Consider the following 72,089-nt stretch of genomic DNA (forward strand, 5'->3'; position numbering starts at 1 on the left):
TTGGATTCCACACTCTCTCCTTTTTCTATTGTGGATCACGGATTTGTATTTTAAACCACCTCGGATACTATATCCTCTTGAAAATGAGAGTCGAGAACGCGAAATGGACATTCACAGTGACTTTTATCTCCACGACAATACATCGACGAAGCTTTTTAGCTACTGAGCTAACGTGATAGCATCTGTCTCAAATGCAGATAGAAACAAAATAAATAAACCCCTGACTGGAAGGATAGACAGAAGATCAACAAATATATTAAACCATGGACATGTAAATACACGGTTAATAATTCTCAGCCTGGCGAAGCTTAACAATACTGTTGCTAACGACACTAAGGCTAACTTAGCAACCGGACCTCACAGAGCTATGATAAAAACAGTAGCGCTCCACCTACGCCAGCCAGCCCTCATCTGCTCATCAACACCCGTGCTCACCTGCGTTCCAGCGATCGACGGCGCGACGAAGGACTTCACCCCAACACAGATGTGGTTGGCGGCTAGCATCGGCTGGCGCGTCTGCTATCCAAGTAAGTCCTTCTTGTTGTGTTGCTGCAGCCAGCCGCTAATACACCGATCCCACCTACAACTTTCTTCTTTGCAGTCTTCATTGTTCATTAAGCAAATTGCAAAAGATTCACCAACACAGATGTCCAGAATACTGTGGAATTATGATATGAAAACAGAGCTTTTTTGTATAGGATTCAATGGGGAAGCCATACCTCTGTTCCCCTGGCTACGTCACGCGCATGCGTCATCCTCCAAAGGCTTTTTCAACCGGAAGTTTAGCGGGAAATTTAAAATGTCACTTTATAAGTTAACCCGGCCGTATTGGCATGTGTTGCAATGTTAAGATTTCATCATTGATATATAAACTATCAGACTGCGTGGTCGCTAGTAGTGGCTTTCAGTAGGCCTTTAATATGCTACATCACATCATTTTACATATTTTTTTTTTTACATGTTCCAAAAGGAGTAGGAAGAAGCAAAGCGAGTCCAATCCTCCCTTTTTCCCTTCATAGCAATTACTGACACATACAGTACAGGCCAAAAGCTTGGACACGCCTTCTCATTCAATGCATTTTCATGACTATTTACATTGCAGATTGTCACTGAAGGCATCAAAACTAAGCATGTGGAGTTATGTACTTAATAAAAAAAAAGGTTTTATACATGTTTTATATTCGAGTTTCTTCAAAATAGCCACCCTTTGCTCTCATTACTGTTTTGCACACTCTTGGCATTCTCTCGATGGGCTTCAAGAGGTAGTCACCTGAATAGGTTTTCACTTCACAGGTGTCATAGTTTTGATGCCTTCAGTGACAATCTACAATGTAAATAAAAAAGACCTCAGCGGCGGAGTGGGCGGATGATGGTTGCATAGAAGCTGCACAACGGTCACAAAGGCGGAAGAAGGCTGCAGCAAAGATGGGCCCCCGATTGTCTTGGTCTCCATGCCATTGGACCCTGGCCTTCTCTTTGCCAAGGACAGTGTGGTGGATGTCTGTGCACCAGTCTCCCCACTTTGATAGATTCCACGCACAGGCGTTCTCCTGAAGGCAGTCCCACCAACAGGAGGACAATCATACTCGTTTGGAGTGATCGCCGACGACAATGTAAATAGTCATGAAAATAAAGAAACAACGTTCGGCCTGTATTGTATGTTCACTTCCTGTTCTCAATCTGTACACAACTTACATCAATTCATTATAAATACTACAGTTCTCTTCATAAATGATTCACTTAATTAGATGGATTATACAAACCCCGTTTCCATAAGAGTTGGGAAATGGTGTTAGATGTAAATATAAACGGAAGACAATGATTTGCAAATCATTTTCAAGCCATATTCAGTTGAATATGCTACAAAGACAACATATTTGATGTTCAAACTGATAAACATTTTTTTGTTGTTGCAAATAATCATTAAGTTTAGAATTTGATGGCAGCAACACGTGACAAAGAAGTTGGGAAAGGTGGCAATAAATACTGATAAAGTTGAGGAATGCTCATCAAACACTTATTTGGAACATCCCACAGGTGAACAGGCTAATTGGGAACAGGTGGGTGCCATGATTGGGTATAAAAGTAGATTCCATGAAATGCTCAGTCATTCACAAACAAGGATGGGGCGAGGGTCACCACTTTGTCAACAAATGCCTGAGCAAATTGTTGAACAGTTTAAGAAAAACCTTTCTCAAGCAGCTATTGCAAGGAATTTAGGGATTTCACCATCTACGCTCCGTAATATCATCAAAGGGTTCAGAGAATGTGGAGAAATCACTGCACGTAAGCAGCTAAGCCCGTGACCTTCCATCCCTCAGGCTGTACTGCATCAACAAGCCACATCAGTGTGTAAAGGATATCACCACATGGGCTCAGGAACACTTCAGAAACCCACTGTCAGTAACTACAGTTGGTTGCTACATCTGTAAGTGCAAGTTAAAACTCTCCTATGCAAGGCGACAACCGTTTATCAACAACACCCAGAAACGCCGTCGGCCTCGCTGGGCCTGAGCTCATCTAAGATGGACTGATACAAAGTGGAAGAGTGTTCTGTGGTCTGACGAGTCCACATTTCAAATTGTTTTTGGAAACTGTGGACGTCGTGTCCTCCGGACCAAAGAGGAAAAGAACCATCCAGATTGTTATAGGTGCAAAGTGGAAAAGCCAGCATGTGTGATGGTATGGGGGTGTATTAGTGCCCAAGACATGGGTAACTTACACATCTGTGAAGGCACCATTAATGCTGAAAGGTACATACAGGTTTTGGAGCAACATATGTTGCCATCCAAGCAACGTTACCATGGACGCCCCTGCTTATTTCAGCAAGACAATGCCAAGCCACGTGTTACATCAACGTGGCTTCATAGTAAAAGAGTGCGGGTACTAGACTGGCCTGCCTGTAGTCCAGACCTGTCTCCCATTGAAAATGTGTGGCACCTGCAATAGCAGAAGGGAGACCCCCGGACTGTTGAACAACTTAAGCTGTACATCAAGCAAGAATGGGAAAGAATTCCACCTGAGAAGCTTCAAAAATGTGTCTCCTCAGTTCCCAAACCTTTACTGAGTGTTGTTAAAAGGAAAGGCCATGTAACACAGTGGTGAACATGCCCTTTCCCAACTACTTTGGCACGTGTTGCAGCCATGAAATTCTAAGTTAATTATTTGCAAAAAAAAAAAAAAGTTTATGAGTTTGAACATCAAATATGTTGTCTTTGTAGTGCATTCAACTGAATATAGCTTGAAAAGGATTTGCAAATCATTGTATTCCGTTTATATTTACATCTAACACAATTTCCCAACTCATATGGAAACGGGGTTTGTATTATTTGCACTAAGTTAATGACATATATTTTATTGTTGCTCATTTTGGTGGTACTTGGGGGGCCAAGTGCGTTCTGAGGTGGTACTTGGTGAAAAAAGTTTGAGAAGCACTGCACAATTCTAGGGCCTTGTATAAGGATGATTGATTACTATTGACCCACCCATAACGTTTAGTCAATAAAATAGCTCGAGTATTTTGAGAAAATATTGACACGATATTTAATTATATGATGTAAAATTCACCAGTGCAACGTACTACGCCACGTGTCAAACTTTTGATTGATTGAAACTTTTATTAGTAGATTGCACAGTACAGTACATATTCCGTACAATTGACCACTAAATGGTAACACCCCAATAAGTTCTTCAACTTGCTTAAGTCGGGGTCCACATAAATCAATTCCTGGTAACTAAACTCAAGGCCCGGGAGCCATATCTGGCCCGCCGCCTCATTTTATGTGGCCCGCAAAGGCCTGGAATTACCATGCGTCTATTTGGTTCTAAATGTAGTCAACGAGTCATACCAAAGACTATAAAAATGGGAGCCATTACCTCCCTGCTTGGCACTCAGCATCAAGGGTTGGAATTGGGGGGGTTAAATCACCAAAAATGATTCCCGGGCGCGGCCACCTCTGCTGCACACTGCTCCCCTCACCTCCCAGGGGGTGGAACAAGGGGATGTGTCAAATGGAGAGGACAAATTTCACCACAATGTGGTGTGACAATCATTGGTACTTTAATTTTTAACTTAACTTTCTATTTTGACAGAAAAAAAATACATGTACTGTATGCAATTTCATATATTTTAAACTTAATCTAATATTGCAACACATTTCAAACATCAAAATAAGTACTTAAATATTTGCTTGACTCATGATTTTGAAGCAACTTATCCATCAAATGTAAAAAATATTTTTCGTAACTGGTAGCTCAGTTGCCAGAGTTTTACTAAAAAATGTGTAATATTGTTTTTCCATTTACAGTAATATACTGTAAACACAACAACTGTAGGGTTTACAGTATAACTGTGGTACTGTTTTCCCATTGACATTTACAGTATACATTGTAAAAAAACATGGTACATTTTATGGTGAAATTTCAGCAGCTAAACTTTACTCTAAAATCTACATTTTTCCTTAGAGTGTACATAAAAATATATAATAGTGTAAATGAAGCAATTTAAAATGTATATATTATTCACTGTTACAAGTGGCCCTCTGAGGACAGCCATACCTGCGATGTGGCCCCAAGGGAAACGAGTTTGACCTCCCTGTACTATGCACATGATTTATGGCATTTCTTTTGTTACACAACTTCATTCATAAGCAGACTTTGCTCTCATGTTCCTGACACAGGAGCATAAATGTGAGCTTTTGCTGACATCTTCTGGTCAGCGACTGTAATTACGGCAAGAATGCAATCTTTTCAAAAGGAAAACATGCAATTAGTCACTCTAAATATATAGCTACATTTTTTGTCCTCCATTACAGTGTTTAGAAATCGCCTTCTTTGCCTAAATTTAAACAAAAACACCGGAGTTTAGAGGGTGTTTTTTAAAAGTTAAAAGTTAAAAAAGCATGGTTTTGTTTATTTTGACATGACGGTGATAAAAAGCAAGCGTATGTTTGGATGTGTATTTATTTACACGTGCGAGTGGGAGGCATCCCGTGTGCTTTTACACAAACCGATCAACATTTTTAAATGAAACCTAGAAAATAGTCGTGGATTGTCTCAGGGAAAAATACTAATTTGACCAAAAAAAAAACAACCACTGCGATACTTTTGACTGTCATATTGAAGTGTATTGTGACCCTATACAAAAAAAAGCAACGGAACATTTTAAATATAAACGATCGGCATGAAAAGTTGATATCTTAATACAAATATTTGTTCGGGGTAAGCAGTCTGGCAACATGAATAAAAGCGGTATGTTCGGGGGGGAAATTCTGCAAAAGGAAACAACATAACATTACACTGTACGAGTCTTCATGCTAACACAACTACAAGTCTGTGGCGTCTTACCAAAATACAAAAAATGATTTAAGATGATGTGCTATAACAAGAAAAGCTGGAGCAGTGAGCGGACCAAGACAACTTTCGCAGTTACTAAAAGAATATAGTAATATGCATCATACTTTTTTGCAATTAACAAAACATTTTCCACATATCTGGACCTATGAGATGGAAGAGGTTTGAAACAAGATTGCAGTCAACTGGAAGGAGTAAGAGTGCATATTCAGCACTTATGGATGGGTAAGCCGAGACTAAAAGGTGGGTGGTCTACAGAGGGGACACAGCAGACTGGCTGCGAGATTGCGTGTGGTCAGAAACTTGAAGGTGTTAAGACGTTCATGTCCCGGGGTTTGAGTTTGTGTGGCCGCTGGGCCGCCTGACTGGCGTCCATGCCGGAAATTTCGATCTTGGGGGGCATGAAGCTTGTCGTGTCCCCCACTTTCAGGGTGTCGTGGGGGCCGGTGCCTGCAATGGTGGAGGACTTGTGCAAGCCAAAGTAGGACTGTAGTGAAAAGCCTACAGGGAAGGAAGTCGGAATTATTAAACAAGGCTTAATGACCTAAATCACATTTACACCTTTTATCATTTTGCTATTAAGGGTAGAGATGTCCGATAATGGCTTTTTTGTCGATATCCAATATTCCGATATTGTCCAGCTCTTAATTATAGATTCCGATATATACAGTCGTGGAATGAACACATTATTATGCCTAATTTTGTTGTGATGCCCCGCTGGATGCATTAAACAATGTAACAAGGTTTTCCAAAATAAATCAACTCAAGTAATGGAAAAAAATGCCAACATGGCACTGCCATATTTATTATTGAAGTCACAAAGTGCAATTTTTTTTTTAGCATGCCTCAAAACAGCAGCTTGGAATTTGGGACGTGCTCTCCCTGAGAGAGCATGAGGAGGTTGAGGTGGGCGGGGTAGAGGTGGGATAAGGGGTAGCGGGGGGTGTATATTGTAGCGTCCCGTGAGAGTTAGTGGGTATTTGTTCTGTTGTGTTTACACTACCGTTCAAAAGTTATTTTTGAAGGAAAAGCACTGCACTTTTCAATGAAGATAACTTTAAACTAGTCTTAACTTGAAAGAAATACACTCTATACATTGCTAATGTGGTAAATGACTATTCTAGCTGCAAATGTCTGCTTTTTGGTGCAATATCTACATAGGTGTATAGAGGCCCATTTCCATCAACTATCAGTCCAGTGTTCTAATGGTACAATGTGTTTGCTCATTGGCTCAGAAGGCTAATTGATGATTAGAAAACCCTTGTGCAATCATGTCCACACATCTGAAAACAGTTTAGCTCGTTACAGAAGCTACAAAACTGACCTTCCTTTGAGCAGATTGAGTTTCTGGAGCATCACATTTGTGGGGTCAATTAAACGCTCAAAATGGCCAGAAAAAGAGAACTTTCATCTGAAACTCGACAGTCTATTCTTGTTCTTAGAACTGAAGGCTATTCCACAAAATTGTTTGGGTGACCCCAAACTTTTGAACGGTAGTGTATGTTGTGTTACGGTGCGGATGTTCTCCCGAAATGTGTTTGTCATTCTTGTTTGGTGTGGGTTCACAGCGTGCCGCATAATTGTAACAGTGTTAAAGTTGTTTATACGGCTACCCTCAGTGTGACCTGTATGGCTGTTGACCAAGTATGCTTGCATTCACTAGTGTGTGTTAAAAGCCGTAGATATTATGTGATTGGGCCAGCACGCAAAGGCAGTGCCTTTAAGGTTTATTGGCGCTCTGTACTTCTCCCTACGTCCGTGTACACAGCGGCGTTGATGAAGTCATAGATTTTACTTTTTGAAACTGATACCGAAAATTTCCGAACAGATACCGATAATTTCCGATATTACATTTTAAAGCATTTATCGGCCGATAACATCGGCAGCCCGATGTTATCGGACATCTCTAATGAAGGGGGTTTTGTTTTAATATTGCTCGATATCAATCTAGGTTTTCTCTGAATGTGCATATTCTTCTGTTTCTTTCTTCTCTTGACATTTGGTGAAAAATCAATACTTTAATGAATCCACAGCACACAAAAACTGGAAGGTTGAACTATCATCATGCGAGATCCTTCAGTACAGTACATTTCGTGAGACCCACTGAGCAAAAAGCAGAATTCGAAATCCCTCGAATTCTTCTTCTTCAGTGTCCGAATTAAACAGTTGGGCGAATACGGCATCCAAAATGCCCGTCGAAGTCGTCATTAATGGAGTGAGTGTCGCTGCTGTTGTCTAGCAGTTCAGTGACAATTCCTGCCTTCCTGAAAGCTCGAACCACAGTTGAGACTGATATATCAGCCCAGGCATTTACGATCCACGGGCAGATAGTGGCGTATGTCGTCCGGCGCTGTCTCCCTGTCTTGGTGAACGTGTGTTCGCCTTCTGTCATCCACTGTTCCCATCCACTGTTTGGATGGGAACACACAAATGGAAATGAAACGGCACGCCTCGTGCAGTCATATATCCCAGCATGCACCGCGCGCTTCTTCTTCTACGGGGGAAAATGAAGTCAGCGGCTGCTTACTGTAGTTGCGAGACCTGTTGTGGCTCAATATTGGTCCATATATAAGGCGCACCGGATTATAAGGCACACGGTCAGCTTTTGAGAAAATTGGAGGTTTTTAGGTGCGCCTTATAGTGCGGAAAATACGGTAAATAACTTTGCTATCCTAAATAAATAAACAAAAGCATTAAAAGGACTAATTTCTGTAAGCAAAAAGGTAACTGAAATAAATATTGAACACCCTAATGTGCTTTTTTTCCCAGTTTGAAAATCTAGATTGGACGTTGTCTTCTTTTTGTTTTGTTCCCATGTTATCGCGGCATTTTCGCTCGATGATGGGCTCATATTTAGGGTTGGGTATCGAGTATCGATTGGAACCGGGACTAACTTTCCGATTCTCCCGGAATCGTTCAAAAGTTTAAATTTCGATTCCTATTTTCGATACCCAGTCCGCCGACCGGGAAAAAAGAGTAAGTCCGCCGACCGGAAGAAGAAGCCGCTGAACACCAACGAAGAAGCGCCCACCGCCGGAAGAGTTAGCATAGCCGAGCCTATGTAGCCGAGCGAGTCAGTCAAGCATGGATAGCGGGCGTCGGCGGTCGAAAGTGTGGCTTTATTTTACTAAAAAAAATGAAATATCGGCGAAATGGAACACGTGCGACAGGACTGTTTCGTGCTTAGGAGGGTGCACGACGAACATGATGAAGCACCTCCGAGTTCATGGAGTACAAATAAATGCGTGTCCCGTCTTCGACGCGCTGCGCCGACCGTCCTCCTCTGGCTCCGACGCCCAGCCTGGCACCTCGGTGACTGCACTGCAGTCCGAATCCGGTAAGTAAAACAATATATATGCAATAAATAATGTGTTTTGCGCCAACGTTGAGGCAGCTAACAAATTAGCCCGCGTATTTTTTCATAGACAATTTACAACCTGCTAGCCAGGCTCCGCGATGTGCTCAGCGTACTCCGTTCACCGTAGCGGCAATGGGGAAGATGTCGGTGCCACAGACGGAAGAGTGCCACAGAAAGGTCACTGCGCACATAGTCAAAAGACTGCATCCCTTTTCAGAGGTGGAATCTCCAACATTTAGGTTAGTTAAGCAATAACGTTAGAGCTAAGCTAATTGATACTGGGCTAAACAGTAACAGCAACATTACATGTTTGTTTATGTTTGCAGGGATATGGTGAAAACTCTCAACCCAAAATACATACCACCTTCCAGGGACTACCTGTCAAACACATTGATCCCGGCATGGTACAAGAAGAATCGGAACCGAGAATCGTCAGGAATCGGAATCGAAACAAAGAATCAGAATTGTACGAATTCAAACGATACCCAACCCTACTCATATTGCCATCCGATTGGAAGCTGAAATATTCCCACAATGAGACATTTGGCTTTGTAATCTTTAGTTTTTTCCCTCCTAATTTTTGTTACTTTGCGGAACCTCTCAAATCGCGAGGCTCTCCGTGGTTCCTGTGTGTGTGATTACGCTGAGTCGGTCTCCACTCACCGAGACAAAGATTGTGAATGACATCAAAAATATATCTCACTGCGTTCAGTTAATTCTACTGTTAAATAAACACGCTCGGGCTGAGAGCGATATGCATAGAGTGACATGTCTGTCACTCAAATTACTTTTAATAATAATAATAATACATTTTATTTCTCGGCGCCTTTCTAGACACTCAAGGACACCGTACACTACCGTTCAAAAGTTTGGGGTCACATTGAAATGTCCTTATTCTTGAAGGAAAAGCACTGTACTTTTCAATGAAGATAACTTTAAACTAGTCTTAACTTGAAAGAAATACACTCTATACATTGCTAATGTGGTAAATGACTATTCTAGCTGCAAATGTCTGCTTTTTGGTGCAATATCTACATAGGTGTATAGAGGCCCATTTCCAGCAACTATCACTCCAGTGTTCTAATGGTACAATGTGTTTGCTCATTGGCTCAGAAGGCTAATTGATGATTAGAAAACCCTTGTGCAATCATGTTCACACATCTGAAAACAGTTTAGCTCGTTACAGAAGCTACAAAACTGACCTTCCTTTGAGCAGATTGAGTTTCTGGAGCATCACATTTGTGGGGTCAATTAAATGCTCAAAATGGCCAGAAAAAGAGAACTTTCATCTGAAACTCAACAGTCTATTCTTGTTCTTAGAAATGAAGGCTATTCCACAAAATTGTTTGGGTGACCCCAAACTTTTGAACGGTAGTGTACATTCGTTAAACCACTCCACCTCTTGCGGTTACGTAATCGCACTAATTAAAACCTCAATGCGGTGCGCCTTATATATGAACAACGTTTTCAAATAGGCCATTCATTGAAGGTGCGCCTTATAATCCGGTGCGCCTTATAGTGCGGAAAATACGGTACCTTCCAATTACAGTACAATGGTAAACAATTCTACACTAATGAAAAATAAAAGTTGAAATCCTCTTAAAAATGGTAACCTGCATTAATATTATGATTAAATTACATTATTAACTCTGTATATTATTTTATGGATTATTTCTTCAGTTTAAGAGCACGATGTAGACAAAAGCTCTGAGTCGGTCTGTATAAAACTAACTATTTTTAATGTTGTGTTCTAATGTGTGGCACCTTGAGACAAGAATATGTTGATTGACAGTCTAAAAGTAACATGTCTTCCTCTGCTCATTATTTTCGCAGTTTTATGCATTTATGTGTATAAAATATAGAATCACAATTTTGGAAAGAAATTTGCATGTAGGTCTAGTCTACATGCATCAAAACCTCCTACTTCCTTAAAACTGAGCATTGAGTGCCTCACCTGTGCCAGTGTCAGTCCCTGGGTGGGTGGGGGACTTCTGTACCACAGAGCGAGTTCCAAAAAAGCTCCACCTGTCCTCTCCTCCCTGGTTTCCTCCCATGTCTGATGTGTAGTTGGGACAGTTACTCTCGAGCGGGGCGAGGAAAGGTGCAGGACTCCGCTGGAACCAGCTCCTACAGCCCCGCCAAAGACGCGGCGTGAGTTGTGAGCACGCGGCTCTTATGCCAGCTGGTGAATAACATGGCTGATGCAGAGCGCCAGTTTTAGACACGAAGCATGTGGGGCATCGACGGGACACAATGTGAACAACTTGGACGTGGATGGCTGCGGCCTACCTGCGACCCACAGCAGGTGATGCAAGGGGACTGACGCAGGGGGTGACAGATGGCGTGGCAGAGGGGGTGACAGAGGGAGTGACGCCGGGGGTGCCACTTGGGGTGGATTGTGCCGATGTTGTAAACCTGTCGTCCTTGAAGTCCCCGATTGACATTCTCAACTTCTGCAAAACAGCAAAGCAAGAACAAATCGTAACAAATCCCACAATGTACACTACACTACTAAACTGTATTTCTTAGCTATTACTAAGTATTTGAAAATGTTGAGCATGTAATATTAGAGAACATGCAGTAAACAGTGCCTCAAATTGCCTGTGACTAAATAAAACTCAGGGCAGGGCCAACTCACTGCTGTTGAAATTAAAGGTTAATATGACAACAGCAAGTTATGAGTTTGCTGTAGTTTGCAGTAAATGCTGGAATTTGGTGTCTAAATTTGGCAATAGGTAAGTTACAGTAAAGGGACGCATAGACAAATATTTATTAGGGTCTACGAGTCGACTGATCACATTTTAATAGAGATGTCCGATAATGGCTTTTTTGCCGATATTCCGATATTGTCCAACTCTTAATTACCGATTCCGATATAAACCGATACCGATATATACAGTCGTGGAATTAACACATTATTATACATAATTTTGTTGTGATGCCCCACTGGATGCATTAAACAATGTAACAAGGTTTTCCAAAATAAATCAAGTCATGGAAACAAATGCCAACATGGCACTGCCATATTTATTATTGAAGTCAAGTCAAAGTGCATTATTTTTTTTAACATGCCTCAAAACAGCAGCTTGGAATTTGGGACATGCTCTCCCTGAGAGAGCATGAGGAGGTTGAGGTGTGTGTGTGTGGGTGGGTGGGGGTGTATATTGTAGCGTCCCGGAAGAGTTAGTGCTGCAAGGGGTTCTGGGTATTTGTTGTGTTTATGTTGTGTTACGGTGCGGATGTTCTCCCAAAATGTGTTTGTCATTCTTGTTTGGTGTGGGTTCACAGTGTGGCGCATATTTGTAACAGTGTTAAAGTTGTTTATACCTCCACCCTCAGTGTGACCTGTATGGCTGTTGACCAAGTGTGCTTGCATTCACTTGTGTGTGTGAAAAGACGTAGATATTAAGTGAGTGGGCCGGCACACAAAGGCAGTGCCTTTAAGGTTTATTAGCGCACTGTACTTCTCCCTATGTCCGTGTACACAGCGGCGTTTTAAAAAGTCATAAAATGTACTGTTTTAAAACAGATACCGATAATTTCCGATATAACATTTAAAGCATTTATCGGCCGATAATATCGGCAGTCCGATATTATTGGACATCTCTACATTTTAATTAAAAGACCGCCAGGAATGGTCATAATCATGGTTTTTCATAGTAATTGCAGTTAAATAACCCTAACAGTCCTTGATAAAAATACTTTTTACAATGAATGTTGTGTTTACAGGACATCTTGTACTTCAGGGGCCGTACTTATCAAGCTTCTTAGAATTACTTCTAAGAAGTCTGCTAAGAGTTGACTTAAGAGTAAATAAATTCTTGGCTGAAAGCTGCACTTAAAAGTTAGTTATCAAGCGTCTTACTCACACTTTCAGCGAAGTGTAGGACTGAATCTTAAGTGTCACACTCAGAGCTGAATTACGACATTACTATGTGCCGTAAACGCAATTTTAGGTGACGTCATTTCTGTGTCCATAGAAATGACCAATCACGGAAGGGAATCCGTTGTCTAAAAATAAAGAAATATCTTGGAAATATTTAAGTGGACAATGGGAGTGTATATTTTGACAATAAACTACAAAATAATACAAAACAAACTAGTCCCCGCCGGCACTCACGCTACCGCTCCCTCTCTTCTCTCGCCCTCACACTCACTGACGTCACTCACCTCACGGCCACACACATACGCTACTGTCATAACATTTTCTTTCCAATTCATTAATTAGGCAACTAATTTGAAACTGGTGTGGGTGGCTCTATATATACTAGCCCACTGCAGCCACATGCAGAAATCAACATGGAATCGAAAAGTATTAAATCTGTGACAAAAATAATACCCGCTCTGTCTAAACGATACCGTTTGATCAGCTGCTCGTCATCAAACAAATCCAGGACATCGTTCCGTTCCCTGAATGTTCGCGCACGTCTCTCTCGCCTCAGTGCCATCCCCTGCTGGCAACTCCTAACCACTTAAGACACCTCTGAAGGTCTCTTAAATATCGTGGAGAGTAGGAGTGATTCTTAGACTTAAGAACGTTGATAAAAAGCTTTTATTCTTAAGTTTGAGAGTAGGACTAAATTTCGCAAATTCTCAGGACTTAAGTGTAAAATGGCACTCTAAGAAACTTGATAAGTACGGCCCCAGATCTGTCGATTTTTCACTCCGGTTATGTAATTTGTGTCGTACAGTAAAACTATGTTTCTCAGTAGTTTGTTTTTGTTCAAAGGTTATTTACTATAATAGATCAAGTCACGGACACAACGTCAGACTCTAAGAGACGAGTCAACTATTGAAGTAATTGTTAGTTGCAGCCCGAGTTGGCAAGTCAACTTAATTGATTTGTTACATTTTGCTTGTATCCAGAAAAAAATTCACAGCGCTTCACTTTTTCCACATTTAGTTATGTTACAGCCTTATTCCAAAATGGAATAAATTCGTTGTTGTCCTCAAAATTCTATACACAATATCCCATAATGACAATGTGAAAATTTTAGCAAATTTATTTAACTACAAAAAACGACAAAATAAAAATTAACATGTTCGTAAGTATTAACAGCCTTTGCTCAATACTTTGTCATCAACAAAGCATTTACTGCCTCAAGTCTTTTTGAATACGATGCCACAAGTTTGGCACACCTATCTTTGGCCAGTTTCGCCCATTCTTCTTTGCCCATTTCAAGCTCCATCAGTTTGGATGGGAAGCGTTGGTTTTCATCCAGGATGTCTCTGTACATTACTGCATTCATCTTAGTCTAGTCAGGGAGGTGACCAAGAACCCGATGGTCACTCTCTCTGAGCTAAAGCATTCCTCTTTGGAGAGATGAGAACCTTCCAGAAGGACAACCATCTCTGCAGAAATCCACCAATTAGGCATTTCTGAGTAAAAAGTTTGCCAACATGCCCCTGAAAAAATCTGAGACCATGAGAAAAAAAAATCCTCTGGTCTGACGAGACAAAGATTGAACTCTTTGGCGGGAATGCCAAGCATCATCTTCGGAGGAAACCAGGCACCGCTCATCACCTGGCTAATACCATCTCTACAGTGAAGCATGGTGGCAGCATCATGGTGTGGGGATGGTTTTCAACTTGGAGACTGGTCAGGATACAGGGAAAGATGAATGCAGCAATGTACAGAGACATTCTGGATGAAAATCAAGGCTCCCCGTCTACCCTGATGGAGCTTGAGAGGTGCTGCAAAGAGGAATGGGCGAAACTGCCAAGATTGTGGCATCATACTCAAAAAGACTTGAGGCTGTAATTGCTGCCAAATGTGTTGAGCAATATATAAGAATACTTTTGTACCTGCTGCCTTCACATGTTTAATACATAAGGCTATCACATTGTGATTTTGTTTTTTAATGTATTCACTGTGCCATAGCACTTTAATCACAATGTTTTTATTGGTCTACTAGGTATTATATTTGATTGTTTTACAGTGTGCCTACATACTGGTGATCGTTTGTGGATTTTTAAATGTTTTTTATGATTTGTGTTTGCTTGCCTCATTTTGTCCTGACGCTGAATTACAAATGTCTGCACAAATATTTTACCTAGGGGTACCATTAAATTAACCTTGAAGCAAAGGCTGTGAATATTCATGTACATTTTTATTTTTTTAGTTTTAATAAACTTGCATTAAAAAAAAAGCACTTTCACATTGTCATTATGGGGTATTGCCTGTAGAACTTTGAGGACAAAAAACATTTTATTTTGGAGTAAGGCTGTAACATAACATGTGAAAAAGATGAAGCGAAGTGAATACTTTCCTGATGTGTTGTATGGTAAGAGATTTGCGCTCAGAACTTTGAGGATATTAGTTTGTTTTTTGAGAGGGTTGCAATGCAATATCTCTAAATCAACATTTATTTGCAGCATTTGTATTTTTGCCATCAGTATTTGTCATCAGTGATGCACAGCAGAGTGCAATTGAATGAGTCAAAGTAATGGGCATCAGTGTGTTTTTAACCTGCAGATAAGCAAACAACAACTGAAGTGCGTCAACGTTCCTCGGGGCCAATCATTTGTCCTGCGAGGTGGGCGGAATGTTGACAGTCATGATAAGGCATATTATTAACTTTGGAAAATACTGTAAACACCGAGTTAGAATGTCATGCAAAATGTCTAATAATGTATCTTTGTGAGTTTTACTAGAAAAATTATCTTTTGTAAGGTTTGCAAAGACAAAAAATAGTTTTTACTCAACATGACAGTGTAACTGTCATATTAAATATAAAAGTTATATAAACATACCTCCAAAACCAAACATGCAATATGTCTAAAAATGCCTGGAATAATGTATCTATGTGAGTTTTACTAGAAACATTATCTTTTGTAAGGTTTGCAAAGACAATAATTTGTTTTTTACTCAACATGACAGTATAACTGTCATACTAAATTTGAAAGTTACGTAAACATAACTCCAAAACCAAACATGCAATATGTCTAAAAATGCCTGGTATAATGTATCTATGTGAGTTTTACTAGAAAAATTATCTTTTGTAAGGTTTGTAAAGACAATAATTTGCTTTTTACTCAACATGACAATGTAACTGTCATACTAAATATGAAAGTTACGTAAACATAACTCCAAAACCAAACATGCAAAATGTCTAAAAATGCCTGGAATAATGTATCTATGTGTTTTACTAGAAAATTATCTTTTGTAAGGTTTGCAAAGACAAAAATTAGTTTTTTAGTCAACATGACAATATAACTCACACTAAATATGAACGTTATATAAACATAACACCAAAACCAAACATGCAAAATGTCTAATAATGCCTGGAATAATGTATCTATGAGTTTTACTAGAAACATTATTTTTTGTAAGGTTTGCAAAGACAAAAATTATTTTTTTACTCAATATGACAGTATATATGTCATACTAAATATGAAAGTTATATAAAAACTCCAAAACCAAACATGCAAAATATCTAATGCCAAGAATAATGTATCTTTGCGAGTTTTACTAGAAAAATGATTTTTTTGTAAAATTTGCAAAGACAAAAAATTGTTTTTTACTCAATATGACAGTATAACTGTCATACTAAATATTAAACTTACGTAAACATAACTCTAAAACCAAACATGCAAAATGTCTAATAATGCCTGGAATACCGTATCTGTGAGTTTTACTAGAAAATTATATTTTGTAAGGTTTGCAAAGACAAAAATTAGTTTTTTACTCAACATGACAATATAACTCATACTAAATATGAAAGTTATATAAACATAACTCCAAAACCAAACATGCAATATGTCTAAAAATGCCTGGAATAATGTATCTATGTGAGGTTTACTAGAAAAATTATCTTTTGTAAGGTTTGCAAAGACAATTATTTTTTTACTCAACATGACAGTATAACTGTCATACTAAATATGAAAGTTGTATACACATAACTCCAAAACCAAACATGCAAAATGTCTAATAATGCATCTGTGAGTTTTACTAGAAAAAATTATTTTGTAAGGTTCGCAAAGACAAAAATTTGTTTTTTACTCAATATGACAGTATATCTGTCATACTAAATATGAAAGTTATATAAAAACTCCATAACCAAACACGCAAAATGTCTAATGCCAAGAATAATGTATCTTTGCGAGTTTTACTAGGAAAATTATTTTTTTGTAAAGTTTGCAAAGACAAAAAATAGTTTTTTACTCAATATGACAGTATAACTGTCATACCAAATATCAAAGTTATATAAACATTACTCCAAAACCAAACATGCAATATGTCTAAAAATGCCTGTAATAATGTATCTGTGTGAGTTTTACTAGAAAAATTATCTTTTGTAAGGTTTGCAAACACAAAAAATTGTTCTTAAATCAATATGACAGTGTAACTGTCATACTAAATATGAAAGTTATATAAACAAACAAATGCAATGTCTAAAAATGCCTGGAATAATGTATTGTATGTGAGGTTTACTAGAAAAATTATCTTTTGTAAGGTTTGCAAAGACAATAATTATTTTTTTACTCAACATGACAGTATAACTGTCATACTAAATATGAAAGTTATATACACATAACTCCGAAACCAAACATGCAATATGTCTAAAAATGCCTGTAATAATGTATCTATGTGAGGTTTACTAGAAAAATGATCTTTTGTAAGGTTTGCAAACACAAAAAATTGTTCTTAAATCAATATGACAGTATAACTGTCATACTAAATATGAAAGTTATATAAACAAACAAATGCAATGTCTAAAAATGCCTGGAATAATGTATCTATGTAAGGTTTACTAGAAAATTATCTTTTGTAAGGTTTGCAAAGACAATAATTTGTTTTTTACTCAACATGACAGTATAACTGTCCTACTAAATATGAAAGTTATATACACATAACTCCAAAACCAAACATGTAATATGTCTAAAAATGTCTGTAATAATGTATTTATGTGAGGTTTACTAGAAAAATTATCTTTTGTAAGGTTTGCAAAGACAATAATTATTTTTTTACTCAACATGACAGTATAACTGTTATACTAAATATGAAAGTTATATACACATAACTCCAAAACCAAACATGCAAAATGTTTAATAATGCATCTGTGAGTTTTACTAGAAAACATTATTTTGTAAGGTTTGCAAAGACAAAAATTAGTTTTTTACTCAATATGACATAACTGCCATACTAAATATGAAAGTTATATAAACATTACTCCAAAACCAAACATGCAATATGTCTAAAAATGCCTGTAATAATGTATCTATGTGAGGGTTACTACAAAAATTATCTTTTGTAAGGTTTGCAAACACAAAAAATTGTTCTTAAATCAACATGACAGTGTAACTGTCATACTATATATGAAAGTTATATAAACAAACAAATGCAATGTCTAAAAATGCCTGGAATAATGTATCGTATGTGAGGTTTACTAGAAAAATTATCTTTTGTAAGGTTTGCAAAGACAATAATTATTTTTTTACTCAACATGACAGTATAACTGTCATACTAAATATGAAAGTTATATACACATAACTCCGAAACCAAACATGCAATATGTCTAAAAATGCCTGTAATAATGTATCTATGTGAGGTTTACTAGAAAAATGATCTTTTGTAAGGTTTGCAAACACAAAAAATTGTTCTTAAATCAATATGACAGTATAACTGTCATACTAAATATGAAAGTTATATAAACAAACAAATGCAATGTCTAAAAATGCCTGGAATAATGTATCTATGTAAGGTTTACTAGAAAATTATCTTTTGTAAGGTTTGCAAAGACAATAATTTGTTTTTTACTCAACATGACAGTATAACTGTCCTACTAAATATGAAAGTTATATACACATAACTCCAAAACCAAACATGTAATATGTCTAAAAATGTCTGTAATAATGTATTTATGTGAGGTTTACTAGAAAAATTATCTTTTGTAAGGTTTGCAAAGACAATAATTATTTTTTTACTCAACATGACAGTATAACTGTTATACTAAATATGAAAGTTATATACACATAACTCCAAAACCAAACATGCAAAATGTTTAATAATGCATCTGTGAGTTTTACTAGAAAACATTATTTTGTAAGGTTTGCAAAGACAAAAATTAGTTTTTTACTCAATATGACATAACTGCCATACTAAATATGAAAGTTATATAAACATTACTCCAAAACCAAACATGCAATATGTCTAAAAATGCCTGTAATAACGTATCTATGTGAGGGTTACTAGAAAAAATATCTTTTGTAAGGTTTGCAAACACAAAAAATTGTTCTTAAATCAACATGACAGTGTAACTGTCATACTATATATGAAAGTTATATAAACAAACAAATGCAATGTCTAAAAATGCCTGGAATAATGTATTGTATGTGAGGTTTACTAGAAAAATTATCTTTTGTAAGGTTTGCAAAGACAATAATTATTTTTTTACTCAACATGACAGTATAACTGTCATACTAAATATGAAAGTTATATACACATAACTCCGAAACCAAACATGCAATATGTCTAAAAATGCCTGTAATAATGTATCTATGTGAGGTTTACTAGAAAAATGATCTTTTGTAAGGTTTGCAAACACAAAAAATTGTTCTTAAATCAATATGACAGTATAACTGTCATACTAAATATGAAAGTTATATAAACAAACAAATGCAATGTCTAAAAATGCCTGGAATAATGTATCTATGTAAGGTTTACTAGAAAATTATCTTTTGTAAGGTTTGCAAAGACAATAATTTGTTTTTTACTCAACATGACAGTATAACTGTCCTACTAAATATGAAAGTTATATACACATAACTCCAAAACCAAACATGTAATATGTCTAAAAATGTCTGTAATAATGTATTTATGTGAGGTTTACTAGAAAAATTATCTTTTGTAAGGTTTGCAAAGACAATAATTATTTTTTTACTCAACATGACAGTATAACTGTTATACTAAATATGAAAGTTATATACACATAACTCCAAAACCAAACATGCAAAATGTTTAATAATGCATCTGTGAGTTTTACTAGAAAACATTATTTTGTAAGGTTTGCAAAGACAAAAATTAGTTTTTTACTCAATATGACATAACTGCCATACTAAATATGAAAGTTATATAAACATTACTCCAAAACCAAACATGCAATATGTCTAAAAATGCCTGTAATAACGTATCTATGTGAGGGTTACTAGAAAAATTATCTTTTGTAAGGTTTGCAAACACAAAAAATTGTTCTTAAATCAACATGACAGTGTAACTGTCATACTATATATGAAAGTTATATAAACAAACAAATGCAATGTCTAAAAATGCCTGGAATAATGTATCTATGTGAGGTTTACTAGAAAAATTATCTTTTGTAAGGTTTGCAAAGACAATAATTTGTTTTTTACTCAACATGACAGTATAACTGTTATACTAAATATGAAAGTTATATACACATAACTCCAAAACCAAACATGCAAAATGTTTAATAATGCATCTGTGAGTTTTACTAGAAAAAAATATTTTGTAAGGTTTGCAAAGACAACAATTAGTTTTTTACTCAATATGACATAACTGCCATACTACATATGAAAGTTACATAAACATTACTCCAAAACCAAACATGCAATATGTCTAAAAATGCCTGTAATAACGTATCTATGTGAGGGTTACTAGAAAAATTATCTTTTGTAAGGTTTGCAAACACAAAAAATTGTTCTTAAATCAACATGACAGTGTAACTGTCATACTAAATATGAAAGTTATATAAACAAACAAATGCAATGTCTAAAAATGCCTGGAATAATGTATCTATGTGAGGTTTACTAGAAAAAATATCTTTTGTAAGGTTTGCAAAGACAATAATTTGTTTTTTACTCAACATGACAGTATAACTGTCGTACTAAATATGAAAGTTATATACACATAACTCCAAAACCAAACATGCAAAATGTCTAATAATGCATCTGTGAGTTTTACTAGAAAAAAATATTTTGTAAGGTTTGCAAAGACAAAAATTAGTTTTTTACTCAATATGACAGTTTATCTGTCATACTAAATATGAAAGTTATATAAAAACTCCATAACCAAACACGCAAAATGTCTAATGCCAAGAATAATGTATCTTTGCGAGTTTTACTAGGAAAATTATTTTTTTGTCTAGTTTGCAAAGACAAAAAATATTTTTTTACTCAATATGACAGTATAACTGTCATACTAAATATTAAAGTTACGTAAACATAACTCCAAAACCAAACATGCAATATGTCTAAAAATGCCTGGAATAATGTATCTATGTGAGTTTTACTAGAAACATTATCTTTTGTAAGGTTTGCAAAGACAATAATTTGTTTTTTACTCAACATGACAGTGTAACTTACATATTAAATATTAAAGTTACATAAACACAACTCTAAAACCAAACATGCAATATGTCTAAAAATACCTGTAATAATGTATCTATGTGAGGGTTACTAGAAAAATTATCTTTTGTAAGGTTTGCAAACACAAACAATTGTTCTTAAATCAATATGACAGTGTAACTGTCATACTAACTATGAAAGTTATATAAACAAACAAATGCAATGTCTAAAAATGCCTGGAATAATGTATCTATGTGAGGTTTACTAGAAAAATTATCTTTTGTAAGGTTTGCAAAGACAATAATTATTTTTTTACTCAATATGACAGTATAACTGTCATACCAAATATTAAAGTTACATAAACACAACTCTAAAACCAAACATGCAATGTGTCTAAAAATGCCTGGTAAAATGTATCTATGTGAGGTTTACTAGAAGCATTATCTTTTGTAAGGTTTGCAAAGACAAAAAATTGTTTTTTTACTCAACATGACAGTATAACTGTCATACTAAATATGAAAGTTATATACACATAACTCCAAAACCAAACATGCAATATGTCTAAAAATGCCTGTAATAATGTATCTGTGTGAGTTTTACTAGAATCAGGTGTTTTTATAAGGTTTGCATATAAAAAAACCCTCAATATGACAGTTATTTAAATATAACTCCCAAAGCAAACATGCAAAATGGCTATTGTCACTGACACGGCACAGCATAACTTCAGTTTCGTGTGGTCGGTCTTAATTTTTTTGGGGAAAAAATTCATTTTGAAGTTTTTTCTTTTTACATAATTTGTAAATATATTTCACACATATCTTGTGAATAGACCACTGTTAATGACATTGAATGTGAGTATCTAAAATAAATAATGTGCTTATTTGGGCTCAGGATCACGAGTGTGAAGTACAGTCTTGTAGGTTCGCGTAAGGACAGTGTGGTTTCAGCCCAGATACTACGCATTTAAGTCATAAGGGTTTCACAAAGCTACATATATGTTAGAACTTAATTAAATGAGATGAGCTGAGCCACTTTGAGTTTCTTAATGCCGTCTATTTTTAAACACTGGCGTTATTTAGGCTAGCAGCGTTTGCCGCATAGCAGCTAGCTGGTTCAGCTAATCATGCTGCGTACAGACTGTGCTCAACTGCCATAGTTGTCTCACTCACGTATCAACTAGCTTCACAAAAACCCTCCATGGTTGAATGTTCTGCTGCCAACGGCGCGAAACAAAGGCACATTAGGGTGCTTCTGGTCGGTTTAGCCTCCATGCTAACGTCGGTGAGCTAACATGCTTTCCCGTGGCTTACTTCCGGTGTCCGAGCCACCGCTGCGTCGCTCGTATAAAAACCCCCATCTACACCTACCTTTTTATGATGACGCTTCTTTGACGTTCCCTGACGTTTGCTTTCTTTATTTTGTCCATTATTCAAGAATATCAACGACACAAAAGCGCACTTCAGGGTTCTTAACGGTCGGGTGTCTTGTGACGCGGTGGTGTATACTAAAGGGCGGGGCCGAGGACGTCGCTTAGCAACGCTGCTGATACACACATGTTACATAATGTTTGTCGACCTTTTCTGAGCCGTGGCACATTTGTTTTCCATTGGGAAAAAAAATCCAGAGGCACACCACCAGTAGAAAACATAAAACGCATCAAGGGTTGGAATTGGGGGTTAAATCACCAAAAATGATTCCCGGGCGCGGCTACCGCTGCTGCTCACTGCTCCCCTCGCCTCCCAGGGGGTGAACATGGTGATGGGTTGAATGCAGAGAATAATTTAACATTAATGCTGCCACAACGATGACTCTTGCTGACCTACTGCCTTCGGTAATAGCACCATTCCCAAATTATGTCGGCTCTATTGATAAACTCACTAACAACTTTGACGATGCCTTGCGCGAAATTATTGATAGTATAGCACCGCTAAAGCAAAAAAGGGCCCCTAAAAGGCGCACCCCATGGTTTACAGAAGAAATTAGAGCTCATAAATTATCATGTAGAAAACTGGAACGCAAATGGCGCGCGACTAAACTTGAGGTTTTCCATCAAGCATGGAGTGATAGTTTAATAACTTATAAACGCATGCTTACCTCAGCTAAAGCTAAATACTACTCAAATCTCATCCGCCTCAACAAAAACGATCCTAAATTTCTGTTTAGTACAGTAGCATCGCTAACCCAACAAGGGACTCCTCCCAGTAGCTCCACCCACTCGGCAGATGATTTTATGAATTTCTTTAATAAGAAAATTGAACTCATTAGAAAGGAGATTAAAGACAACGCATCCCAGCTACAACTGGGCTCTATTAACACAAATACGACTGTATATACGACGGACACTGCCCTCCAAAATAGTCTCTCTATTTTTGATGAAATAACATTAGAGGAATTATTACAGCGTGTAAGTGGGATAAAACAAACAACATGTTTACTTGACCCACTTCCTGGGAAACTTATCAAGGAACTGTTTGTATTATTAGGTCCATCAGTGTTAAATATTATAAACCTATCACTTTCCTCTGGTACTGTTCCTCTAGCATTCAAAAAAGCGGTTATTCATCCTCTGCTCAAAAGACCTAACCTCGATCCTGACCTCATGGTAAACTACCGACCGGTCTCCCACCTTCCGTTTATTTCCAAAATTCTCGAAAAAACTGTTGCACAGCAGCTAAATGAACACTTAGTGACTAACAATCTCTGTGAACCTTTTCAATCCGGTTTCAGGGCAAATCACTCTACGGAGACAGCCCTCGCAAAAATGACTAATGATCTATTGCTAACGATGGATTCTGATGCGTCATCTATGTTGCTGCTTCTTGATCTTAGCGCCGCTTTCGATACCGTCGATCATAATATTTTATTAGAGCGTATCAAAACACGTATTGGTATGTCAGACTTAGCCTTGTCTTGGTTTAACTCTTATCTTACTGACAGGATGCAGTGCGTCTCCCATAACAATGTGACCTCGGACTATGTCAAGGTAACGTGCGGAGTTCCCCAGGGTTCGGTTCTTGGCCCTGCACTCTTTAGTATTTACATGCTGCCGCTGGGTGACATCATACGCAAGTACGGTGTTAGCTTTCACTGTTATGCTGATGACACTCAACTCTACATGCCCCTAAAGCTGACCAACACGCCGGACTGTAGTCAGCTGGAGGCGTGTCTTAATGAAATTAAACAATGGATGTCCGCTAACTTTTTGCAACTCAACGCTAAGAAAACGGAAATGCTGATTATCGGTCCTGCTAGACACCAACATCTATTTAATAATACCACCTTAACATTTGACAACCAAACAATTAAACAAGGAGACTCGGTAAAGAATCTGGGTATTATCTTCCACCCAACTCTCTCGTTTGAGTCACACATTAAGAGTGTTACTAAAACGGCCTTCTTTCATCTCCGTAATATCGCTAAAATTCGTTCCATCTTGTCCACTAGCGACGCTGAGATCATTATTCATGCGTTCGTTACGTCTCGTCTCGATTACTGTAACGTATTATTTTCGGGCCTCCCTATGTCTAGCATTAAAAGATTACAGTTGGTACAAAATGCGGCTGCAAGGCTTTTGACAAAAACAAGAAAGTTTGATCATATTACGCCTATACTGGCTCACTTGCACTGGCTTCCTGTGCACTTAAGATGCGACTTTAAGGTTTTACTACTTACGTATAAAATATTACACGGTTTAGCTCCAGCCTATCTCGCCGATTGTATTGTACCATATGTCCCGACAAGAAATCTGCGTTCAAAGAACTCCGGCTTATTAGTGATTCCCAGAGCCAAAAAAAAGTCTGCGGGCTATAGAGCGTTTTCTATTCGGGCTCCAGTACTCTGGAATGCCCTCCCGGTAACAGTTAGAGATGCTACCTCAGTAGAAGCATTTAAGTCCCATCTTAAAACTCATTTGTATAATCTAGCCTTTAAATAGACCCCCCCTTTTTTAGACCAGTTGATCTGCCGTTTCTTTTCTTCTCTCCTCTTCTCCCCTGTCCCTTGCGAGGGGGAGTTGCATAGGTCCGGTGGCCATGGATGAAGTGCTGGCTGTCCAGAGCCGGGACCCCGGGTGGACCACTAGCCTGTGCATCGGTTGGGGACATCTCTGCGCTGCTGACCCGTCTCCGCTCGGGATGGTTTCCTGTTGGCCCCGCTGTGGACTGGACTCCCGCTGATGTGTTGGATCCACTGTGGACTGGACTTTCACAATGTTATGTCAGACCCACTCGACATCCGTTGCTTTCGGTCTCCCCTAGAGGGGGGGGGGGTTACCCACATATGCGGTCCTCTCCAAGGTTTCTCATAGTCATTCACCGACGTCCCACTGGGGTGAGTTTTTCCTTGCCCGTATGTGGGCTCTGTACCGAGGATGTCGTTGTGGCTTGTACAGCCCTTTGAGACACTTGTGATTTAGGGCTATATAAATAAACATTGATTGATTGATTGATTGAATTTCGCCACACCTAGTGTGTGTGTGACAATCATGGGTACTTTAACTTTAACTTAACCTGGTGTGAATGTGAGTGTTGTCTGTCTATCTGTGTTGGCCCTGCGATGACGTGGCGACTTGTCCAGGGTGTACCCCGCCTTCCGCCCGATTGTAGCTGAGATAGGCTCCAGCGCCCCCCGCCAGTGAGTAAAATCTCTCTCTCTATGTCCACTACTTGCTGTACATATCCTACCAAGTCAGTCCTACACTGTTCCAATGTCCATTTCTCTGATGATGCAATTGTTGACTGAATCCTAACACCCCCCCCTCCCCCTCCATATCCCACACCCCAGATTGTAAATAATGTAAATAATTCATTGTATATACTCTGATGATTATCTTGTGTGATGACTGTATTATGAAAATAGTATATATCTGTATCACGAATCAATTTAAGTGGACCCCGACTTAAAGGCCTACTGAAAGCCACTACTACCGACCACGCAGTCTGAAAGTTTATATATCAATGATGAAATCTTAACATTGCAACACATGCCAATACGGCCGGGTTAGATTAGTAAAGTGACATTTTAAATTTCCCGCGAACTATCCTGCTGAAAACGTCTCGGTATGATGACGTCTGCGCGTGACGTCACGGATTGTAGCGGACATTTTGGGACACCATTGTGGCCAGCTATTAAGTCGTCTGTTTTCATCTCAAAATTCCACAGTATTATGGACATCTGTGTTGGTGAATCTTTTGCAATTTAATGAACAATGAAGACAGCAAAGAAGAAAGCTGTAGGTGGGAAGCGGTGTATTAGTGGCCGGCTGCAGCAACACAAACACGTAGCCGGTGTTTCATTGTTTACATTCCGGAAAGATGACAGTCAAGCTTTACCATTGGCCTGTGGAGAACTGGGACAACAGAGACTCTTACCAGGAGGACTTTGAGTTGGATAGCAGACGCGGTACCGTGAGTACGCAGCTGCGGCTTCCAAACATTTGATCGCTTGCCCGTACGTGCGTGCCGCTATGTGCATGTCACGTACGTAACTTTGGGGAAATATATGTGCTGTATGAACTTTGCAGAGGTGAACGGTACTTTGGGCTGTGGGATTGAGTGTGTTGTGCGGGTGTTTGATTTGTATTGGCGGGTTATATGGACGGGAGGGGGGAGGTGTTTGTTATGCGGGATTAATTTGTGGCATATTAAATATAAGCCTGGTTGTGTTGTGGCTAATAGAGTATATATATGTCTTGTGTTTATTTACTGTTGTAGTCATTCCCAGCTGAATGTCAGGTCCCACCCGCCTCTCGCTGCATCTTCCCTATCTGAATCGCTTCCACTGCCCTCTAGTCCTACACTCTCACTTTCCTCATCCACAAATCTTTCATCCTCGCTCAAATAATGGGGTAATCGTCGCTTTCTCGGTCCGAATCGCTCTCGCTGCTGGTGGCCATGATTGTAAACAATGTGCAGATGTGAGGAGCTCCACAACCTGTGACGTCACGCTACTTCCGGTACAGGCAAGGCTTTTTTTATCAGCGACCAAAAGTTGCGAACTTTATCGTCGATGTTCTCTACTAAATCCTTTCAGCAAAAATATGGCAATATCGCGAAATGATCAAGTATGACACATAGAATGGACCTGCTATCCCCGTTTAAATAAGAAAATCGCATTTCAGTAGGCCTTTAAACAAGTTGAAAAACTTATTCGGGTGTTACCATTTAGTGGTCAATTGTACGGAATATGTACTTCACTGTGCAATCTACTAATAAAAGTTTCAATCAATCAATCTATCAACAGTCCGGGGGTCTCCGTTGTGCTATTTTAGGCTTCATAATGCGCCACACATTTTCAATGAGAGACAGGTCTGGACTACAGGCAGGCCAGTCTAGTACCCGCACTCTTTTACTATGAAGCCACGTTGATGTAACACGTGGCTTGGCATTGTCTTGCTGAAATAAGCAGGGGCGTCCATGGTAACATTGCTTGGATGGCAACATATGTTGCTCCAAAACCTGTATGTACCTTTCAGCATTAATGGTGCCTTCACAGATGTGTAAGTTACCCATGTCTTGGGCACTAATACACCCCCATACCATCACACATGCTGCCTTTTACACTTTGCGCTTATAACAATCCGGATGGTTCTTTTCCTCTTTGGTCCGGAGGACACGACGTCCACAGTTTCCAAAAACAATTTGAAATGTGCACTCGTCAGACCACAGAACACTTTTCCACTTTGTATCAGTCCATCTTAGATGAGCTCAGGCCCAGCGAAGCCGACGGCGTTTCTGGGTGTTGTTGATAAACGGTTTTCGCCTTGCATAGGAGAGTTTTAACTTGCACTTACAGATGTAGACTGTAGTTACTGACAGTGGGTTTCTGAAGTGTTCCTGAGCCCATGTGGTGATATCCTTTACACACTGATGTGGCTTGTTGATGCAGTACAGCCTGAGGGATGGAAGGTCACGGGCTTAGCTGCTTACGTGCAGTGATTTCTCCAGATTCTCTGAACCCTTTGATGATATTACGGAGCGTAGATGGTGAAATCCCTAAATTCCTTGCAATAGCTGCTTGAGAAAGGTTTTTCTTAAACTGTTCAACAATTTGCTCACGCATTTGTTGACAAAGTGGTGACCCTCGCCCCATCCTTGTTTGTGAATGACTGAGCATTTCATGGAATCTACTTTTATACCCAATCATGGCACCCACCTGTTCCCAATTAGCCTGTTCACCTGTGGGATGTTCCAAATAAGTGTTTGATGAGCATTCCTCAACTTTATCAGTATTTATTGCCACCTTTCCCAACTTCTTTGTCACATGTTGCTGCCATCAAATTCTAAAGTTAATGATTATTTGCAAAAAAAAAAAGTTTATCAGTTTGAACATCAAATATGTTGTTTTTGTAGCATATTCAACTGAATATGGCTTGAAAATGATTTGCAAATCATTGTATTCCGTTTATATTTACATCTAACACAATTTCCCAACTCATATGGAAACGGGGTTTGTATTATGTAAGGTTTGGAAAGGCTGAGTTTGTATTGGCGCTCATTATGTGGCCAGTGAGTGATTTGCACTGTAAAGTGTGAACTGGCTGGTGGACTCCCATTTAACTGTATGATTAAATAGTGGTATGCAAATCAAATTGGTCTTGGCGGCTGAGGCCAAAGGTCAAATCTGGCATGTTCTTGAGTGCACTTTACAACCACTTTTATTCCTTTGTGAACCCTTGCGCAACTCTCTGTAATATGATTGTTCAGTTGGAAGTTTTTTGGCAAGTTGTTTTTTTCTTTTCTTTAAACATATTTTTTATTGCAACATTGTTAGAATATAATCAATATTTAAAGTATACACGCTTTCTCCTAAAAATGTCTTTCAGCCTTATTGACTCCCATGATAACTGTTATTTTTAACGGATTGTAATCCTGATATATTACTATGCTTTATTTTATCCATGAAAATCAAATTAATCTAATTCTTGTTGATTGAAAAACAAGAAAATATTGTTTTGGTGTAGTTCCACCCATTAACCACCAGATGGTACCAGAAAACCAAGATTATCAGTGTTATGTGATACATTATATATATATAGCAAGGCAGATTTATAAAATAATTGTGTAAACTCAAACTCAACCAAGTCCTGCCTGCTTTCTTTCTCCTCCTAGCTCAGTAGGCACTGTAAAAATAATCGTTTTTGTCTACTGTATGAAAATCAATGTTGTCATGACCTGTTCAAAGTTGTAATTACTCCACTCTGCAATTTATTTTGGGGAAATACTGCATGTTTTGCATGTTGTTATTATAAAAAAAACTGTTGTTTTTTTTTAACCAAAAGTCCTTAAAACATAAAACATTACAATAAATTCAAATCAATAGTGAAGTTGTTAAAATATTTCAAGTGTTTAAAGCCGGGGTCCACAAACATTTTGACGCGGGGGCCGCATTGGGTTAAAAGAAATTATATATGAATTATATATGAAAAGTATCTATCTATCTATCTATCTATCTATCTATCTATCTATCTATCTATCTATCTATCTATCTATCTATTTATCTATCTATCGATATATATATAGATGTTGTAGAGATTGCCCTCCAGTGGGTTCTTCAGACCACCACACACTGCCAGGAGAACCTGGAATTCTGGGTATAACACCGTTTTATTTTTCTCAAATCGTGTAAAGCATTTTGCTTTTCAGCAAAGTGTCTTTTCTGCGTCTGTGTCTCCCAGCAGCAACTCCAACTACTCGTCTCATCACGGCTGCTGCTAATAAAGGCGACGGGTGATTAGATAACCAGGCCCACCTGGGCCATCTACGCACCTGTCGCTATATATATATATACCGTATTTCCTTGAATAGCCGCAGGAGCGCTAATTAATTTAAAACCTCTTCTCACTCCTGCGCTTACCAAAAGCATGCGGGATGGGAAAGCATGCGCTAATTATTTTAAAACCTCTTCTCACTCCGGCGCTTACCTTATCATCAAAAGCACATTTAATAAAAAAAACTTTATTATGGTCTTACCTTTACTTATAAATGATGTCCATTTGCAGCTGTTTCTGATCAAAGGCAGTCTTCCTTATCTTTCTTCAGTTTTAAAAGTCTCTGGAGATATTCCTTTAATTATTACCTCCTGCTTCAATTGAAAGTCCAGTATATAAAACTGTTTTATTTTAGTTATGTAATCCTCCATGGTAAAAGTGCAAGAAAACGATCGCTGCTCATGCTTGCTGCTTGTTGTCTTCTTCTGCAGTACCGGTCTTCTGCAGTACTGGTAGTTGCAAGAAGGATCACTAGCGCCCTCTACCACCAGGAGGCGGAAGTCATTTAATGACTCATATTTGACCCGGCGGAAGTGCCAAGCATGTGCTAATTATTTTGCGAAACGAGTTTGACCCGGCTGTAATTCTAGGCAGGCGGATACTATATTCCCGGCGCCAATTCAAGGAAATAAGGTATATATATATATATATATATATATATATATATATATATATATATATATATATATATATATATATATATATATATATATATATATAAAAAATCTGTCTAATGGCAGATTAGACAAATTGCCTTTTCCTTACACTGAACAAAAAAAAGTCATATGTCCGCTGATGTTTAAAAATTCTATACTCGGAGTCTATTTTACGTTTCCCCAACGATTACCATTTTTTCCCTCATGCACTAATTGACTGAAAGCCTGACACTGCGGCGCGAGCGTGATGACGTCACGTTATCCATCCGTCCATCCATTTTCTACCGCTTGTCCCTTTCGGGGGCGTGTTATAGATGGGAAAATGCATTTTTAGAAAATATGATTTGCCAGAGCGGCCCAGAGAAAATGGATTGATGGATGGGTTAGAAATTTTTTTAGAAATTTGTTTCTATCTGCATTGGAGCCAGATGCTATCACGTTAGCTCAGTAGCTAAAGAGCTTCGCTGATGTATTTTCGTGGAGATAAAAGTCACTGTGAATGTCCATTTCGCGTTCTCGACTCTCATTTTCAAGAGGATATAGTATCCGAGGTGGTTTAAAATACAAATCCGTGATCCACAATAGAAAAAGGAGAGTGTGTGGAATCCAATGAGACCTTGTACCTAAGTTACGGTCAGAACGAAAAAAGATACACCCTGCACTGCCTCTCTAGTTCTTCACTCTAACGTTCCTCATCCACGAATCTTTCATCCTCGCTCAAATTAATGGGGTAATCGTCGCTTTCTCGGTCCGAATCTCTCTTGCACCATTGTAAACAACGGGGAATTGTGAGGAATACTAGCTCCTGTGACGTCACGCTACTTCCAGTACAGGCAAGGCTTTGTTTTATCAGCGACCAAAAGTTGCGAACTTTATCGTCGATGTTCTCTACTAAATCCTTTCAGCAAAAATATGGCAATATCGCGAAATGATCAAGTACCGTATTTTCCGCACCATAAGCCGCACCTAAAAACCACAATTTTTCTCAAAAGCAGACAGTGCGGCTAATAACCCGGTGCGCCTTATATATGGATTAATATTCATATTTATTTTCATAAAGTTTAGGTCTCGCAACTACGGTAAACAGCCGCCATCTTTTTTCCCCGTAAAAGAGGAAGTGCTTCTTCTTCTACAGTAAGCAACCGCCCCCATAGAAGAGGAAGCGCTTCTTCTTCTACTGTAAGCAACCGCCAAGGTGAGCACCCGCCCCCGTAGAAGAAGAAGCTCGCGGATATTTAATTTCATTTGTTTTTCTGTAAAGACAACAAAATGTCTCCTACTAAGAGACACGCGTACAAGGTTCCACTGACTTTTGATATTCATGTGAACCGCACTGTGGATACAACGGGAGCACGTACGGTGAATATTCGCACCACAGGGAATGAGAAGTCGTCCTACTGTGGTTCTAGCTTGCCATGCTAACGGCCAGAAACTTCCACCCACGGTGATATTCAAAAGGAAGACCTTGCCAAAAGAGAACTTTCCAGCCGGCGTCATCATAAAAGCTAACTCGAAGGGATGGATGGCTGAAGAAAAGATGAGCGAGTGGTTGATAGACGTTTACGCGAAGACACCGGGTGACTTTTTTCACGCAGCGCCGTTCCTGTTGATCTACGACTGCATGCGCGTCCACATCACAGATGGTGTCAAAAAACAAGTGAAGCACACCGAAGAAGAATAATTTGAGGGATTTGTAGATGAGTAATAACTTCAGAAAGTGAGCTTTAAATGTTTATTTTGTGTGTTGCGTGACACTAACGTATGAGCAACGTTGAGTTATTGATGTTGCTATTGCTCTGCACTATTTTGAGTGTTACTATTTTTGTGATTGCACATTTGCACATTACATTTTGGGAGTGAACAGAGTTGTTAGAACGCTGGTTTGTAATATATTATTAAAGTTTGACTGACCTATCTGACTGTTTTGTTGACATTCCATTTAGCGTAGCGTAGGTGCGGCTAATGGCACGGGGCGGCTAATAGGTAAACAAAGTTTTGAAATATTCCGTTCATTAAACGTGCGGCTAATAACACGGGGCGCCTTATGGTGCGGAAAATACGGTATGACACATAGAATGGATCTGCTATCCCCGTTTAAATAAAAAAAAAATCATTTCAGTAGGCCTTTAAGCTTGCACTAGGGCAGGTGTGTCAAACTCATTTTAGATGGGGGGGGCCACATGGAGAAAAATCTACTCCCAACTGGGCCGGACTGGTAAAATCACGGCACGATAACTTAAAAATAAAGACAACTTCAGATTGTTTTCTTTGTTTAAAAATAGAACAAGCACTTTCTGAAAATGTACAAATCATAATGTTGTCTGTTTTTTGTTTTTACACTTACATGTTATGGTTAATAGTATTCTATCTTTATTAGTCGTTATTTATACTTTCTGAATAAATGATGTGATAATGTTCGTCAGTCAACTCATTGGTGTTCATTTTCAATGAATCAAGATAAAAAAAATGATATCAAAATCAAATTACAGGATGATTATGTAGTTTACTCATTTTCCTCGACTGGTGAATGTGGTTTATTTTTTTACAAATGTAGCATAATCTACAAAGATACAAAGAATTGCTATTGCGACATCTAGTGGACGCATTTAGAACAGCAGTTTCTTTCATTTAAAAATTTCGGCTCATTTTTACACTCGGCAAGCTCGGATAAAACCTGACCCTTGAGACCCCTGCACCAGGGATTAAAAATCGTCCGTTTTCAGCGCGCAAGGCAGCAATTTGACAAGCCATCCGGGTCCACATCATATCAAGGATGATCTGCTGTTAAGGTGATGGTACTCACACGTCGTGTGTTGTCAGCAGCCAGACGGTGAAAGTGTGTCTCCTCAGCAGAGAGGCCCTTGTGCGGCGTGTAGCCGGTGTCAGTCAACCCTGCCTGGTGCTCAAACCTCTGGAGGCTCTCTTGGGTCCGCTCTGTGTGAAAATAAGACAGATCCTTTTAATTGCATGTATGTGTTATCACGGACAGGCACGGGCAATAGAAAAATGACGATGCTGACACTGAACTATAACGTTACCGATGTGTTTATTATGGGCCTGCTGCAATGCCAGCGCCCATTCACATGCTGCTAAGCAGCAGGGAATGCAAGCAGGCCCATATTATTATTGCTCATACTTCTAACTTTTTTATTATTATTATTAGGGTCCGCCTGTACCCTGTATAAAGGACTCCCACAGGGAGTCCTTTGTACATGGACAAAGGACACTATTGTTATTGTAAGGTTTATTATTCCGCAGCTTTGCACACTACTTTGCCCCCCTTAACATGCTTCAAAACTCACCAAATTTGACACACACATAGAAAAACGTGCCCCTAGGAAGAAAACTGCCTGTAACTCCCACTAGGAAGGTCGTAGAGACATGAAACAAAAACCTGTATGTAGGTCTGACTTAGACCTACATTTCATAATTTCACATCCTCGGGCAAAAACCAACAGGAAATTGGCTATTTCCCCTTCAACACCAAAAATTACTAAAAACACTCATTTTTGCCTCTTTGACCTGTAATTTGACCCCTTTAAAATACTTCAAAACTCACCAAACTTCTCACACACATCGGGACTGGTGTAAATTGCGATCTAAAAAAAATTTGAACCCCAAAACTCAAAATTGCGCTCTAGCGCAATTTTTGAATAAAACAGAGACAAAACTGCTTCTCAGAGGAAAACACAGACAAAACTGCTTGTTACTTCCGGTAGGAACGTCTTAGAGACATGAAACAAAAACCTCTACGTAGGTCTCACCTAGACCTACATTTCATAGATTGACATCCTTCAGCAAAAATCAACAGGAAGTTTGCTATTCCTCCTTCAAAACTAAATTTTTGTTACAACCGGTCACCAAACATCAAACATTATCTCCTCTGAGAGCGTTTGTCGTTTCGGCTTCAAACTACTACAGGAGAGAGATTGAACCCCTCTGATTAGAAGTTGACGAAAGCGTTTTGATCGGTAGTACGGTTTTGGTTTTACGTGCCTTCAAAGACCCGCAGCACTAAAGTTGCTCCGCTGCTGTGATTTTACGCGCCTTCAAAGAAAACAACCACTGTGCCGCAGCACCTAGGAAAAAAACACAGACACAACTTCCTCTAACTCCCAGTACCAATATCGTAGAGACACGAAACAAAGACCTCTATGTAGGTCTCACTCAGGACTACCACTGGACAAAAGTATTGGGACACCTAGGACTAGCACCAGCCAAAATGCGGACCCGACCAACGCTGCTTGCAGCTTTAATTATTATTATTATTATTGTCACGGCGCGGACTCGAACCCGCTTCCCTCCTGCGACTGAGTGTCACAGTTCCTCTTCTGGCTGCTCGCCCGGACGCGCCCCCGCTCACGCTGAGCGCAGCACGTCCACGCAGCGACAAGCCTGCAGACAATCTGCAATCTGCACACCTGGGACTGATAAAGGCGAGCTGGATAAAGGACCAGTGGACCCAAGGATCCAGGCGGAAACTTAGTTTACCTCTTTGTATACCGTAAGCCTTATGCTCTCTCTCTGCGTTTTTCCCTCCGTGTTCTGACGTCCTTGTTGTTCTCCCACAGTGACTTACAGAGTCTTCCCCTTTGTTATCTCCCGTTGTTTCCCCCGTGGTTTTGGTCTGCCTTCCTCGATCCTCGACCCTCGCCTGGACACGGACTCTGACGCCTCTCTCTCGCCCTGGATTTTCTGCCTGCCCCATGGACTGCCTTTCCTGCCTTGTTCCTTCTCGTTTCAACATTTGGTAAGACTCAACAGCTAATTATTCATACACAGTCTTCCACCGTACACGCCTTCTGGATATTAGTTCACAATCCATTTCCGTAGTTATTATTATTGTTTGATTATTATATATATAATAAAATACATAGCGCTAGACCGCCCCCTCGTGTCTTTGCCGTCATCTCCCGTCTGCAAACATAACAATTATTATTAATATTGTTGTTCCGCACGTTTCTCTTACGTCTACTACGAACCCCCACATATGTTATACCGTCGGAAAGGTGGTAGCATGTTAACGTTAGCATGCTACCATTAAAGTGCAAGCTTTTTCAGCTAATTTTGCAACCGTTTACCCTACAGTCATTTAACCTGGTATGTGACACTTGTTACTCTGTTAGCATGCTAACGTTAGCGTGCTAACAATAAAGTGCTAACTTATTAAGCTAATTTTAATCTTTTTACTCTAATTCCCCAGCCTTACACCTTAGAGTCATATAACTTGGTATGTGACACAAGCTAACTGTTAGCATGGTAACGTTAGCTTGCTAACATGCTAACATTAGCTGGCTAACTTTTTGAGCTGGTTTTGCAACCGTTTACCCCAGAGCCATATAACTTGGTATGTGTACACTCGTTAACTGTTAGCATGCAAACGATCGCATGCTAGCAAGCTAGCTTAAGCATGCTAACTTTTTCATCTATTTTTACACGTTTTTTTCTATTTCCACAGCCATACACCTTTGAGTCATGTAACTTGGTATATGAAACATGCTGACTGTTATCATGCTATCGTTAGCACACATGCTAAGTGTTAGCATTTTTATGTACACATGTTTACTGTTTTAGGCTAGCTCTGTGGCTGGTTTTGTACAGTTACACCTAAAACTCCCAGATTCAGACACTCGGCACCATCTTCTAAGTACGGCGGCTTCCGGCGACCCCCGGCCAGAGGTCCAGGGCACAGATAGCAGGCCCATCAACATTTCTGCGGGAATTTTCTAGTTATGATTATTATGCAGATGACTGCCAAATATACTTGCCAATCTCCAAAATGGACAATACCCCATTCTCTAAATATTAATATTATTATTATTATTATTTTGCACGTTTCTCTTACGTCTACTACGAGACGAACCGGCCAACGAACCCCCACATATGTTATACCGTCGGAAAGGTGGTAGCATGTTAACGTTAGCATGCTACCATTAAAGTGCGAGCTTTTTCAGCTAATTTTGCAACCGTTTACCCTACAGTCATTTAACCTGGTATGTGACACTTGTCACTCTGTTAGCATGCTAACATTAGCGTGCTAACATTAAGTGCTAACTTATTAAGCTAATTTTAATCTTTTTACTCTAATTCCCCAGCCTTACACCTTAGAGTCATATAACTTGGTATGTGACACAAGCTAACTGTTAGCATGGTAACGTTAGCTTGCTAACATTAGCTGGCTAACTTTTTGAGCTGGTTTTGCAACCGTTTACCCCAGAGCCATATAACTTGGTATGTGACACTCGTTAACTGTTAGCATGCAAACGATCGCATGCTAGCAAGCTAACTTAAGCATGCTAACTTTTTCATCTATTTGTACACGTTTTTTTCTATTTCCACAGCCATACACCTTTGAGTCATGTAACTTGGTATATGAAACATGCTGACTGTTATCATGCTATCGTTAGCACACATGCTAAGTGTTAGCATTTTTATGTACACATGTTTACTGTTTTAGGCTAGCTCTGTGGCTGGTTTTGTACAGTTACACCTAAAACTAATGGATTAAGACACTCGGCACCATCTTATAACTACAGCGGCTTTTGGCGACCCCCGGCCAGAGGTACAGGGCACAGATAGCAGGCCCAACAAAATGTCTGCAGGAATTTGTAGTTATAATTATTATGCAGATGACTGCCAAATATACTTGCCAATCTCCAAAATGGACCATAGCCCATATTTTAGTTATTAATTATTATTATTATTATTATTGTTCCGCACGTTTCTCTTACGTCTACTACGAGACGAACCGGCCAACGAACCCCCACATATGTTATACCGTCGGAAAGGTGGTAGCATGTTAACGTTAGCATGCTACCATTAAAGTACGAGCTTTTTCAGCTAATTTTGCAACCGTTTACCCTACAGTCATTTAACCTGGTATGTGACACTTGTTACTCTGTTAGCATGCTAACGTTAGCGTGCTAACATTAAAGTGCTAACTTATTAAGCTAATTTTAATCTTTTTACTCTAATTCCCCAGCCTTACACCTCAGAGTCATATAACTTGGTATGTGACACAAGCTAACTGTTAGCATGGTAACGTTAGCTTGCTAACATTAGCTGGCTAACTTTTTGAGCTGGTTTTGCAACCGTTTACCCCAGAGCCATATAACTTGGTATGTGACACTCGTTAACTGTTAGCATGCAAACGATCGCATGCTAGCAAGCTAACTTAAGCATGCTAACTTTTTCATCTATTTGTACACGTTTTTTTCTATTTCCACAGCCATACACCTTTGAGTCATGTAACTTGGTATATGAAACATGCTGACTGTTATCATGCTATCGTTAGCACACATGCTAAGTGTTAGCATTTTTATGTACACATTTACTGTTTTAGGCTAGCTCTGTGGCTGGTTTTGTACAGTTACACCTAAAACTCCCAGATTCAGACACTCGGCACCATCTTCTAAGTACGGCGGCTTCCGGCGACCCCCGGCCAGAGGTCCAGGGCACAGATAGCAGGCCCATCAAAATCTCCGCGGGAATTTTCTAGTTATCATTAATGTAGATTAGTTTGCAGTGGTGTGAAAGGACATTGCATCATGTAACAAATATTTAGACTTCGTATGATGACAACATGTGATGCAATGTTGTGAATGAAATGAATGATTTCAGTAAAAGTTATCTTACTGTTGGTGAGGGAGCTCATAATAGAGCTTGCCTTGGCTTTCACGACGGGGACAGGGGACTTAGCTGGCTCCAATATCCTCAAAGTCATCATCTTTCCACCGGTCTCCCCTTCCTAGTTACATAAGCAAATGAAATGTGCACCAGTAGCATACTGTACATACAACAACCTGGTTGAGAGGTATTTGTGCATAGCAAACACCGCTTGAGTTCAGGAAGTGCAGACACAAACTGGAAATCACCTCTGTAGTCTTCCTAAATCTGTGCTGTGGGATGACAGGGTCTCCCCAGAAGATGTTACCGGTCAAGTCAGGAGGGGGGGAATGCATGGGACTATCCATGTGCACGTCGTAGCTCATGTTGTGTCGGCTCGTTCCAATGGGAGACGGCGGTGCGCCGAAGAATCCAGACGACGATCCAGATTCCAGCGCTAAAGCATGCATGGATATCGAGATTATTTTTAGTTTGTGTTTATACAGTCGTGGTCGAAAGTTTGTAAAGAACATGATGTCATGGCTGTCTTGAGTTTACAATCATTTCTACAACTCTTATTTTTTTGTGATAGAGTGATTGGAGCACATACTTGTTGGTCACAAAAAACATTCATGAAGTTTGCTTCTTTTATGAATTTATTATGGCTCTACTGAAAATGTGAGCAAATGTGCTGGGTCAAAAGTATACACACAGCAATGTTAATATTTGCTTACATGTCCCTTGGCAAGTTTCACTGCAATAAGGCGCTTCTGGTAGCCATCCACAAGCTTCTGCTTGAATTTTTGACCACTCCTCTTGACAAAATTGGTGCAGTTCAGCTAAATTTGTTGGTTTTCTGACATGGACTTGTTTCTTCAGCATTGTCCACTTTGGGAAGGCCATTCTAAAACCTTCATTCTAGCCTGATTTAGCCATTCCTTTACCACTTTTGACGTGTGTTTGGGGTCATTGTCCTGTTGGAACACCCTACTGCAGGGGTCACCAACCTTTTTGAAACCAAGAGCTACTTCTTGGGTAGTGATTAATGCGAAGAGCTACCAGTTTGATACACACTTAAATAAATTGCCAGAAATAGCCAATTTGCTCAATTTACCTTTAACTCTATGTTATTATTAATAATTAATTATATTTACACTTAATTGAACGGTTTAAAAGAGGAGAAAACACGAAAAAAATGACAATTACATTTTGAAACATAGTTTATCTTCAATTTCGACTCTTTGAAATTCAAAATTCAACCGAAAAAAAGAAGAGAAAAACTAACTAATTTGAATCTTTTTGAAAAAATAAAAAAAATTATTTATGGAACATCATTAGTAATTTTTCCTGATTAAGATTAATTTTAGAATTTTGATGACATGTTTTAAATAGGTTAAAATCCAATCTACACTTTGTTAGAATATCTAACAAATTGGACCAAGCTATATTTCTAACAAAGACAAATCATTAGTTCTTCTAGATTTTCCAGAACAAAAATTTTAAAAGAAATTCAAAAGACTTTGAAAGAAGATTCAAATTTGATTCTGCAGATTTTCTAGATTTGCCAGAATATTTATTTTAAATTTTAATCACAATAAGTTTGAAGAAATATTTCACAAATATTCTTCGTCGAAAAAACAGAAGCTAAAATGAAGAATTAAATTAAAATTTATTTATTATTCTTTACAATAAAAAAAATTAATTTACTTGAACATTGATTTAAATTGTCAGAAAAGAAGAGGAAGGAATTCAAAAGGTAAAAAAGTATATGTGTTTAAAAATCCTAAAATCATTTTTAAGGTTGTATTTTTTCTCTAAAATTGTCTTTCTGAAAGTTATAAGAAGCAAAGTAAAAAAAAAAAAAGAATTTATTTAAACAAGTGAAGACCAAGTCTTTAAAATATTTTCTTGGATTTTCAAATTCTATTTGAGTTTTGTCTCTCTTAGAATTAAAAATGTTGAGCAAAGCGAGACCAGCTTGCTAGTAAATAAATAACATTTTAAAAATAGAGGCAGCTCACTGGTAAGTGCTGCTATTTGAGCTATTTTTAGAACAGGCCAGCAGGCTACTCATCTGGTCCTTAACGGGCTACCTGGTGCCCGTGGGCACCGCGTTGGTGACCCCTGCCCTACTGCGACCAAGACCCATGAATTGATTTACGTGGACCCCGACTTAAACAAGTTGAAAAACTTATTCGGGTGTTACCATTTAGTGGTCAATTGTACGGAATATGTACTGAACTGTGAAATCTACTAATAGAAGTTTCAATCAATCAATCAAAACCCAACCTCCGGGCTGATGATTTTAGGTTGTCCTGAAGAATTTGAAGGTAATCCTCCTTTTTCAATGTCCCATTTAAAGCACCAGTTCCATTGGTAGCAAAACAGGCACAGAGCATAATACTACCACCACCATGCTTGACGGTAGACATGGTGTTCCTGGGATAAAAGGCTTAACCTTTTCTCCTCTAAACATATTGCTGGGTATTGTGGCCAAACAGCTCAATTTTAGTTTCATCTGACATCACATAGATAGATAGATAGATAGATAGATAGATAGATAGATAGATAGATAGATAGTACTTTATTGATTCCTTCAAGAAAATTTAAATTCCAGCAGCAGTGTACAAAATTGTAAAAAGTAAATAATGGACAAAGATAAGACCTTCTGGGAAGAAAGTTCTGTGTATGTAAACTTTTGACCACGACTGTATATTCCAGTGAAGCCTCCAAAGGCGGACACAATCTGTTCAGTAGTCCTGGTTGATTTTCTAGTTGTAAAAAAAAAAATTCTAACAGGAAATAATCTGATTAATATTTTTAACGCAATTAACCCACCTGCTGCACAGAGTGACTCAAATTCCAAGAAGATTTTCCTTCTCACAAGGAAGTGTTTTTCAATTTAGAAAAAAAATAAAATAATAATATGACTCCTTTTAATGCGTCCTATAATCCGGTGCGCTTTATATATATGAAAAAAAATCACAAATAGACCATTCATCTGCAGTGCGTTTTATAATCCGGTGCGCCCTATGGTCCAGAAAATACGGTACTATACATACATTAAACCTCTAAAGGCTTAGTGGCCACATGCGTGGACAGCACCTTTTAGCTCTTGTTTCCAAAATTGTGTACACTACTGAATTGGGGTCTTATGGCCGCTTATGTGGACACTCATACTGCCATCTGGTGATGTCAGAAGAGTATAACATACAATGGAATTTGGAAGAAAAAAAAAGTGTCAAAATAAGAATTAGCATGTCACTAAACATGGAGTACACGTTTGTGTACTTATGGACTAAGTACATCATATCAAAAGATAATTCTTAGTTTTTATTCTAATTAGGGTCCAATAAGCCCAAATAGCAAAGAGAAATAATTTAAAAAAAACATGTAAACAAACAGCTTGAGCCTTAAGAGGTTAAATGGTTAAAATAAAAACATTTTTTTTAGATCAAACATAGGGTTGCTGTGGATTAAATAACTGTTTTTAATCTCAATCAATCGTGTTTCATTTTGAGAGTCAAGAATGAAAGCAAAGTACTGTTTATGCACTTCACTTTTATTAACAAAGAACTTTTCTGTCTTTTCCTAAACATACATTACCTGTTATTTATTTTGTGTTATTAATGTAGTATTTTAAGATGGAAATGTTTGTTTTACTTCCCATCGAGAGTATCTTCCGTGCAGCGGTAGCACCACTAAAACAACTAGCCGAAATGCTCTTGAAGATACTCTCTCTGATTGGTTAGATACTCTCTCTGATCGTGATCGGTAGCATGTCAGTAGCAAAACCAATGTATATTAGCTTCAAGCTGGCACATTTTTTGGAAAGGTGGATCCATGCTTAGTTTGAAGCGTTTTTTTAATCAATTACTTTGTTGGCATTAGAAATTGCAACATTACATAGAGCAGGTGTGTCAAACTCGTTTTCTTTGAGGGCCACACCGCAGTAACGGCTGCCTTCAGAGGGCCACTTTTTTTATGAACAATATATAACCTGTAATTAATCATTTAGGAAATGCTTTGGTCATACTCTCTCTGATTGGTTCAAAGCCCATCACGTGACTAGAGTGCCATGTTTGCTTTCGACTTTGAAACTGAGTTGGCCATACTGCATAACAGTGTGGTACGCCAGCTGCACTGAAGCAGACAAACAGGCGATTCAGAGGGTCATAAAGTCTGCACAAAAAATCATCGGCCGCCCCCTCCCCTCCCGGAAGGATTTACACAACTCCCGCTGCCTCAACAGAACAAAAAGCATTACCAAGTACAGTACACACCCTGGCTTCCACCTGTTCGACCTGCTACCATCGGGCAGGCGCTACAGGTGCATCAGAGCCAAAACAAACAGGTTCAGAGACAGCTTCTTTCCCAGAGCTGTCACCATCTTGAACTCTAACTTATAATAATAATTCACCCCTATACAATATCCTACCCTAATACCCTACTGTGCAATATTACCCTTCGAGTGCAATACGTCCGACACTGATTGTTATTTATTACTCCGGTACTCTTGTCTTGTTCTGTATATTGTACAGTATTTTGTATTTCTATAGTGTTTTGTATATTGTACAGGATTGATTATTATTTTTTTATTGGATAGTAGTCTGTTTATTTCAATTGTTAGTTTTTTTCTTTATTGCCTGTTGTGTAATTTATTTTATTTTGTTAGTTATTTATTTTTACCCCATATTTGTTCCCACTACCGCACCTTAAGTTGGAGTCCTTAATCTCGTTATATGCAAATATAATGATAATAAAGTCCATTCTATTCTATTCTCTCTCTGTACACGGCTCAGGCTGATGGTGTGTTTTGTTGTTTGTTGCGCCCAAAAAAGTGTTAATACTGTAAGTATTGTAGTTATCACACACCATCTTAGTTGTGGTCTTCACTAACACAGTTGGAGGTGTTGAGATCGCTAATGCTAATCGGTAGCATGTCAGTAGCCAAACCAATGTAAATTAGCTTCAAGCTAGCACAATTTTGGAAAGGTGGCTGCATACTTAGTTTGAAGTGTTTTTTTGAATCAATTACTTTATTGGCATTAGAAATTGCAACATTACCTGACATTACACACTTTTTAATCATTTGTTTCCCCCCCCCAAAGGAATTGTTTATTCAGTTCCAAATTGTACAACGTCTTTGAAGATGTTTGTCTGGTATCAGCAAGCAGATATGTATCGCTCCGTTGTGGGTTCATCAAAAGCCGCACAGACTTGGTTTATTAACCGTCACAAATGTCATCGACTCAGTAAATCTTTGTTACCTGGCATGTCTCCTTGTCTCGAGGCCATTCTCCCAAAGGGTCAGAGGAGGTCACGACTGGACGCTCAGGTATGTGACAGCGTGAAGGTCCACAGTGCTTCCGAGTCCAAATTTAGGTGCACGATCTGCCAAATAGCCACACATTTAGGTTGATCAATTCTAAAAGAGCGGTCTTTGCTTTAATAGGTCAGAGGAGGAACACAGCGAACACACCAGCTTGTCTTGCCTGCACTCCTGTGAACGGTGTCCAGTTTCTGAGCAGCCTCAAATAGAGGCAGAGGGTCTGCTGACAAGTGACGTCATCATTCATTATTTGATATTTTAGAGTCCACCACACAATCTGGCATGACAACAGATGGCACGGCTGACTCATTCGCAGATTTCTTGTTTATATCATTTTACCAGAAGTACGCATGTGACAATAAAGCAAAAAAAGGAGGTGTTATATCAGAAAATGACATTCGAATAAAGTACTTTCGGCGAGCGTTCAAGGGGTGCTCGGTCATTCACTCGAATGTATTTAATAAAGGCTAACGCCCATTAATTACTGACAACGCCAGCGTGCAGAATCAAATACATTTAGAGACGTACCTTAACCTACCAATAGTCCCTGCTTTTTAACTCACGTTGCACCCAGTGAGAGAGCAAACACCGCAGCATGTTTGCGCGTCCATGACTTTTGGCCAAGCAGGTTGAAAGAACACGGAAGCCGCTGCGTCCGTGACGTCGGTGAACGCAACACCCGGAAGTGTGAAAAAACCGGCTCAGCCTTTTTTGTTTGTTGAAATGAAAGGCCTACTGAAATGATTTTTTTAAATTTAAACGGGAATAGCAGATCCATTCTATGTGTCATACTTGATCATTTCGCGATATTGCCATATTTTTGCTGAAAGGATTTAGTAGAGAAAATCGACGATAAAGTTCGCAACTTTTGCTCGCTGATAAAAAAAAAAAGCCTTGCCTTTACCGGAAGTAGCGTGACGTCACAGGAGCTAGTATTCCTCACAATTCCCCGTTGTTTACAATGGAGCGAGAGAGATTCGGACCGAGAAAGTGACGATTACCCCATTAATTTGAGCGAGGATGAAAGATTCGTAGATGAGGAACGTTACAGTGAAGGACTTGAGAGGCAGTGATGGACGTATCTTTTTTCGCTCTGACCGTAACTTAGGTACAAGCTGGCTCATTGGATTCACCACTCTCTCCTTTTCCTATTATAGATCACAGATTTGTATTTTAAACCACCTCAGATACTATATCCTCTTGAAAATGAGAGTCGAGCACGCGAAATGGACATTTAAAGTGACTTTTTCAAGACAATACATCGGTGACACACTTAGCTACTGAGCTAACGTGCTAGCATCGTTCTCAAATGAAGATAGAAACAAAATAAATAAACCCCAGACTGGAAGGATAGACAGAAGAGCAAAAATACTATTAAACCATGTACATGTAACTACACGGTTAAAAATTCTCAGCCTGGTAAGGCTTAACAATGCTGTTGCTAATGACACTAAGGCTAATTTAGCAACTTAGCAACCGGAACTCACAGAACTATGTACTCTCTCCTTTTTCTATTGTGTATCACGGATTTGTATTTTAAACCACCTCGGATACTATATCCTCTTGAAAATGAGAGTCGAGCAAGCGAAATGGACATTTAAAGTGACTTTTATCTCCAAGACAATACATCGGTGACACACTTAGCTACTGAGCTAACGTGCTAGCATCGTTCTTAAATGAAGATAGAAACAAAATACATAAATCCCTGACTGGAAGGATAGACAGAAGACCAACAATACTATTAAACCATGTACATGTAACTACACGGTTAAAAATTATCAGCCTGGTAAGGCTTAACAATGCTGTTGCTAATGACGCTAAGGCTAATTTAGCAACTTAGCAACCGGAACTCACAGAACTATGATAAAAACATTAGCGCTCCACCTACGCCAGCCAGCCCTCATCTTCCCATCAACACTTCATCCGTGGGTTTGGCGGCAAGCATCAGCTAGGCGTCTTCTATCAGGGTAAGTAGTCCTTGTTGTGTTGCTGTAAGTATTGTACTTAGCCGCTAAGACACCGATCGATCCCACCTACAACGTTGTTCTTTGCAGCCTCCATTGTTCATTAAACAAACTGCAAAAGATTCACCAAGACAGATGTCCAGAATACTGTGGAATTTTGTCGAAGAAAACAGCTTTTGTGTCCAATAGGGCCCAAACACTTCCGTGCATTTTATGACGTCACGCGCATAAATCATATCCAAAGGAGATTTTCAACCGGAAGTGTGGCGGGAATTTTAAAATGTCACTTTATAAGTTAACCCGGCCGTATTGGCATGTGTTGCAATGTTAAGATTTCATCATTGATATATAAACTATCAGACTGCGTGGTCGGTAGTAGTGGCTTTCAGTAGGCCTGAATGCGGTTTGTGTCGATTAGCAAAACATATACGAGTAGTTAGTGTCATGTTCGTGTTTGAAGGATGAGGCTGTTGATAGCAAGTGACTTAACTTTTAATGCTCCATGTTCTCAACAACATACATGTGTCTTCTTATGCATTCTTGTTCTACCACTTTATGTGGTACGGTAAGCAGCATACTAACCAGTACTGCCCCCTAGCGGTCATACCTGTAATAACATCTGATCACAACATCCCCCTTTTTCTAAGACAAAATGTATTGACCTAACTAATCACATTAGCTGGGTCAGTTATTTTAACAAATTCTCATTTAGTCTAACTCTGACACATATGTGCAGTATGAACAATTTCAAATTGCATAGGCTATCTCAAATCTAAGCCAATACTATTTATAACACTTTCACAACAATCAATATACATTTTGTTCAACATATTTAACATGCATATTGACTTTTCTTTGTTTACAAGTTCAGTCTATCAGGTCTTTTGATTTCTCTTGTGGACCTTCTTAACTCAGGTTCATTTGGAGTAGGTGTGTTACAGTCAGCATTACAGTCCATAACAGGTGTGGGTATTACCTGAGATTCACCACAAGTTACACTAAGCTCACCACCAGTCCCTTGAGGAGTCTTTAACAGACTGCGACGATTGCGTCTGAGGATTTGTCCATCATCAGTTCTCACCGTGTACGATCTTGGAGCAACTTCTTACAGGACTGTTGCTTTTGTACTCCATCCATCAGTATCCTCAATCCTGACTGTGTTGTTGGTAGTCAGTGGAGGAAGACGCTTGGTTGTTTTGTCATAAAATGACTTTTGCATCATCTTCTGTTGTCGTAGCTTATGTTCAATATTTGAGGGATTATTTTGCTTTATTATATTGTTTGAATGACTCGGCAAGGTTGTTCGTAGCTTCCTCTTCATCAGCAGTTCAGCTGGTGATAGTCCGCACTGAAGAGGTGATGCTCTGTAGCTCAATAAAGCCAGATACGGATCCGAGTCACTGTCAGCTGCTTTCTTTAGGAGTTGCTTTAGAATGTGAACTCCTTTTTCCGCTTGCCCGTTTGATTGTGCATAATGTGGGCTTGACGTCACATGCTGGAAATCATATTGCACCGCAAACTTCTGCCATTCTTTGCTGCTGAAGCATGGGCCGTTGTCGCTCACTACAGTGTGTGGAATGCCATGCCTGGCGAATATAGATTTAGCATGTGTTATTACACAAGTTGACGTTAAGCCTGCTAGTAGCGCCATTTCAGGGAAGTTTGAGTAGTAATCTACTACCACTAAATAGTCTTTACCTCTGAGATGAAACAAGTCCATTCCTACTTTGTGCCATGGTGCGGTTGGCACCTCAGCAACCACCATAGGCTCTTTGCTCTGCTTGTTCCTGTGTTTCTGGCATGTTTCACATTTATTTATGAGTGTTTCAATGTCTTTATTCAGTCCGGGCCAGAAAACCGACTCTCTCGCCCTCCTTTTGCATTTTTCTATGCCGAGATGGCCTTCATGTATCCTGTGCAAAATGTCCATTCTCAAAGCCTGTGGAATAACAATTCTGCCTTTTTTCAGCAGCAGTCCATCCACAGTACTGAGCTCACCTCTGACGTGATAAAATAGTGGACATGAGCCAGCCGGCCATCCCTCATCCATGTTCCTCATGACATGTTGTAACTCAGCATCCGTTGCTGTAGCCTCAGCGATTTGTCTTGACTTTGTGTCTGACACAGGCAGTGTAGCAGACACCATGTTCACATGACACTGTATGTCCTCATCTGTTGCACTCACACTGTCGCCTGTAGTTGCTCTGGATAGGGCATCAGCAAGGATTAGGTGTTTACCTGGAGTATATATCAGTTCAAAATCATACCTTTGCATTTTCATCATCAACCGTTGAATCCGCGGTGACATTTCATTCAGATTCTTTTTGATGATGGCAACCAGCGGTCGGTGATCAGTTTCAACTGTGAAGGACGGCAGGCCGTACACATAGCTATGAAACCGCTCCAAACCATATGCCAGTCCCAAACATTCTTTTTCGATCTGAGCGTACCGACATTCCGATTTTGTCATAGCCCGAGATGCATAGGCTACCGGTTTCCAGTGCTCACCCTCAGCCTGGAGTAGAACGGCACCAATACCATCTTTGGAAGCATCGGTTGACACTTTTATCCTCTTTGTGTGGTCATAAAATGACAACACAGGTGCTGTAGTCAGTGTGTTCTTGAGTTTTTGCCACTCATGCTCATGTTTCACTGTCCATTTAAAATCACAGTCCTTGTGCAGAAGCTCTCGTATGCAAGATGTCTTTGCTGTCAAATTGGGAATGAATTTACCTATAAAATTGACCATCCCCATGATGCGTAGCACACCGGTTTTGTCTGTGGGCCTTGGCATGTTCTGTATTGCACATATTTTTTCTTGATCTGGTTGGACACCACGTGCCGACAGCTTGTCTCCAAGGAAAAGGATCTCCTGAACACCAAACTCACATTTACTTTTGTTTAGTTTTAGTCCATATTTTTTTATGCGTTCCATAACTCTGCTTAGTCTCTCATTGTGCTCTTGGGCTGTGGATCCCCATATGATGATGTCATCAATGTAGACTCGAACTCCATCCAAGCCCTCGATGATCTGCTCCATCGCTCTGTGAAATATTTCAGGTGCTGACTTTATTCCAAAAGGCAGTCTGAGAAAACAGTGTCTGCCAAAGGGCGTATTAAAGGTACAGTACATTGTGCTGCTTTCACTCAGTTTCAGCTGCCAGAAACCTTGTGAGGCGTCAAGCTTTGTGAAGTAGCTGGCACCTGACATTTCACTGATGATCTCTTCACGTGTAGGTATTTGATAATGTTCACGCTTAATGCTCTCATTTAGATCTTTAGGGTCCATACATATTCTCAACTCACCATTCTTTTTCTTTGTGATGACCATTGAGTTGACCCAGTCTGTAGGCTCATTAACCTTTTTGATCACCCCCAGCATGATCATTCTGTCGAGTTCCTTCTTTAGGCTGTCTTTCAGTGGGGCTGGAACTCTGCGTGCTGCATGCACAACTGGTTGGGCATCTTCTTTCAATTGTATTTTATATGTGAAGGGCAAAACACCAAAACCCTTGAAAACATCTGAAAAGTTCTGAACAATTGTTTCCATAGAGTCATTTTTTGGGATAATGCTATACACTCTTTTCACAAGTGCTAGTTCTTCACAGGCTCTGTCACCCAGAAGTGATTCACGTCCCTCATTCACAACAAAGAAGCATAGGTGGTGCACTTTTCCTTTAACTGTGACACTCAGCCTGCATGTGCCCAAACATTTAATTGGTTGTCCATTGTAGTCTTTAAGTCCAGATTCTTTTCTTTTTATTTGTGGCTTGTTTTTCATTGCCTTTACATCACACATGCTTATTAGATTTGCTTTTGCACCCGTGTCCAATCTCATGGTGACTACAGTCCCATTTATCATTAGAGGAGCTATCCATTTATCTTCTCCAGTGACGTCATTTACATTGTCTGGTTTACTTATTTGTTCACTTTCCAAATTTACCATGCCAACAAAGAACGTGTCACTGAGATCAGGCTCATCTACTATGTTTACAGTTTTTCCTTTCTTCCCCTCTTTCCATTTGGAGAAGCACTGTTTAGCAAAATGATTCTTGCCTTGGCAACTTGAGCATTGCTTACCAAACGCTGGACATTGTCGGGGCTTGTGCTTTGTGCCGCAGCGCTTGCAGCTTATCATCTCGTCCTCCGACTGCCGTGCAGGCCGGGTCTGTGTGCGCTGTCTCCGCTGGTACGACACTGCTCCTACCGCTGCCGCGTTGTCGCTCTGCGCCGAGGCGACTGCAGACATCTCGCTGAACGTCCTCACGTGCTTTTGGGACAGCTCACTCGCCTGGCAGATCTTAATGGCTCCCGCCAGCGTCAACTCCATCTCTCGTAGTAGCCTCTCTCTGACCTTTTTATCCTCCACGCCGAAGACTATCTGGTCCCGGATCATGGAGTCCTTCAGCGTCGCGAAGTTGCAGGACTGCGCCTTTAGCCGCAAGTCCGTCAGGAAGCTATCAAATGGCTCATGCTGCCGCTGCGTACGAGACCGAAACACGTACCTTTCGTACGTCTCGTTCTTCTTCGGAGAACAGTGAGCGTCAAATTTGCTAAGCACTACATCCAACTTTCCATTATCGTCAGGAGTGTCAAACACAAACGTGTTAAATACTTCTATGGCCTGTGGCCCTGCTATTGTTAGCAGCAGCGCTACCTTTCTCGCCTCCGGCTTTGTCTCGTGTCCCATAGCCGCAATGTACAGGTGAAACTGCTGTTTGAAGGTGCGCCAGTTCTCGTCGACATTCCCCGTTAGTTTCAAACTCTCCGGTGATTTTAAATCCATGTCGTCAAGTCGAGTTTACTCCTGGTACCATGTCATGTTCGTGTTTGAAGGATGAGGCTGTTGATAGCAAGTGACTTAACTTTTAATGCTCCATGTTCTCAACAACATACATGTGTCTTCTTATGCATTCTTGTTCTACCACTTTATGTGGTACGGTAAGCAGCATACTAACCAGTACTGCCCCCTAGCGGTCATACCTGTAATAACATCTGATCACAACAGTTAGAACATCTACTGTATCCTTTTTTTTTTTTACACATCTTGTGGGTGTTATCACCAGCAGGTGCAGTATTCAGCAGCTTCCCTCTAATTTAGTTGACGCATTTACTTAAAACACCGTGTCCGACCTACACATCTTACTTCAAACTGTTTCAAAGTGTGTTAACTAATTCTTTATATCATCGTCATGCCCAACAATGCAAGGAAAAGGCATGTTTTAATTCAACTATGATGTTTTCCCCCCAGTCTCAAGAGAATGTTGCGCTTTTTCTGTTTTTGCATTCTTGCTCGCACTTTCGACATAATTACTTACCAGTGAAGTTGGCACGTTGTGTAAATCGTAAATAAAAACAGAATACAATGATTTGCAAATCATTTTCAACCTATAATCAATTGAATAGACTGCAAAGACAAGATACTTAACGTTCGAACTGGAAAACTTTATTTTTTGCAAATAGTAGCTCATTCGGAATTTGATGCCTGCAACATGTTTCAAAAAAGCTGGCACAAGTGGCAAAAAAGACTGAGAAAGTTGAGGAATGCTCATCAAACACTTATTTGGAATATCCCACAGGTGAACCGGCTAATTGGGAACAGGTGGGTGCCATGATTGGGTATAAAAGCTGCTTCCATGAAATGCTCAGTCATTCACAAACAAGGATGGGGCGAGGGTCACCACTGTGTGAACAAATGCGTGAGCAAATTGTCGAACAGTTTAAGAAGAACATTTCTCAACGAGCTATTGCAAAGAATTTAGGGATTTCACCATCGAACCCTAGGGGTTCGGTGAGTCGGGCTCAGGGGTTCGGCGGAGGTCAAGACACACCCGACTCATCGTGTAAATAAAAAATTCTCCCTATCGGCGTATTACGACTACGGCAACAGCAGAAGTCAGACTGATTTGCAGGTGTGTCATTTGTTGTGAGTTTATGCACTGTGTTGGTTTTGTTGTTTGAACAAGGTGATGTTCATGCACGTTTCATTTTGTGCACCAGTAAAAAAACATGGTAACGCTTTAGTATGAGGAACACATTCACCATTAATTAGTTGCTTATTAACATGCAAATTAGTAACATATTGGCTCTTAACTAGTCATTATTAAGTACTTATTAATGCCTTATTCCGCATGGCCTTATTATAACCCTAACCCTGGCCCTAACCCTAACCAAATGACTCTAAATTAAGTCTTTGTTACTTAGAATATGTTCCCCTAGTGTCCAAAAAACTCTAAATTAAGTCTTTGTTACTGAGAATATGCTCCCCATACTAAAGTGTTACCAAAAACATATAATGTTCTGCCCTCACTATATGTGTTGAGGTTGTACAGCTTGGCAGACAGCTAACAACCAATCCAGGACGTTCTAATAAGTTCCAAAGCAGATGAATCCATTTAGGCTCTTTATTGTTGTTGATCTTGCTTTGTCTTGCACTGGACTTTTATTTTTTATTTATTTGTAAAACTGAAATACACACAATGACAATGTATAAGCTATATGATTCAATTAACTTACTGAAATGTAATACACAATACCGTAATTTCCGGACTATAAGCCGCTACTTTTTCCCCTCGTTCTGGTCCCTGCGGCTTATACAAGGGTGCGGCTTATTTACGGCCTGTTCTTCTCCGACACCGACGAAGAGGATTTCAGTGGTTTTAGTACGCAGGAGGAAGACGATGACACAATGATTAAAGACTGACTGTTCATATACCGGTAGGCTGGTTATTTTGATAACGTACAGGTGAGCACTTTGTATTACTTTGCACCGTTGTATTATTTGTACTTTGCACGAATGCTGTTCGCCATGTCAAAGATGTGAAAGTTTGATTGAATGATTGAAAGATTTATTGTTAATAAATGGGACGCTTTGCGTTCCCAAACAGTCATCTCTGTCCCGACAATCCCCTCCGTGGTAGCAGGAACCCCTATATACTACGGTAATTACACATCAAAACCCTGCGGCTTATAGTCGGGTGCGGCTTATATATGGAGCAATCTGTATGTTCCCCTAAATTTAGCTGGTGCGGCTTATAGTCAGGTGCGGCTTATAGTCCGGAAATTACGGTATGTAAACATTAGCTTTACACAAATATACAGCATTATCACCAAACAAATACTGCTGAGTGTTAAAACAATTTCGATGGTGGAAATATGCGACCGGCAGCCATTTTAAGTCCTCAAACATCCATTAAAATAGTGCACAAAAATCGTTTTTCAGTACACATCTTACTATCAAATTTAGCCACTTTCCACCTTCATATTGAGTTATATAAACAAGTTAAACAGTTTACTTACAGACGTATCTTTTCCAAGGCTTGTAAGAGCTAACACAACTCGTCTACTTCTCATTGTTTATGAACTGGACTAACTCGTAAACCGGAAGTGCCCAAAATAATGACGCGCAGCATTTCCCATCGCCACAAGGTGTCAGTAATAGTCCACAATCAAACGGGCATAACATATAACTTTGTCTTGAATTTCAATCAATCAATCAATGTTTATTTATATAGCCCTAAATCACAAGTGTCTCAAAGGGCTGTTGAAAAAAAACATTTTATTTTTCACCAAAGAAGGGTTCGGTGAATGCGCATATGAAACTGGTGGGGTTCGGTACCTCCAACAAGGTTAAGAACCACTGATCTAAGGTCTGTAATGTCATCAAAAGGTTCAGAGAATCTGGAGAAATCACTGCACGTAACATTGAATGCCCATGACCTTGGATCCTTCAGGCGACATCAAAAACTGACATCACTGTGTAAAGGACATCACCACATGGGCTCAGGAACACTTCAGAAAACCACTGCCAGTAACTACAGTTCGTCGCTACATCTGTAAGTGAAAGTTAAAACTACTATGCAAAGCGAAAGCCATTTATCAACAACACCCGGAAATGCCGCCGGCTTCGCTGGGTCTAACGAGTCCACATTTCAAATTGTTTTTGGAAACTGGACGTCATGTCCTCCGGAACAAAGAGGAAAAGAACCATCTGTATTGTTATAGGCGCAAAGTTCAAAAGCCAGCATCTGTGATGGTATGGGGGTGTATTAGTGCCCAAGACATGGGTAACTTACACATCAATGAAGGTACTATTAATGCTGAGAAGTACATACAGGTTTTGGAGCAACATATGTTGCCATCTAAGCAATGTTATCATGGACGCCCCTGCTTATTTCAGCAAGACAATGCCAAGCCACGTGTTACATCAACGTGGCTTCATAGTAAAAGAGTGCGGGTACTAGACTGGCCTGCCTGTAGTCCAGAACTGTCTCCCATTGAAAATGTGTGGCGCATTATGAAGCCTAAAATACAACATAGACCCCGGACTATTGAACTTAAGCTGTACATCAAACGTTTACTGAGTGTTGTTAAAAGGAAAGGCCATGTAACGCAGTGGTAAAAATGCCCCTGCAATGTCTTGCTACCATTAAATTCTAAGTTAATGATTATTTCCCAAAACAAAATTTAGCTTCTCAGTTGGAACATTAAATATCTTGTCTTTGCAGTCTATTCAATTGAATATAAGTTGAAAAGCATTTGCAAATCATTGTATTCTGTTTTTATTTATGAATTACACAACATGCCAACCTCACTGGTTTTGGGTTTTGTACTACAGTCATGATCTAGAAACCCAGGTCTCCATGAAGTCAAGTGCAACATCATATTTCAAAATGTATCGGGACGCTGAAGAAACAAATGTCGTTTTCTTCCTTTTTATTATATATACATAAAAAAAAAAAAAAGTGAAGGTGGATTTCATAATAATTTGTACATATTAAATAACATGCAGGGGTAGAAAAATACTGTCAATCAAGTCATTTAAATACATAATCATGTCATTTGTATATGGCATCCTTAGACATTTTCTAGGCTTTTTCACTTGTCTTCGTGTGGATTGGAGTTGGACTGCTGCTGACTGCAGCAGGAGCTTTGATGGATCGAGTTTTTCTTCTGAAATCACAGAACACAAAGAAACATTACAAATACTATTTTTTTATGTCTAACGTGGTTCTAATGTTTCATGTTTGCAGTGTGTTTGCTGAGGATGTCAACCAAGATGTACTCACGTCAAGTTTTCAAGCAGACGTTGTTCCGCATCGGGCCTCAGGTTCAGACAGACATTGGAGCCACGTTTTGTGGAGACACTGCGGAAATAGACAGCACAGGTAAAAAAAACTTAAAATGTTAAACAATGTCCATTTACACATCTTTCATGCAGAACATCACAGGTACACGTGTCAAAAGTTTGGACACGCCGCATTCTATACTATAAGCATGAGAAAATGGGCCTTAGTGTTTGACTGGTACTATCTAAGCCAGAGGTGTCAAAGTCATTTTCACTGAGGGCCACACCACAGTTATGTTTGGCCCCATTATTACACAATTGTTTAATGCATTTTATTAGTAGATTATTTTTTTTAAACTAAAATGTATTAAAAATAGGTAAGTTGACAGGACAAAAATACAAAAAAATACAAAATAAATAAATAGGTAAGTTGCAATAATATCTCCTCAAAATGTAGTGTATATTACTGTAAATGTAAAAACAGTACTGCGGTTTATGGTAAAAAAAAAAAAAGGCAGCTCAGTTGCCAGAATTTTACTGTAAAATTTACATTTGTTTTTTTTTACTGTAAATTTAAAAAAATGCAAATTTACAGTATAATTTTGGCACCTGAGCTGCTCAGTTGCCAGAATTTTACATTGGTTTTTTGCTGTAAATAAAAAAATTACATTCGTTTTTTTACTGTAAAAAAAACATAATGCAATTTTACAGTATTATTTTGGCACCTGAGCTGCTCTGTTGCCAGAGTTTCAATGTAAAATTTACATTTGTTTTTTTTACTGTAAAAAAAAAAAATGCAATTTTACAGTATTATTTTGGCACCTGAGCTGCTCTGTTGCCAGAGTTTTACTGTAAAATTTACATTTGTTTTTTGCTGTAAATAAAAACAATTACATTCGTTTTTTTACTGTAAATAAAATTGCAACTTTACAGTAAAAGTTTGGCACCCGAGCTGCCAGTTTTTTTTTGTTTTGTTTTGTTTTTTTAACCACAAATCAACTGTAGATTTTTGGGTGTATTACTGTAAATGCCACAGTTTATTAAAGTAAAAAAAGTACAGTTTTTTTCATTTAGAGATAAATGCTGTAAAAACCACAGTAAATTTTACTATGAAATCTATTGCTACTTTTACTGTGCACTATTTGAAATAATTAATAGTATTTATTTCTTTTAAAAAATTGGTTTGAATGTTTGATAATATATTTTAGACAATATTTAATATTTATTTAATATTTACTTCATTGATCCGTACTATTTCCAGGCTTTAGAGAGCCAAATAAAATGAAGTAGCGGGCCACATCTGGCCCCCGGGCTTTGAGTTTGACACCTGTGATCTAAGCATAGCAGCCCATTCCTTATTGGTTTGGAGCTGTGTTTGAATATTGTCTGCTGTAGAAGCCATCTTACATTATCTCCACTTTGTTGCAGAAGGGAGTGGCCGGATATATCGTGACGTTTTTGATGTCAGACTTTCGGACATGCGTGTTCTTGGCACTTTGGCAAAGACAACTCTGTGATTTTTCACCTAGACAGGGAAGACAGAAGAGAAAGACTTCATTAGGCTAAAACCTCAACTTCGTTAACAAAGCTAACTTGTGACTGTGTTAATCTAAAACGTGAACAATAAGCATCAAAACTTACGTTGAGCTGCAGACATGCAGATAACGACAGCCAGGAGAAGCATCACTTTGGCGGTTCGGCACATGGCTGTGGTGGTGGTGGTCTGTTGGGTCGAGGAGATGCTGAGACTGAAAAGGTCAAGTGGAGAAGCAAAACACTGAGTGACTGTGTCCCCATGAGCTTCCTTATATACGCACCCTTCCAATGCTCATGGGGCTTTTTTAGTTAAGAAAGTGAAACTCACAAACCGCAGAGGAAATGAATGAAATACTTTAATTCCACCAACCACCTACACACCTCCCTAACCCACCCACCTACTTACCCATCTATCTTATTTATTTTTGTAATATATTTTTGTTTTTAAAATTTGTTTGTTTTATTTCTCAAAATTGTTCTTAAATTTTTAATCGAACGGTCTGTCTATTTGTCATGCATCTGGAGAGTGCTTCCAAACAATATGTCAACACAACAGGTTACAGCCCTTCTCTACTTACATTTTGATCCGAAATAATTGCATTAATGTGTAGTATCTATTTTTGATCAAACTGTAAGAGCAGAAAAATTGTACCCTGTTATATTTCAAACAGTTTGAAAACAAATTAGACCAGGGGTCACCAACCTTTTTGAAACCAAGAGCTACTTCTTGGGTAGTGATTAATGCGAAGGGCTACCAGTTTGATACACACTTAAATAAATTGCCAGAAATAGCCAATTTGCTCAATTTACCTTTAACTCTATGTTATTATTAATAATTAATGATATTTACACTTAATTGAACGGTTTAAAAGAGGAGAAAACATGAAAAAAATGACAATTAAATTTTGAAACATAGTTTATCTTCAATTTCGACTCTTTAAAATTCAAAATTCAACCGAAAAAAAGAAGAGAAAAACTAGCTAATTCGAATCTTTTGGAAAAAATTAAAAAAATGAATTTATGGAACATCATTAGTAATTTTTCCTGATTAAGATTAATTTTAGAATTTTGATGACATGTTTTGAATAGGTTAAAATCCAATCTATACTTTGTTAGAATATACAACAAATTGGACCAAGCTATATTTCTAACAAAGACAAATTATTATTTCTTCTAGATTTTCCAGAACAAAAATTTTAAAAGAAATTAAAAGACTTTGAAATAAGATTCAAATTTGATTCTACAGATTTTCTAGAATAATTTTTTTGAATTTTAATCATAATAAGTTTGAAGAAATATTTCACAAATATTTTTCGTCGAAAAAACAGAAGCTAAAATGAAGAATTAAATTAAACTGTATTTATTATTCTTTACAATAAAAAAAATAAATTTACTTGAACATTGATTTAAATTGTCAGGAAAGAAGAGGAAGGAATTTAAGGGTAAAAAGGTATATGTGTTTAAAAATCCTAAAATCATTTTTAATGTTGTATTTTTTCTCAAAAATTGTCTTTCTGAAAGATATAAGAAGCAAAGTAAAAAAAATGTATGAATTTATTTAAACAAGTGAAGACCAAGTCTTTAAAATATTTTCTTGGATTTTCAAATTCTATTTGAGTTTTGTCTCTCTTAGAATTAAAAATGTCGGGCAAAGCGAGACCAGCTTTCTAGTAAATAAATAACATTTTAAAAATAGAGGCAGCTCACTGGTAAGTGCTGCTATTTGTGCTATTTTTAGAACAGGCCAGCGGCTACTCATCTGGTTCTTACGGGCTACCTGGTGCCCGCGGGCACCATGTTGGTGACCCCTGAATTAGACTGTTATGCTATTGTGTCAACTAGGGTTGTCTGGATACCAATACTTTGGTACCAGTACCAAAATGTATTTAGATACTTTGTGATACTTTTCTAAATTGAGGGGATCACAAAAAATGGCATTATTGGCTTTAAAAAAAAATCTAGGGGTACATTAAACATATGTTTCTTTTTGCAATTTTGTCCTTAAATAAATTAGTGAACATACTAGACAACTTGTCTTTTATTAGTAAGTAAGCAAACAAAGGCTCCTAATTAGTTTGCTGAGGTATGCAGTAACATATTGTGTCATTTCTCATTGTATTATTTTGTCAAATTTATAAGGAACAAGCTGTAAAAATTGATTATTAATCCACTTGTTCATTTACTGTTAATATCTGCTTACTTTCTCTTTCAACGTGGTCTATCAATACACTTCTGTTGAAATGTAATAATCACTTATTCTTCTGTTTGGATGCTTTACATTAGTTTTGGATGATACCACAAATGTAGGTATCGATCCGATACCAAGTAGTTACAGGATCATACATTGGTCATAATTGAAGTTCTCATGTGTCCAGGGACATATTTCCTGAGTTTATGAATATAAAAATAATTTAGAAGAAAAGTACGGAGCCCCTAAAGGGACATGGGAATTTTTTTTTTTTAGACATGTATCTCGTGGCCACGAGAAAGTATCTCGTGGCCACGAGAAAGTATCTCGTGGCCACGAGAAACTTTCTCGTGGCCACGAGAAACTTTTTATAAAAAAAAAAAAAAAAAAAAAAAAATATTAATTTTTTTTTTTTTTTTTTTTTTTTATAAAAAGTTTCTCGTGGCCACGAGAAACTTTCTCGTGGCCACGAGATACTTTCTCGTGGCCACGAGAAACTTTCTCGTGGCCACGAGAAACTTTCTCGTGGCCACGAGAAACTTTCTCGTGGCCACGAGAAAGCATTGGATGCGTGCTGATGGTTTAGTGTGTGTTAAAATGGCAGTTTAGGAGTTAATATGGCTGTATTTCCAGATAGGACTTTCCCCGATGTGTGTTGTGGCAAAATGTGAATGCTTGATTAGTAGGTGTGAGACAAACACTTTATCTTCCTGGTTATTGTAACGCTACGTGTTTGACATTATTTAAGACTTTATCATGCCCGGGAAAGGACAGTTTTCCTCTTCTGTGGCTGTGGGGAGTGGGCGTGGCTTGCGGACCTGCAGTGAAGCGGAGTGTGTCAGTTAGTCCCATGTTGATGTGATCAAACTTCTTTCTTGCTTGGAAGATACACACACAATTGTAACTGTTATTTCTTCCTGCACATAATAAATATGTACAACGTGTTTGGATGTATTCATTTATGTAAAATTGTCATTAAATGTAATATTGCCTGACAAAAAGTGATACGACGTACGTAATATTTTCATATTTACACATCGCATATTTACACACGCGCATCTGACTAGAATACCCTTATGTGCATTACATATATCAACATCAACTACCTACTGTACTGTTTAATTGTTGAAATACCCTTTTTAGAGCAAATATCTACCCACATAATTCATATGTGTATATATAATATATATATATATATGTGTATGTATGTATATGCATATATATATATATATATATATATATATATATATATATATATATATATATATATATATATATATATATATATATATATATATATATATATATATATATATATATATATATATATATATATATATATATATATATACAGTATATACACGCACACACACACATATACATGTATACTGTATAGGAAGAAACACACATAAATATATACAGTATACATATATACACACAAACACTAAATTTGACAAACAAAATAACTACTATTTTTAAGAACAAGTTACAGTAATATAATATATATATATATACACTCCCGTTCAAAAGTTTGGGGTCACCCAAACAATTTTGTGGAATAGCCTTCATTTCTAAGAACAAGAATAGACTGTCGAGTTTCAGATGAAAGTTCTCTTTTTCTGGCCATTTTGAGCGTTTAATTGACCCCACAAATGTGATGCTCCAGAAACTCAATCTGCTCAAAGGAAGGTCCGTTTTGTAGCTTCTGTAACGAGCTAAACTGTTTTCAGATGTGTGAACATGATTGCACAAGGGTTTTCTAATCATCAATTAGCCTTCTGAGCCAATGAGCAAACACATTGTACCATTAGAACACTGGAGTGATAGTTGCTGGAAATGGGCCTCTATACACCTATGTAGATATTGCACCAAAAACCAGACATTTGCAGCTAGAATAGTCATTTACCACATTAGCAATGTATAGAGTGTATTTCTTTAAAGTTAAGACTAGTTGAAAGTTATCTTCATTGAAAAGTACAGTGCTTTTCCTTCAAAAATAAGGACATTTACATGTGACCCCAAACTTTTGAACGGCAGTATATATATATATATATATATATATATATATATATATATATATATATATATATATATATATATATATATATATATATATATATATATCTATATATATATATATATATATATATATATATATATATGTATATATATGTATATATATGTCTATATATATATATATATATATATATACACATATACATATATATATATATATATATATATATATATATATATAGATACACATATATACATATATATATATATAGATACACATATATATATATATATATAGATACACATACATATATATATATATATATATATATATATATATATATATATATATATATATATATGTATATATATATATATATATATATATATATATATATATACATATATATATATATATATATATATATATATATATATATATATATATATATATATATATATATATATATATATATATATATATATATATAGATACACATACATACATACATACACATATATATATATATATTATATATACACATATAAATTATGTGGGTAGATATTTGCTCTAAAAAGGGTATTTCAACAATTAAACAGTACAGTAGGTAGTTGATGTTGATATATGTAATGCACATAAGGGTATTCTAGTCAGATGCGCGTGTGTAAATATGCGATGTGTAAATATCAAAATATTACGTACGTCGTATCACTTTTTGTCAGGCAATATTACATTTAATGACAATTTTACATAAATGAATACATCCAAACACGTTGTACATATTTATTATGTGCAGGAAGAAATAACAGTTATAATTGTGTGTGTATCTTCCAAGCAAGAAAGAAGTTTGATCACATCAACATCGGACTAACTGACACACTCCGCTTCACTGCAGGTCCGCAAGCCACGCCCACTCCCCACAGCCACAGAAGAGGAAAACTGTCCTTTCCCGGGCATGATAAAGTCTTCAATAATGTCAAACACGTAGCGTTACAATAACCAGGAAGATAAAGTGTTTGTCTCACACCTACTAATCAAGCATTCACATTTTGCCACAACACACATGGGGGAAAGTCCTATCTGGAAATACAGCCATATTAACTCCTAAACTGCCATTTTAACACACACTAAACCATCAGCACGCATCCAATGCTTTCTCGTGGCCACGAGAAAGTTTCTCGTGGCCACGAGAAAGTTTCTCGTGGCCACGAGAAAGTTTCTCGTGGCCACGAGAAAGTATCTCGTGGCCACGAGAAACTTTTTATAAAAAAAAAAAAAAAAAAAAAAAATTAATATTTTTTTTTTTTTTTTTTTTTTTTTATAAAAAGTTTCTCGTGGCCACGAGAAAGTTTCTCGTGGCCACGAGATACTTTCTCGTGGCCACGAGATACTTTCTCGTGGCCACGAGATACATGTCTAAAAAAAAAAAATTCCCATGTCCCTTTAGGGGCTCCGTAGAAAAGAGATTTTGTGACGATAAAAAATATTGATGTAATCACAGTAGTATCGACCAGATACGCTCTTGTACTTGGTATCATTACAGTGGATGTCAGGTGAAGATCAACCCGTGGCGTTTGTTTACATTGAGCAATCGTATCTTCCTACGGTGTGTAGTGAAACATGTTTAGCTATTCCTCGTCCTGCAGGGATGATACTTGTAAGAAACTTACCTTGTCGCCATGGAGGCGAGGATTAGTGATTTAGAAGCAGCTAAAACACTGCCGATTGCAGATGGACATTAGCCGCTAGCTAGCTAGCCATGTCTTAAAGCACCTCTACCTGAGGGCGTTTCAATGTTATAGCTTCACCTTTATCGATAGTTTTTAAGCCAAAATTCTCCTTTTTCTGTCTACACACTGTGTCTGCTTGTAAGTACTCTGTGAATGTGCGCTGCCGAACATGCTCCTCTGTTCGTAAAATCAGCAATGTCATGACAAGTTGATCAGGGTCGTGGGGGGCCAGTACTTTTCAAACAGGAGTATAGTACCGTTTTTGATTCATTAGTACCGCGATACTATACTATCCTATACCGTACAACCCTAGTGCCAACATTAGATTTGTTTTATATCAACGCTATAATGAGAACATTTCGGCTCTTTATCAGAATACAGCATGGAAACACACACAAACGAACAGCAGAACCATTCCCCAGATTGTGCACCACAAATGGGATGGATGGATGGATAGCTTATACTGTATATATGTATTTTTTTCCTGTATTTACAGTTTGATACAACGTAAATTAAAACACATTAATGCAATGGTCATGTCAAGTAGTGAAGGTGGTGACAAACCCCAAGATGCAGAGATGGCAGGTTTGGTGCAGGAAAACATCATTTAATGTCCAAAATTAAGGCAAAACAGTCTAGTGATGGGTTGATGAGGCGTCATGAAGCGTTTCGACACATTGCAAAACTGTGTCGATACTGTGTCACTAAATACTGACATCTGCTGGACATTAAAAATCCCTACAGGCAACCTATGGACCGACTCAACTGACACTGATTTTATGGCCTAGTATATACAATAATATAAACCAAGTCATTGTATTTCATTTAGGATTATTTCATGTCTTCATTTAAATAAAAATATATTTTTATCTTTTTTAGATACAGTCAATAAATAATGTGAACACGTATGGAAATCTAAAGGCCTACTGAAAGCCACTACTAGCGACCACGCAGTCTGATAGTTTATATATCAATGATGAAATCTTAACATTGCAACACATGCCAATACGGCCGGGTTAACTTATAAAGTGCAATTTTAAATTTCCCGCGAAACTTCCGGTTGAAAACGTCTATGTATGATGACGTTTGCGCGTGACGTCAATGGTTGAAACGGAAGTATTCGGACACATTGTATCTCAATACAAACAGCTCTGTTTTCATCGCAAAATTCCACAGTATTCTGGACATCTGTGTTGGTGAATCTTTTGCAATTTGTTTAATGAACAATGGAGACTGCAAAGAAGAAAGCTGTAGGTGGGATCGGTGTATTAGCGGCTGGCTGCAGCAACACAACCAGGAGGACTTTGACTTGGATAGCAGACGCGCTATCCGACGCTAGCCGCCGACCGCATCGATGATCGGGTGAAGTCCTTCGTCGCGCCGTCGATCGCTGGAATGCAGGTGAGCACGGGTGTTGATGAGCAGATGAGGGCTGGCTGGCGTAGGTGGAGAGATAATGTTTTTATCATAGCTCTGACGAGGTACCGTAACTAAGTTAGCTTCAATGCCGTCGTTAGCAACAGCATTGCTAGGATTTGACAGGCGGCACAGCATTAACCGTGTAGTTACAGGTCCAGTGTTTGGTTCGGTGTCTCCTGATAGTAGTATTGTTGATCTGCTGTCTATCCTTCTAGTCAGGGGCTTATTTCTTTTGTTTCTATCTGCATTTAAGCACGATGCTATCACGTTAGCTCCGTACCTAGTGTGCTTCACCGATGTATTGTCGTGGAGATAAAAGTCACTGTGAATGTCCATTTCGCGTTCTCGACTCTCATTTTCAAGAGGATATAGTATCGAGGTGGTTTAAAATACAAATCCGTGTTCCACAATAGAAAAAGGAGAAAGTGTGGAATCCAATGAGCCCTTGTACCTAAGTTACGGTCAGAACGAAAAAAGATACGTCCTGCACTGCACTCTAGTCCTTCACTCTCACGTTCCTCATCCACAAATCTTTCATCCTTGCTCAAATTAATGGGGTAATCGTCGCTTTCTCGGTCCGATTCGCTCTCGCTGCTGGTGTAAACAATGGGGAAATGTGAGGAGACTTTCAACCTGTGACGTCACGCTACTTCCGGTACAGGCAAGGCTTTTTTTTATCAGCGACCAAAAGTCGCAAACTTTATCGACGATGTTCTCTACTAAATCCTTTCAGCAAAATAATGGCAATATCGCGAAATGATCAAGTATGACACATAGAATGGATCTGCTATCCCCGTTTGAATAAAAAAAAATAATTTCAGTAGGCCTCTAAGAGAACGTGTGTTGTGAATGAGGATGCTTGTGGACTGGGAATTTTTTTTTTTTTTTTTTACACATTTTTATTAAAAAAAAACAGTTTTTCCAACGTATTCAATTTTAGACGATTTCTCTTCTTAGTTATTATTTCTCTGGCTGTAGAAAAGACCCGCTCACAGGGCACAGAGGAGGCGTCAGTGCGACACAGTTCGCGTATCGGACGTGACCGAAACAGCTCATGATCGGTCACGTGACTTTCACCGACACAGGGTTTTGCTCCATGAGCTCGACGCATGCGCCGATGCATCGGTGTTGCCGGACCCATCACTACAATACACAAACCAGGAACCGGGAACAGGCAAACTGGAAACAGGGAACAGGAACCAGCAAACAGGAAAACCGGAAACAGCAAACAGTCCACAGTTTACAGCTACAGCGACAATACTCCAGCACTGACTGGAGGGCGAGGCAGGTCTAAATAGCAGCCGGCTGATTGACACCAGGTGTGGCCAGGTGCCAATCAGCCGCAGCTGAGGGGAAACAGCACTCAGGGAGACACGCAGGAAACCGAACCCAAATTAGAGCGCTGACAGGAAATAAAACAAACAGAAGAAAAACTAAAACATAACCAAACTGTCTGGGACAAGCCGGACAGGTCAAACCCAACATTAATTAAGCGTCATCAAAAAGCATGTTCTTCCAACGTTAGGTTTGAGTTACTAAGCGTCAAGACTTATTTCAGCAACTTCTCAACATTGCTTTTAAAGTCTTGTGCCTGCTGGGATGAACAACACACCAAATATAGACTTAGACTTAGACTTAGACAAACTTTAATGATCCACAAGGGAAATTGTTCAACACAGTAGCTCAGTTACAATGATGGAAAGTGTAAGGATGGAAAGGACAATGCAGGTATAAATAGACTAATATACCTATAAAAAAAATCTAACATATGTACGAATATATACATAATATGTGTACAGAATAATTTATATACAGATATATTATATTATGTCTATAACATATATACAATATAAACCAATGACCATGTATAATATTACAGTATATACAGTATATATGACAGCAGCAGCATAAACTAGAGAAATATGTACTTTTTGTCCACCTAATGCAGTGTTTCTTAACCATTGTTGGACCGCAAACGCCCCATAAAGATATGTCTCTCAGATGTCGTCTGTATGGGCCGCAGCCGTACTCGGTTGTAATACACTTTTCCACCACTTGTAGCAGTAATGACAATCTCTTTTTATTTATTTTTTATTTTATTTTTTATTTTTTTTGGTGTCCTGTCCAGCTTCTCAGGCAAATCATATAGTTGATGTAGATGCCCATATAGGCTGTTCAGATTTACTTTACAAAAGAGAAGTGTAGGATACTTATCTTGTTGCCTTATTTGTATTTTACTTTATTAAATGTATTTATATAATCATTTGGTGCAGCCGGGCCGGAGCAGGAGGGGATAGAAAGAGGAAAACAGGAAGACAGAGGGGGATTAGACAGAGAGACAAAAACAACAACAGCAAACACAACAATAGAGAAACATCAGCAAATATGACATGTACAAATATGATGGTAAAAGTGATAGCAAATAAGCAGTTAGCGAAAAATAAAAATAAAAATACAGAAATGACAATGAGCATTATTACACCACAAATGGAGCAATACAGATACTAATAGAAATGTAATAGTAATGACAATCTCAAATAAAGACAAAGTCTGGAGCTGAAATCATACACCTTAGATTCTAAGGTATATGATTTTGACAACCAGGGGTGTCAAACCTACGGCCCGCGGGCTGGCTCAGGCCCATAGACAGGTTTTATCCGGCCCGCGTGATGAGTTTGCCAGGTATTAAAATGAGCTGCATTTTTATGAATGAAAGAAACTACAGTTCTAAATGTGTCCACTGGATGTCACCATAGCAATCCTGTTGGCACTAGCAAACGTTTTATACCGGGGCCAAGCAAGAGGTACACAGTAAAGAGGCACTGTGGCTCCTCATCCTCGACCCACATGAAACTTAGAACCTGCCGTTTTATGTCTTCTGCTTCGAACACATCATTATTTGGCACCCTTACTCCCCCATAATGTCTCTGTCAAAAACGAGAAAACTTAACCCTTTTGGATAGTTTTCACCTCCGTTTCTTACGGTTTGTTGAGTTACCACTGGATTGATACGTGGACATGACGAAGGAGGTATTTGATACCTAGAAGAGTTTACATGTTGTGTTTTTTGTTCAATCCCAGAAAGACTGTGACTTAAAGGTTAATCCTGGCTTTGTAGACACACCGGTTTCCTCAGAATTTTCAACAAACTTGAAGTGTTTTGTCCAGAGGATTAGTTGTGATTGGTACGTTTTCAGAATGTGCTTGTTCTATTTACAACAAAAAACAACAACCTGGAGTTGTCTTTATTTTTAAGTTATCATGCCATGATTTTACCATTCGGCCCACTTGGGGAATAGATTTTCCTCCATGCGGCCCCTGAGCTAAAATGAGTATGACACCCCTGCCTTAGAAGTTTCATCAGCGCAAAAATGATGACTAAAGTGGTGAAGCTGTGTTTTCATTTGCATTTAAATGTTATTGACAGTTTATTTAAGAACGATATCTTATATTATTATTTATATAGTTATAAAATATTTGTGTAGTTGCACATTTATTTTTGAGTTTAAGTGTCTTATTTTGCAGTAGATTTAAGTAGTATTTCTCTTTGTAATCAGCCTGATTCAAGCCTTGATAATAATTTTTGTGATTAATACATGCTTTCATATCATTTGACGAGGTTTATCCCATTAAGCGCCAAGTAGGTTAGATATGATTGTAGAATATGATTAAGATCCAGAGTAAAATTACTCATTCAGTAGTAATATTTCAGTGGGACCCGTGGTGCCCCTCTGCAGTGGAAAAGTTGGGTCCCGAGGTTCAAAAGGTTATGAACCCCTGATCTAATGAACTCTCATTTTAAATGCTGATTATTTAAAATAAGAAGTGGTTTCATATATCATTGTTTGTATGCAGGTATGCATCACAACCTCCCCACTGTTCAGCATACAGAGGGTCTGAGTGTGAAGCAAAAAAGGGGAAGGAATGTGTGAATACATTTTTTTCCTTTGACTCATTTGCACTGACATTTGCGAATGGTGTGAACAAATCCGCCTCGTTTCCGCGCTCATATGAATGCTGGTCGAACACCGGTTTTACTTTTAGGTCCTCTTTCTGGCTCTGCTGGGTGAGGGGGGGGGGGGGGGGAATCCCACCACTACTTCCGTATTCTCCATGTACAGCTTTTTTCTCCTTTCTTGAACAGAAAGAAGCAGCAATAACAAATCTGGATAATAATGCGTAACATCGTTATGCACTACGATGGACATGACATGAATACATGAAACCTGATTAAGATTACAGTGGAGCCCCTGAGTTAAACACCGAGTAAACTAGATTAGACTACACCAGCCGCTAGTCTAGATCTGACCAATCTAAGTCTATGAGCACGAACCGACGAAGCCTACTCGGATGAGAGGCAAAACGTCTTCTAAGACAAACCAAACAGTCCAGTTGCGATCGATTGAATGTCCTAAGATAACAATGACATGGAAAATCCTAAAAATTAAAAACAAGCCAAGAAAGTATGGACAATCGCAGGGATTTTTTGTCAAATTGAAAAGAGATGAAAAGCGGAGCATGCAGATCCGGAAAAATACTATCAACTGAGCAATTATTAATCTGGTAAAGAAGCCAAAGATTGATTGATTGATTGAAACTTTTATTAGTAGATTGCACAGTGAAGTACATATTCCGTACAATTGACCACTAAATGGTAACACCCGAATAAGTTTTTCAACTTGTTTAAGTCGGGGTCCACTTAAATTGATTCATGATACACACAAGATAATCATCAGAGTATATACAATGAATTATTTAAATTTTTTACAATCCGGGGTGTGGGATATGGAGGGGGGGATGGGGGGTTTAGGATTGGTTGGTATCAACACTTCAGTCATCAACAATTGCATCATCAGAGAAATGGACATTGGAACAGTGTAGGACTGACTTGGTAGGATATGTACAGCAAGTAGTGGACAGAGAGAGAGATCAGAAAGTATAAGAACAAGTGTCTACATTTGATTATTTACATTAAGAAGTATGATGTGGAAGGGAGGGTGTTAGTTTAGGGTTGAAATTGCCTTGAGGTGTTGTTTTAGTGCGGTTTTGAAGGAGGATAGAGATGATAAATGGCGGGATGAGAAATGTGCGGAGATTGAGAAAGTCATTAGAGAACATCATAGCAAAGAATTGCAACAGAAAGTCAGGTAAAATAAAAAAGGAAAATGGTAGCGGTAGTATCGAAGATAGAAATGTCAGAATGCTCCTTAGAGAAGATGATACTGTAGAATGGTGGAGGGAGTACAACTGGAAACTGTACGGTGATCACCTTGAACGTAATGTACAAAACAGCTTATACAGTCGTGGTGAAAAGTTGGCATACATAGAAAGAACATAATGTCATGGCAATATGTGGTTTGTCAGACTTAATGTTCTATGTTCAGTGCATTCGGTTGTCCGTCTTTCAAAGACGGATTCATTCATGTTGTCTGGTATACAGTCGTGGTCAAAAGTTGACATACACTTGTAAAGAACATCATGTCATGGCTGTCTTGAGTTTCCAATCATTTCTACAACTATAATTGTTTTGTGATAGAGTGATTGGAGCACATACTTGTTGGTCACAAAAAACATTCATGAAGTTTGGTTCTTTTATGAATTTATTATGGGTCTACTGAAAATGTGAGCAAATGTGCTGGGTCAAAAGTATACATACAGCAATGTTAATATTTGGCTACATGTCCCTTGGCAAGTTTCACTGCAATAAGGTGCTTTTGGTAGCCATCCACAAACTTCTGGCAAGCTTCTGCTTGAATGTTTGACCCCTCCTCTTGACAAAATTAGTGCAGTTCAGCTACATTTGTTGGTTTTCTGACATGGACTTGTTTCTTCAGCATTGTCCACACGTCCTGTGAGGTTTTGCAATTGCAGCACACATCTGTAATATGTAACACCTTTACCGTAATATAGAATCCCAATCTAGACAACAGAAACTATTTTTAGCAAGCTGACGATGCGCTCTGCATGAGGCGATGGACACAACACCGCAGTGCATTCCTGTGCCTGGAATGATCCAAACACAAGAAAATGCATATTGCAGGATGTCTTTTTTCATTTAGGGGGTATATTATTAAAATATATTTCCAAAAATGAAAAAACGAATGCCAGTAGAAAAAAAACCACCGGCAGACAACAAAGCACATCAATTGGATTTGTTTTAATCAGCCCATATGACAGCCAGCAGTTATACAATTATAAAATGATATTGCTGACCAGACGACATGTTTGATATTTTTATATTTTTGATAGTACATATATGTTGACAAGCATATATAGGAAGGAGCTGCAGCCATTTCTGCCCAACAGCCAGTTTGCACGTCCTTTCTAGACGTACTAAATTAAGATGTAATGAGCGCCCGCAGAACAGTTTCAGTCTTAATAAATCACACTGAGTGTGCTAAACAATTAGGTTTACATTTTCCACTGCCAGTGTTGTGGGCGTTCTGATGACCGGCATATATTCTGCATATCAATCAATCAATCCACTTTATTTATATAGCACATTTAAACAACAAGAATGTTTCCAAAGTAACAATATTAAAAACAATATTATGCTCCACCAATGACTGAATAAAAACAACAAATAAATAAATATAAAAATAAATATGATTAAAAACGATTTTAAAGGGTAAAACCAATTAAAACAGTAAATAGAAATCAAAATTTATAAAAAAAAACCCCACAGAGGACAACAGAGGACAGAAGACCACACAACTCACGTAGTGTTAAAAGCCAAAGAATAAAAGTGGGTCTTAAGACGAGACTTAAAACACTCCACTGTGGGAGCAGTTTGAACATGGAGGGGCAGAGTGTTCCAGAGCTTAGGGCCGACCACAGAGAAGACCCTGTCTCCCCTGGTTTTAAGTCTGGTCTTAAAGACAGACGCACTTAATTGATTATGCTCTTTATTTTGCTCCCTTATCAATCAATATATCAATCAATCAATGCTTATTTATATAGCCCTAAATCACAAGTGTCTCAAAGGGCTGCACAAGCCACAACGACATCCTCGGTACAGAGCCCACATAAGGGCAAGGAAAAACTCACCCCAGTGGGACACATGGGGTGAGTTTTTCCACAACTCTCTGTACACAAGTTTAGTAGAAATCAAGTTTCCACATGTTTTAATACACGCAAACGTTTAATAAATTGGGCCCTTGATGTGAAAATAAGAACGTCTACCTTCCTCTGATGTCACGATTTAGCCAGACTGCAACATTCCGTAAACAAATACACAAACCTCATGATTTTACACTTTGACAACATTGTTTTACAACAATATCCAACATTGAACATGTATAAATCAGAAAAGACAAACATTATCATAGATCTTCTTTAAGTGTTATATATATATATAACATCTACTTTATTATATGGATATGAAACCCGAACAGTAATCTGGAATCTTTTGAGGTGTGGTGTAAACGAATAATAATAAATGTATCCTGGAAAGAAAGAGCCGCCAATGAAGAAGTAGTAACAATTGCCAACCAACAGAGAAAGCTCCTGAACAGCATAATGTAGAGAAAAACATGTTTTTGTGCACACAATCAAACGTAATCCGTTTCAAACTCAGAACCTACAAGGGTAAATAGAGGGGGGAAACAAAAGAGGACGCCCACTGACTTGATGCATTCACCACATGAAACAAGAAATGCTATCAGGACTGAAATACAAGCGCAAAACTGGTACTACTTGGCTTATGTGACCTCAAACCTTCAGAGAGAAAATGAAACTAAATGATAATGAAAATATGAAAAACGTGCCTTGGCTCAGTAAAGTTTGGGAAAAACTGATCTAGACTACTATCCCGAGGTCGACTAATGCAAACACGCACTTATACCGGGGGTCAGCAATCCGCGGCTCTTTAGCACCGCCCTAGTGGGTCCCTGGACCTCGTTCAAAGATGTGTGAAAATGGAAAAAGATGAAATAAGAAATATATTTTTTGTTTTGATACAGTAAATTTTCTGTAGGAGAACAAACACGATCCCACTGTTTATGTTATACATGCTTCACTGATGAGAGTATTTGGCAAGCACCGTTTTGTCCTACTAATTTCAGCGATCCTTGAACTCATCGTAGTTTGTTTACATGTGCAACTTCCTCCGATGCTGCCACAGAAATAATTGTTTTATGCCACTCCTTCTTTGTGTCATTTTGTCCACCAAATGTTTTATGCTGTGCGTGAATGCACAAAGGTGAGCTTTGTTGATTTTATTGATTTGCTGCCCCGAATCAGGCATATTTGGTCAATCCATGACTGCAAGCGAATCGATGCTAAAATGCTATTTAGGCTAGCTGTATGTACATATTGCATCATTATGCCTCGTTTGTAGGTATATTTGAGCTCATTTAATTTCCTTTACTTACGTCCTCTGTGTATTTAATTTATATTTGCATGTCTCATGACACATTATCTGTATGTAATATTGGCTGCCATGTTGTTCCAGACCACAGCATTGATTGATTGATTGAGACTTTTATTAGTAGGTTGCACAGTGAAGTACATATTCCGTACAATTGACCACTAAATGGTAACACCCGAATACGTTTTTCAACTTGTTTAAGTCGGGGTCCACTTAAATTGATTCATGATACAGATATATACTATCATATATACTATCATCATAATACAGTCATCACACAAGATAATCACATTGAATTATTTACATTATTTACGATCAGGGGTATGGAGGGGCGGGGGATATGGACATCAAATAGTGGACATAGAGAGAGAGAGAGAGAGAGAGAGAGAGAGAGATCAGAAGGCATAAGAATAAGAAAAAGTAT

General features: G+C 38.4%; 2 protein-coding genes across 6 annotated transcripts; both read right to left on the minus strand.

The window, feature by feature from the left end:
• Window positions 1–4,958: 4,958 nt before the first annotated feature.
• kiaa1191 (KIAA1191 ortholog) lies at window positions 4,959–44,041 on the minus strand. 5 transcript variants are annotated; one of them, XM_062045927.1, is made up of 9 exons: window positions 43,905–44,041; window positions 43,527–43,599; window positions 43,315–43,438; window positions 38,314–38,501; window positions 38,075–38,186; window positions 33,243–33,373; window positions 11,000–11,163; window positions 10,665–10,837; window positions 4,959–5,853 (listed from the first exon to the last, which is right to left on the minus strand). In XM_062045927.1, exons 3-9 carry the CDS (start codon window positions 43,340–43,342, stop codon window positions 5,648–5,650), a joined length of 1,002 nt encoding a protein of 333 aa, XP_061901911.1. In that variant the 5' UTR covers window positions 43,343–43,438; window positions 43,527–43,599; window positions 43,905–44,041; the 3' UTR covers window positions 4,959–5,647. The 5 variants fall into 5 exon arrangements, with proteins under 5 accessions (XP_061901911.1, XP_061901913.1, XP_061901912.1 ...); XM_062045929.1 differs by having other exon boundaries at window positions 43,527–43,596; window positions 43,905–44,033; XM_062045928.1 differs by having other exon boundaries at window positions 43,527–43,653; window positions 43,905–44,007.
• A 10,035-nt stretch (window positions 44,042–54,076) lies between these two features.
• LOC133649127 (C-X-C motif chemokine 11-1-like) lies at window positions 54,077–56,213 on the minus strand. The gene is made up of 4 exons (XM_062045933.1): window positions 56,049–56,213; window positions 55,815–55,932; window positions 54,409–54,486; window positions 54,077–54,292 (listed from the first exon to the last, which is right to left on the minus strand). The coding sequence occupies exons 1-4, from the start codon at window positions 56,110–56,112 to the stop codon at window positions 54,208–54,210; spliced, it is 345 nt and encodes a 114-aa protein (XP_061901917.1). The 5' UTR covers window positions 56,113–56,213; the 3' UTR covers window positions 54,077–54,207.
• Between the last annotated feature and the right edge of the window lie 15,876 nt (window positions 56,214–72,089).

The sequence above is a fragment of the Entelurus aequoreus genome, linkage group LG04 (genome assembly GCF_033978785.1).
Source record: "Entelurus aequoreus isolate RoL-2023_Sb linkage group LG04, RoL_Eaeq_v1.1, whole genome shotgun sequence".
In the NCBI taxonomy this organism is placed as follows: Eukaryota; Metazoa; Chordata; class Actinopteri; order Syngnathiformes; family Syngnathidae; genus Entelurus; species Entelurus aequoreus.

Coding starts and splice junctions, on each gene's coding strand:
- kiaa1191 (XM_062045927.1), bottom strand. CDS start 43,342: ATGGCCTCGAGACAAGGAGACATGCCAG. Junction 11,164..33,242: donor CTGCTGACAACACACGACGT/GTGAGTACCATC, acceptor GCTGTTTTGCAG/AAGTTGAGAATGTCAATCGG. Junction 5,854..10,664: donor AGGGACTGACACTGGCACAG/GTGAGGCACTCA, acceptor CCTTCCCTGTAG/GCTTTTCACTACAGTCCTAC.
- LOC133649127 (XM_062045933.1), bottom strand. CDS start 56,112: ATGTGCCGAACCGCCAAAGTGATGCTTCTCCTGGCTGTCGTTATCTGC. Junction 55,933..56,048: donor CTGCATGTCTGCAGCTCAAC/GTAAGTTTTGAT, acceptor TTCCCTGTCTAG/GTGAAAAATCACAGAGTTGT. Junction 54,487..55,814: donor TGCAACAAAGTGGAGATAAT/GTAAGATGGCTT, acceptor CTATTTCCGCAG/TGTCTCCACAAAACGTGGCT.